Source organism: Medicago sativa, chromosome 6 (assembly GCF_051527215.1).
Source record: "Medicago sativa cultivar Bolivia chromosome 6, Bolivia_mono, whole genome shotgun sequence".
NCBI lineage: Eukaryota > Viridiplantae > Streptophyta > Magnoliopsida > Fabales > Fabaceae > Medicago > Medicago sativa.
In genome coordinates, this window is record NC_140754.1 from 53,166,148 (window position 1) to 53,229,621 (window position 63,474).

Below are 63,474 nucleotides of genomic sequence, written 5' to 3' on the forward strand. Positions count from 1 at the left end.
TGCCTCTATTCCTCAGAAAAGAAGAAAAGGTAAGGCAGATTTGGTAATCACCCAAGAGCAGCTGGAGGAAGCTCTTGAAGAAATGGAGAAAGAAGAGGCCGATCCCAAGCTGAAGAAGAAGAAGGCTCCCCTTCAACTTGTGAGTCCTATGGTTGAGATGACTCCAATAAGGAAAAGGATGGCAGATGAACGTGCTTCTGATCTTATATCAGACAGAAAGGAACAAAAAGCACAATACATTCATCAAAGAAATGAAAAGCTCAAGGCCTTGGGATTGGAAGATTGTGATAGGTTCTACAAAGATAAATTGGCTGAAGTAAGAGCCATTGCTGGTAAGCCCACTGAAGACAATGAGGAAGACGATATGATGCTCATGTTTGAAAATGCTCCAGAAGAGGGAACTTCAGAAGTAGTTCCTCAAGCTGCTGATCCACAAAAGATCACTTCTGAAGCTGGCCCTGCAGATCAGGTAATTCAGATTCCAGTCACCTCTATCCCCATTTCACCTTCTTCAACATCTGTACCTGAACCAATAGAAGACACTTCTGTCTTAGACAATCTTGCTCTCCATTACTCAGGTGAGTTACCCATAGACAAATTTACCTCAGAAAAGGCCTCTGAAGCAACTCCAGAAGCAGCTGCTTCTGAAAACGTTGTTTCAGAAAACCCCCATCAACAAACACCTGAACCACAAAAACCCACAACACCCCCACAATCACCAACAGCTACCATTGACCCCCAACTCAACACTCAAACATCAACTTCACCACAACAACCACCAACTGAAATTGAACACTCCCCACAACCAACTCCCATGGATGTTGACATCTCACTAGTCAATGTTCAAGCCTCAACCTCTACCACTCACATTGCCTCTGACCAGCCTTCATCTTCAAACACACAAACACACTTTACCATTCCACTTCCTAACCCTGTTCAAGATCTGGAAATCAGTGATTCTGATCTTGAAATCCTTGAACAACCACCCTCAAACATCCTGGAATCTGGATATATTACTTCTGAGCTTCTGACAATCCTTAGTCAATTGCTTAATCTTGTGGATCAACGAAGGACAATTGATCTCACAAGTGCATATGAAGACTCCTGGGCATCACTTCAGAACCGGGCAACTGAGCTAATTGAAAGCTTAAGGGCTAAGTGCATCAGAAGCAAGGAAGCTTCTGTCAGGAAGTTAATGGAGCATCTGAATCAGAGTCTCAGAGTAAGAAGTTCTACACTGCTCCTGGCAAACCAGCCTTTCTTCTTAGAAACGGATTACTTGACCAGAGAAGCAAGGTTGTGTAAGCTTCTGAAGAAACAGATGGCACAGCAGCAGCAGGAAGCTAAGGAAAGGGAACAGGCTCTTCTCCAGAGGCAACAACAGCTTGAAGAACTGTTGCAGAAGAAGATTGAAGAAATGGAGGAGATGAAGAAACAACATCAAACCAACACTTAGTTGCACACCCTTGTGTTTTTCTTTTTGTTTGTTGTTTGTTTTGAATTCCTAGTCCTTGCTTCTGAAACCATTCTGTTTTAATTCTCTTTGCTTCTGAATGCTTACTGATTCTGACTGTTTAGCTGCTTCTGATATTTTTGATATTCATGTTCATATATTTTTTTTATCTGATTAATTTCTTGTATACTCTCTTTTGATTAATTTCTTGTATACTCTCTTTTTGTTTTTTTTTATTTTATCTTTTTTTGATAATGACAAAAGGGGGAGTATATGTGACAAGTATTTAAAGGCTCTGAGCCCCATTAATGGCATTTGAAATTTTTTGAAAAACTTCTATCTTTTTTTTAGCTATGAACGAACGAAGGAGTATCAAAATTCAAGTAAAATTAATTGAACCATTCTTCTTATCTATAAGTTAATTCTTTCAATGATTCAATTTTGTTTTTAAGCGCTGATTTTTTTATTGTGCGAAAAATGAATTTAATTAACCTGGATAGAACTTAGGGGGAGCTTACAAACCTCACCTTAAATACTATCAGACTCAGGGGGAGTTTGAGCTTACAAACCTCAGATTCTGAGCTTACAAACCTCAGAACCCCAAAGTCAACTTGTTAATTAGATTAACAACAATTGATCAATTTTAAATACTTTTGTTTGTCATCATCAAAAAGGGGGAGATTGTTGGAACAAAATGTGCTTAACAATGAACCTTAAAAAGTTTTGATGATAACAAGGTATTAAAAATTGTAAATTGGACTAGCTAATATTTGTTCAAGTGTACAGGACCATAATTATAAAGTCACATCATCATTGGTTCTGAATGAGCAAATAAAGAGCAAAAGAAAATGAAGCTTAGATGATTCTGAAGGCAAAGCGCTCCTGAAGTCAAGCTGCTCCTGAAGAAATAGCGCTCCTGAAGTAAGCCACTCCTGAAGAATAGTGCTTCTGAAGACAAGAGGTTCAGAAGCCACATCATCAGAAGCTCCGTCATCAGAAGCTGCAGAAGTCATATCATCAGAAGCTGCATCATCAGAAGCTGCCTCATCAGAAGCTATTTCACCAGAAGCTGAATCTCAACTGGATTTGCAAAAGATTCAAGAATTGAAGAATTATCAATGCAAAAGCTGTCCATTGGATTCGAAAACACAAACAAAGGATTAGTGGAATTTTGCAACGGTCATTTCAAAGGTGTTTGAAGGCTTGTGCTTGCATTTTGGACGAAAGCGTTGACATTGTACTTTGTACGAATTGTACAACCACGTTCTCCACTACTCTGTTTTGTGTCCACGCTACAAGACAAGAAAACAGCTCCAGAATACAGCTTCGCCTGCATAGATGTTCCTTTGGATAAGGAATGGATTTCAAATTGGTTCTTCATAGGACAACAACCAAATCAGGCAAAAGATCATTGGTGAAAGATCAAGCTTCAACAACGACTCTTTGGAGTGCTGGCAATTTCATAACGTCTCTTTCACACCTCTATATAAAGGAGTGAAGACCTAGAGAATTGGTAATGCAAGAACGCTAAACGATAGACTCACAAGATTTTCACAAGTACCAAACCTCTGCTGAAATTGTTCTGCATTCGCTTAGAATTTCTGTGTCTCAAAGTCATATCTTAGAAATTCTTAAGTTCATTGAGTCTGTATCTGATTTGTATTGTGAGCACCTCTGATTGTATATCAAGTGTTCAACCTTAAACAATTTTCTGTGTAATTTTGTTTAGTTAGGAAGTCTCTTGCAGTTGTGCTTGAGCAGGAAGTCTCTTGATTGTGTTCTTGAGCAAAGGAAGTCTCTAGCTTGTGTGCTTGAGCAAAGGAAGTCTCTTGTTTGTGTGCTTGAGCATTTGTAATCAGATATTACTCATAGTGAAATCTCCTTGGAAGTGCAAGGGGGACTGGACTACTTCCGGATTGTGGAAGGAACCAGTATAATTGCTTTGTGTCGTTCTTCTTCTCTCTCTCTGTTTTATTCCGCTGCATTTAGATTCTGATTATCACTTCAGAAGCTGTCTCACCTAGCTTCTGATCAGTGTGTTCAGTTTTTAGGAGAAACGAAGAATTTTTCAAAACACAATTCAACCCCCCTTCTTGTGTTTTTCTCACCTTCATGTCAGACTTCGTTACATTTGAGAGACACTAGACATTTCTTAGATTTGAAGTGTGGGTGGTACATAGCTACTATGTCTAAACAAAGACATTTTTTTATACAGATGATTTTTGTTATTAGTTTGTAGTTGATATGAACTTCGGAGGAAAAGGAAAACTTGTTTTTGGAGTGTTTGCATTTGTATTATCAAGTTTAGTTGCTATTTTGTTTATTTTTCATTGAATTTTTGTGGTTTGACCTGTATCATTTTTTATAAGGTTTGTTTGATGAGCATGCTCTATATGGAATTAATGCTTTGTTATTAAATAAGAGATGATTTGAATAAATTTTTCAACAAGCACTTATTGGAAAAGATAAGTTGAAATAATATTGCAATGACTACAACTCTATCAATAATAAATTTCAATGTTGTCAAATAGCAGCTATAGCAGCGCTACATTAGCATAGCAGAATTTGAACAATTCGCGATTGACAACATTATAAATTCCCACATTAGTTGAAATTAATTTCTTCATCTTAATTTTATATTTGGAGTTTTTTCTCATCTAATTTCTCTATAACCACATGAAATCATAAGAACTTTTCTTATGTTAATGTTAGTCAGTTAGGTTAGTTTGGACTACTCCATAATCACGTATGTTAAAAAGAAATATTGAAAGAATCTTATGATATTTTTGATTTTTTTAAACTATTCGTCTTTGTATTAAGTTGAAATTAGCTTTTGCTTTTTTTTTTTTTTTTTTTTGAGATTGTCTCTCATCTAACTTCTCTATAAACATCAAGCTTATAATGTCATTTTTTTAAGTGAAGCACCATGCACTTTTGATTGAACAGCTCCCATAAGCAGCGGCGAAGCTAACAAAAAATTTACGCAGGGGCCAACTATAAAGGAACAATAAAATATTTCTAAAACAAACATATTAAATTTACGGATAAAAATGTTTTTAGTCCCATAAATTAATTTTTTTTAGGTTTAGTCCTTGGAAAAAATTTATTCGAATTTTGTCTTGATTTTTTAAAATTTTACAAAAAAAAGTGTTTTTAGTCTTGTATTTAATCTCTAACCAAAAATTTAAGGACTAAAATCAAACAAATTCTTAGAAATATAACTTAAAAATCGCAAGTGTTGTATTCTTGTAGAGACTAAAAACAAATTTAATCCGCAAATTAATCAATACATGAAAAAAATCACAATAATTTTCACTCAATGTAAATTAAAACAACAACAAAGGATAATTTTTTTTTTTTGAAGAAACAACAAAGGATAAAAATTGACGATAACTATTTAGAAAAGTTGGGTAAATTGCATTTCAAGAAGCCAATTTTATCCATAATTGACCGTTTACTAAATAGATTAATAACGTCTTTTCCAATGTAAACAAATAGGTTATTTGCAAAACAACTTGATCCATTTAATTTGTTTATGACTATTGTTTAAATATCAAACCAATATAAATAAATCTATCAATCTTGTAGTAATATTTTTACTTTCTTACTTATGCTAATTTCTGGCAATTAAATTTGTTTGGGGTAGCTCAATGTTTATTATTTGAGATAGCCGGATATAAATTTATACTAACTAATTAAAGAATAATATATTTTTTGGGGTAGCCTTGGCTACCCCTTGTTAGTGAAGGGCTACGCCCATGCCCATAAATTATTACTTGGAAAATAATTGAAACTGGTCCTTATACGAGAAGCTTCAATAATCTAGAAGATAATTTAAACTTGGTCATATGATTTGTTGGAATGGCCTCCAGTCAAATATTTGGCTGAATTGGATCTTATTGGATATTTGTTCTCACTGTTGCAATGCTTTTTTCTTTAACTTGTGGCAGTAGGTCAAACAGATTACAAACCAACTATCTATGGAGGTGTCACGCTGGACAGCTGAAGCCTTACTAGCACTTCAGAAGGTATGTTACTTTTTATTTATTTTTTTAATTAAATTCGATGTGTTAAATTAACTATACATGTAGCCAATGAAAAAAAATGAAAAATAAAAATAATATCCAAGTCAGCGCCATGTTAGCGAATCTGATGAGTCAGATGGGTCAGGGGGTATTTTGGAGAATCTTGATTTTACAAGGACGGAATCTAAACAAATAATTTTACATAGGAGAAAACTAGAAATGACCTATATTACAGGGGGAAACTAGAAAATGACCTATATTACAGGAGGTAAAACACTATTAACCATATTTTTAATATGTATTACAATACTTTTTATATTATTAAGAATATGGCAATTATATTTCATGTCAAATCATGAATTAGGAGGAATTCCTGGTAGGATATCGTGGGATTGGCGACATTGCTTATAAGATTGGTGGGATCGGCAAGTACTTTATTAGGATAATCAAGTAATATTAGAAACTGACTTTTATTGATGGTAGAATATGTTCACAACAAAAAGCTAATTACAAACATTTTAAAGAATTCAGAATTCACACATAAACTAAGAGATATAACAGGGTTAATAGTGTTTTACCCTCTGTGATATAGATCATTTCTGGGTTTATACCCTGTATTTTTTTTTTTTTGATTTACCCCAAGTAAATTTTTTCCCTTAAAAAACCCCCTTAATAAGTCATTCAAAAACCATTTTTTTTTCGTTTTTGAAAGGCCTATTAGGGGGATATTCTGGAATTTTTTTTTACAGGGGTAAATAATTCTTTTTTTACAGGGTGTAAACCCGAATATGACCTATATAACAGGAGGTAAAACTCTATTAACTCGATATAATATTGTCACAAGGTAATACCTGTCCAAGAAATTCGACAGCTTGGTCTCACATTCCATAACCACTCAATAACTATCCCATAACCAGTTTACCTTTCCCCATCTCTTACTCTATTTATTACTTAAAATAAATAACATAAAGGCAAATTGTAAGAATGTAACTGCCATAATATAAAGTCTAACAAACTATTGATTAGATATCTACTATAAATTGACTAAATTTTAGTGTTTATGTCTCGGCGTTTGTTCAAAACTATGTTTTCAATTTTCCACAGTCACAGTTGTTAAGTTCTTTTTAAGACTCTTGCTTAAGTTTAATTTAATCAAGTGTTTGTAGTAAGTGTATAAGTGAAGGGCATAGTAATATTTAATTAAATATTTTATATCAGTTGTAATTCTTAACTTGTGTGCCATCATGTTAAATAGCTATAAAAAAGGAATGCATAAAATATTTTTTCACCTGATTTGATATAACATTTCGCATGGAACATGATCCTTCTTTCATTATTTTTTTTTCTTGTTGAAAATCTTGTAGGCAACTGAGGAGCATCTGGTTCGTATGTTATGTGCACTTCATGCAAGGTATGTTACCTTAGTAAGTTGATTTAATTTTGGATTAATAGTGTTTTACCCCTATAATATAGGTTATGGGTTTGCTCCCTGTAAAATATTTTTTTTGGTTTTCATCCTTGTAAAGTTTTTTTGTTTCAAAATACCCCCTTAATAGGCCATTTTTAGAAAATTTTTTTCCAAAACATTTGGTTTTTGAATGGCCTGTTAGGGGGTAATTTGAAACAAAAATTTTACAAGGACGAAAACCAAAAAAATTATTTTACAGGGGTCAAACCCGGAAATGACCTATATTATATGGGTAAAGCACTATTAACCCTTTAATTTTTATGTCACTCCCCTGTTTTTATTTTCATCGATCGTATATTATTCACAAACTTATTATATATAAAATACACTCCTTTTTATTTTGATGATGACTGAACCTTTAACTTGGTTACATTCAAACATATAATGAATCTTATGTTACTAATATCAATTAGACTTCAAACATTATTCTACGGTTAGTAATGTGTATTATATAAACCATATGGATAAATTTATATAATATTCTATAGTCAGTAATATTTTAGAGACCATGCTAAAAGTTCATTACTTAGGGTGTGTTTTGAACCATATGTCGAGGTAGAGGTTCCAAAACTCTCTCAATCATTGCTAGGTGCTCCAAATCTTAGTGAGTCTGAAACAATGTTCCTCCCTGGAAAAAGTTCCAAAGTTAGAATGCTAAGAGCACGTGTTCCAGATTCAAACCATGCCTACATCTTGATATATGGAAAACCAATCGTCCATAACTAAATGAGAATGCATCCAACACTCCACAAATCACAAGGAGATGCAGGTGAGAATACATTAACAATTATAACTTTTGCATTTCTATATTATTTTCATAACATCAACATGAGAGAAGAACAAAACAGCCACCAAAGTGTACAAGGAAAATAAATAAATTGGCTATGATCATCGTGAGAGCACAATCAAAATTGGATATCGAAAAAAATGTTAATCATTACAGTACAGTACAAAGGGCTCAGAACCACCAATATAGTGAAGATCCAAGACCTAGGATTATAAGATAAATTGGGAAATGGTCCCTGGAATATTTAGCTCATGTTTGGGTGGGTGGTACAATTTCACGTTTTGGCAAAACCACGATAAAAAGTTCTCTAAACGTGCGACAGAAGTGGTAAAACGTTGAAGCAAACACATACTTAATCAGAGATGTGATGCAGCTAGGGGTAACATTTTTAACAGGTCAAAGTATATTTAATAACAAATTCTTTTAATGGTCGCTACAAAATGGAAACACAATATGTAACATAAGACTAGAAGCATAAGATTAAGCAATAAAAATCATTTCTATTTCATTTAATGGAAACATTTTAAAAAATTAATTATCAAACTCTCCCAAACAATCAAATTAAAAAAAACATAAAATAAATATGAAAGTTGTAACACCCAAGGCTGACAAGGACGGGGAGTGGTCGCTGGTGCACAAGGCATGACAATGAGCGGCTCCCGACAGCTTCTAGACGCACCGAAGCACATCGGAATGAGAGGGATCCTGAGGCCGTGTAGGTATGGGACTACATGGTTGAAGGAAGACTTATAAGATTGTTTATCCTGAGGCCGTGTAGGTATGGGACTACATGGTTGAAGGAAGACTTATAAGATTGTTTGGTACTACTAATATCAACAAGATGCATCTTCTTTTTGGTAACCTGTTCCATAAGAACTCCACAGTTAAGTGTGCTTGACTTGGAGTAGTCTTAGGATGGGTGACCTTCCAGGAAGTTTCTCGGAAAGCGTGCGAGTGAGGACAAAACACGCCGAAAAGACTCGTGTTGGTTTGTAGGGTCAGTCGACAATCCTAAAAGTCGTATGCGATGTTACAAGTGGTATCAGAGCAATACGATGTGGTTTTGGTATGAACCAAGCAGAATCTGGTGGGCATGTAACACCCGAGGCTGACGAGGGCGGGGAGTGGTCACTGGTGCACAAGGCATTACAATGAGCGACTCCCGACAGCTTCTAGACGAACTGAATCACATCGGAATGAGAGGGATCTTGAGGTTGTATAGGTATAAGACTACATGGTTGAAGGAAAGCTTATAAGAATTGTTGGTATTACCTATATCAACAAGATGCATCTTCTTTTCGGTAGCCCGTTCTATAAGAACTTCACATTTAAGCGTGCTTGACTTGGAGTAGTCTTAGGATGGGTGACCTTCCGGGAAGTTTCCCAGTAAGCGTGCGAGTGAAGACAAAATACGCTGAAAAGACTTGTGTTGGTTTGTAGAGTCAGTCAGCAATCCTAAAAGTCGTCTGGGAGGTTACAAAAGTCTTCTTTGATTAGAAAAAATTGAAACAAATTGGCTAAATACTCAAATAAAAGAAGCGATTATTGATAGATTAAAATGACATTAGATTAAAATCAAAGCCAACTTATTCAATATTCAAAACCCAGAAAATCGAAGTCTCAAAAACAAAAACAAAAACAAAATTAAACACAATTATAAATTAGAGTAGAATATGTCGAACCTGATTTGAGATGCGACGGTGATGCTCGGAGTTGGGTCGGTGATGGGTAGGAAGGGATGACGACACAATAGAGAATGAGGAAGGTTGTTGACAATGACTTCATCTCAGAACCGAGAATAAATTCTAGGGCTATTTGTGTAAATTGTAACACTAAGCTCATTAAGGTTGTTTATGTAAACACGCTTCTTGATAGATCGAACCTGAGAATTTCCCAAAAAAAAAAACTCAACAGAAAAATAATTACTGGAAAAACAAAAAACTCTAACAATCTTCCTCCTCCCCCCTTTCCTCAATCAAACAATGGCTTCCTTTGCGAGGCCCAAAAAACTTTTATACGTCCATCTTTGGATTGCTTCTCTACTACTGGTATTAACCCCTGCATCTTGTCCACCTGAATCAATATCAGGGGCGGGATGTCCTCAAACAATGATTGGCTTCCAACTCTACAGACTTGTCAGAGCTCAACGCCACAGTCCATTATACTCACTACAGAGAAAACACAACGCTCTCTGTTGTGTTTGTTGCTGCCCCACCAAACCCAAAAGGATGGGTTATGCGGGGAATCAATCCCACAACCTTAGGGATGATTGGATCACAAGTCATAGAGACATACATGACAATGTAATGGAGATAATAATACTGAATATCCAAGATTACAATATAATTGTTCCTAGTAAGTTAACCATTGAAACATGAGATTTGAAAACTGAACAGAACGATGGACTTATGAAAATATACGCATTTGCGAAGCTTCCTGCAACATTTCAAGGAGTGAACATGACTTAGTAGGTAGGTCACTTCGTTGTGAATGGCAAGCTCGTCAAACATGACTCACACCCAGCAAATCTAAATTCCAAAGAGAGGCTCCGCTTGGCTAAATAATGTCATGTCAAATCTAGGGCAATATTTGTAAGTATTTAATTTATATATTGATGAAAATTGTTTGTTCTTAACTTATTTTTAGAAAAATAGGTGTTTGGTTAGATTTGATCAAGAGTGATTAGTTTTAATTTAATTATGAGTTTGTACCATTTTTTAAAATGAGGAGGTTTTGAAAAATACTGATTACGCTTGTTTTCTTTTTGTATAGATTTTCATGTTTGATGTTTGGTTGAATGATGGGAGGTATATGAAATATCATATAAAATGGGTTGGACAGTTTTCTTTTTTAGTGTATTGATCATTGAAAAATAGGTTGATATTTATCCTTCAGCTCATTCGTGTTGGTTCTACCTTCAAGCTGGTTTCCAATTAGGAGGGTATGTTGTTAGATCTCTTATTTGGGGAATTAGTATCATTATCACAAGTGAAATGGCTGAATTTAGAGGGACTCGCAATATGAGAATTGTGTTGTGTTTTTTTCCACCGCTATCGTGGTATCAAAAGATTTTTGAATGCTTATTGAATTTCTTTTTTCTTCAGATATTGAATCTAAATGATTTTTGTGATATGAACTAACCCTTCCTTATTATTTTTTTTGTTGCAAATTTCCAAATTGTTTGTCATGCCAGACAAGGATCACAAGAATAGATCTTGTTGGAATTTGGTTCACAATAAGTTTAGATACTTAGTAATATTTATTGGAGTTATCCATCTATTCTGAGGGTTTAAAGTCTTCGGTCATGAAGAGACATGGAAGTCATGGTACAATGCTATTCTTTCTTTTTTGTTTGGAAAGAAAGAATAGCAATGTACCATGACTTCCATGTCTCTTAATGACCGAATACTTTAAACCCTCGGTATACATGGACAACTCCAATCAACAGTACTAAGTATCCAAACTTATTGTGATCCAAATTCCATCAAGATCTATTCTTGTGATCCTTGTCTGGCATGCCATTCAATTCAGAAATCTGTAACAAAAAAAACAATAAGGAACGGTTAGTTCATATCACAAAAATTCAAAATCTGAAGAAAAATTCAATAAGCATTCAGAAATCTTTTGTTACCAGTATAACAGTGGAAATAAAACCATCACCGTTCCTATATTGTGATGCCAAATAAATTCAATCATGTCTCTTGTAAGAAAGATATTGATTCCCCAACTAAGAAATCCGACAACATACACTTCAAACTGGAAACCAGCTTGAAGGTAGAACTACCATGGATGAGCTGATGGATAAATATCGACATATTTTTGAATGATTAATTCAGTGAAAAAGAAAATTGCCCAACCCAGTTTGTATGATATTTCATATACCTGCCATCATTCAATAAAACATCAAACATGAAAATTTATAGAAAAAGAATACAAGCATAATCGTTATTTTTCAAAACCCCATCATTTTAAAAAATGGTACAAACTCAAAATTAAACTAAAACTAAAACTCAACACTCTTGATCAAATCTAACCCAACACCTATTTTTCTAAAAATAACTTAAGAACAAACAATTTTCATAAAAATATAAAATTAAATAGTTTCAATTATCGCCCTGGATTTTACAGCACATTCTTTAGACAAGTTGAGCCTCTCTTTGGCATTTAGATTTGCTGGGTGTGAGCTATGTTTGAAGAGCTTGCCATTCAACTCCACGTGACCTACTTGCCAAGTCATGTTCACTCCTTGAGAGTTTTCAGGAAGTTTCTTAGATGCGTATATTTTCATTAGACCAACATTCTCTTCAGCTTTCAAATCCCATGTTTCAATGGCTAACTTACTAGGAACAATTATATTGTAATCTTGGATATTCAATGTTATTATTTCCATTACATCGTCATTTCCGAATGTCTCTTTGACTTGTGAACTAATCATCCCTGAGCCTGTGGGATTGATTCCCCACGCAACCCATCCTTTTAGGGTTGCTATGGTAGCAACATACACAACAGAGAGTGTTGAGTTTTCTCTGTTGTGAGTATAATGGAGCATAGCGTTGAACTCCAACAGGTCTCTGCAGAGTTAGAAGCCTTCCATTGTTTGGGGACATCCCGCACCTGATATTGATTCAAGTGGACAAGATGTAGGGGTTAATACTAGTAGTAGAGAAGCAATCCAAAGATGGACATATAAGAGGTTTTTGGCAGTCGCAAAGGAAGCCATTGTTTGATTGAGGAGGAGGAGGAGGAGGAGGAGGAGGAGGAGGAGGAGAAGGATTGTTGGAGTTCTTGGTTTTTCTAGTAACTATTTTTCTTGATTTTTTTGGGGAAATTCTCAAGTTTGGTCTATCAAGAAGCTTGTTTAAATAAAAGACCTTAACGACCTTAGTGTGACAATTTACACAAACACCCTTGGAATTTATTCTTGGTTTTGAGACAAAGTCACTGTTAACAACCTTCCTCATTCTCTATTGTGTCGCCGTCTCTTCCTATCTGTCACCAACAACTCCGATCAACACTTTCGCATCTCAAATCATGTTCAACATATTCATCTCTAATTTATAATTGAGTTTAATTTTGTTTTTTTGTTTGAGACTTCAAATTTTTGGGTTTTGATTATTGGATAAGTTGTAATATCCCGCAAATTTTCAATAAACTGCAGTATCAGTCGAACATGTTGGAAAAGAAATAATTATGAAAGGTTAATTATATAATGAGGAATACAAAGATTTTCGGTATTATCTCGCACATTATTCAACGAACTACGAGGAATATTTAACTATGTAGTGTTAGCCAACTGGGAATGAACGAGAATTGAAGAAATGTGTAGAGTTATCCCACCTTCCCTTATTCATTCCTTCTCATTTCTTGTCCATCAGAAAACAACTCCCTCCTTTTTCCTCTCTTTGTCTCTCACGGCTCTCTCCTTTTTCCGTCAAATGACCAATTCATCTCCCTAATCAAAATCAATCCAACATGCAATTAATCTATCATGATCCATGTCACAATTAAGCCCTAACGCAAGCTTGAAATCCTCTTATCCTCCCTTTGTCTCTCTCAGCCGAGCCTCCCTCTCCATAAGCTAAATTGGGAAGTTTTTCTTTTAAGTTAAACAATGGTCTTGTATGTAATCTATTAATGATGGTCATGCTTTGTATTGGCGTTTAGAAACAAAACCAGAAGTGGAGGAATAAGCCATTATTTGAACTTACTTAAGTTGTTACATGAACTTGGTGCTAGATAGGTTGTTTGGATTCTTAAAAGTGCTAAAGACAATGGGTATTTTCAACAAACCATATTTTCTCTTTATTTTCTTAGCTAGTCGAACTGTTCCTTCTTTTTTCTTCAAATAAGTTGTTTTAGGAATAATCCGTCATAAGTTATTATTGAGAGTAACATGCTAGAATTGCCATAGGAGTGGTTTAGGAGTTGGGTATGTATGATTCGTTTGTTGTTGTAGAATTTGGGTTGAATTGAAACATCTAGAAGCCATAAGCTGTCAGTTAAGCTGTTTTGGAGAAATCTGCCTTAAATGACTAAGTTGTGGATTTAAGCTATTGTACAAGTGATTCTGGGACTGATTGTACACGTTTGAACTTCTGTTTTGGAGTTTGGCTTGAAATCAAAATGTTCAGAAGCCTTAAGCTGTAAATAAGTTGTTTTGGAAACACGCATAAGTGCTTAACTGGTGAATAAGCTGCTATAGAAACGTGAATGGGACAAGGAACCATCAATTGAAGTGGAAGATAGGAAAATAAGCTAGGGTTTGGCAAGGAAACTTATGCATAAGCTAAAAGGAGGGAACTTAAATTGTTTTGATTAAAGGAATTTTGATGGAGCTTATGCAATAGTTGGATGGCAGAAGCTATCAACAGATGGTTAAGTTGATTGAAAGTATCCATATTTGAATTGGTGAGTTCCAATTAGTGTAGTTTCCACCTTGTGGTTGTTGAACAAGTGACTTCAATTCAAACACACAAGAAGGGCGCATACTGTAACACCCCAATATTTTTTATACACTATTTTTATTATAAGTGTTAATCTTGATATGAATGATTTGACTAATTACATATTTGTGTATTTAGATTTCTTAATGCTACAAAATTGTGAGTTAAGGATGAACTTATACTATATATAATCGATATTATTTCGTTATTATTATTATTTAGTTCATATCCTAAAATAATAGTTGTGGATTATCTTCATTTTATTAAATAGCAATTTACGTGTATTATATTTAAATTAAACATGTATTGAAACAATAACACTTATATTTTCTAGTGATTACCTTGCTCTCTTTAGGTATAAAAGTAAGACCTAATTTCTCTTGTTTCACCTAGTAGACAACATGCGCCACCATACATTCACTCTTTAGCCCTAATTATTTGTTCTCCTAATTCTGCACAGACCGCATGTGTTATTTTCGATAGCCATCGTCATATTCCTTTTTCCACTTCCAGTTAATTCACGAAACTACCACGTCATCCTATCATATTCTTCCAACCTTTGTGAACCTCAAATAACCAGTATGAAGAATTTTGGATTCCATAGTCGCGTCACCGTTAACCTGCCAAGATGTCGTTATTCCAATTCCTATAATTGGACCAGCCTAGTTAGATACAAGTCGTGATGCATTCCTAAAGAAAGAAGACGTGGGATTCTTAAACTTGGATTCCTTTGCCAACGAGTTTGTGATGTTGTGTGAAAGCTTCAATTAAGGTATGGGGTGAGGGAGAAGAGTTCGAGATAATGAGTGTAATTAACTGAGATGAACGGGGAAAGCCGTATTTCCCAAAGTTCATTCGGGGCTTGCCGCGACGGTTGTAGCCCTTTGAGAGAATAATTAAATTAATGTGCAAATTTAGAAGTGTGAGGTTAAAAGAGGGTTTAGAAACATTATTAAGGTGTTGCTTGATTTAAATTATATGAATGTGTATTTGATGTCATCGATAAATTTTGTGTGTGCTCATGCTTGATTTGCCGCAATTATTCAATGATTGGAATAAATGTGTTGTTATGTGATTTATGCTTGAATGTTGTCGAAATGAATTTTTGGTATTGCATATATATATATATATATATATATATATATATATATATATATATATATATATATATATATATATATGATGACTATTGGTATTCAAATATTGATTGGAATATGGTTATGTGTGTTTGAAAATATTATATTTGAATATAGTTTGACGAATGAGATGTTGATTTGAGATGAAAAGGAGCATCTTAGGCCAACGAGGGGAGAGATTAGATGTAAGGGGGAGAATCTCTTTATCTCTAGGGTTTATGATTTTATATTGTGAGCTTTAAGGGTGTTTGATCATGAATGTTGTGGTAGTGGTGATGATATTGTAATTAGAAATAGGTTAGTAATGTACGATTAGATTAGAGAGATATACATAGGTAGTTTATGGCGGAGTGACAACGAGGAGAGTAATCCCTTAGGTTATTTAAAAAGTCTAATGTGGTAAGTCGATTTCGAGAGTATAAAATATGAAAGAGATAAATAAGTGAAAAAGACGATGATAAGCGAGGATATGAAGTAGGTGCCTTCCGAGTGACTGATGAAGTTAAACATAATTTCCTTAAAACTTTAACGAGCTTAGAAATATTGTTAAGTTAGAGAGTGAAAGATTCAAGGTAATTAAATAAATTAAGATGAATGTTAGATGAGAACATATAAGGTGTACAAATGAAAGAAGAATAGAGTGTAACCGAATTAGATGATCGTAGACATTGAGAAGATCGTTAAGACGAAATGTAAAAAGAGATAGAGAGTTGTGTATTAATAAATTCAAGATAATAAGAATGATAATAGTGGAGAATAAGTCGAGAATCGATTAGAAGAGAGCAAGATGAACAGGAAAGAGGTAATAGTTATAATGTCTGGCGATAATAATAATGGCCGGTACCGAGAAAATAAATGACATAATTAAGATGAAGTTTTAGTGGGGGAAGTTGCTGATGCCGAAAGTAATGACCAGGTTAGGTAATAATTTTTAATAAGAGTGACCTTAAGATTTGGAGAATGATTGATGTTATAGATGACGGCTAATGTGAGATGAAGCAATAAGAGATAAAGTCGTTTTAATAAGGATAAGTATGAAAGAGTTAATGACGAGGGTGAGGTAATACCTAGTTTTATAGAGGGGAGTCATTACAAAGAATGTTGATGGGAAAGTAAGCATCTTAAAAACTAAGAATGAGGAATAGGGTATGCGATAAAAATAAAATATGTAGAGAGCCTAGAATAGACGAGAGAATGGAGCATGCCCGTAAAATGAATAATAAAATAAAATAGAGGGATGTTGACGTATGAACGAGTCGTGCTTAAGGGTTGGGTTAATGAGGGGATAATGTGGTGATATAATCAGCTTGACAGAGAGTAGTGATGAGGAACCCTATGGTAGTGACGAAGAGTGATGATGATTGATTTTATATAAATTTATATAAATAAATACGATGAGAGATGACTATGTCCATTCTATAAGGATGATGAGGATGGTGATGTTTATTTAAATTATGGTGATGATAATGGTGATGTATATTTATATTTGGTGATGAAAATGGTGATGTTTAACTACGGTAATGTTCTAGTTTCTGTCGTGATATTGTGCATAATTATGGAGAGTCTTGCATTAATAGGTGATGCTTTGGTGATGTGTATTTACTTGATGAGTCAGTTCCCATGCATGCATACTAGAATTGAGTCTAGGAAAAATGGTGATGAATTGGTGATGAAAAAGTCCAGTAACATATCTCTGGCAATTTGGTGATGAAAAGTCCAGTAACATATCTCTGGCAATTTGGTGATGATAGGTGTGGTACCACATTCATATAGGTCTTAGGACTGTGTCCATATGCATAAAAGAAAAATTGATGATGATTTGTATTTGGTGAATAAGTGTATCTGTGTGAGACTATGAAGATGGTTATTGGTGACTATATGTGTTATGACTATTTTGGAATTGAATTGTGACATTGTGTTCGTGAAGATTTTGGTTCTTATGTTGAAATGATATTCTTTTTACTAATGTGGATTGAGTTAATATAGTATATTCTTCAAGGTTTTGAATATTACGTTTGTGATGCGATGCGACTTTGACTTAGTTGCTTACGTGTTCTTCTCATTTATTTTATACTATTACATGTTCTCGAAAGTAATGGGCCTTTGATTGCTTCAGCAAACAGATTAACCAGAGTTGATCCCTTGGCTTCATATTCTATTTCTTTAGAATTAACTTCAATTAAAGATATGCTACCAATATCATAGGTAGATTTCTTCCCTGGGCAACTGTCTTCGAGTCAGCATTCTCAAAATTGCTGCTGAGCAATAAAGACCTGTTGGTAATAATAAGACAAGAATAGAAGCTGTATCAAACTATCTTATCTTACTATAAATCTATTACGTAAATTGCTGCTACATTGATTTCTAAACCACCTTTGAATGATTGATGTTAATCCTTTCTACATTAAGCAAGCAACTTTAGTGCTTAGAGATGCATACTTTTTGAGAGAGATAGTAGCAGAAAATCGACCTTTCCACTGACATTCATGATATAACTTGGCCACCAAAGGTGATGTGTGACATGTAACATGGGACTCTTAATATTAATATCATCTTTGTTTCTATTTAGATAGTGTCCCTGTCTGGCCCAAATAGGCATAACAAAAGGGAAAAACAAAAGAACACCGATAAATAAAAATAAAATTACAAGCATTTTCTTCAACCAACAACAATTTTGAAATAAAAAATCAATAATGTACCAATACAATTTAGGCGAACATCAGAATTTTGAGTCTTCAAGAGAACATCTGCCAACATGTACAAAAGCTTTGAAGCTGGTGTCGATGTTTCTAGGGTAAAATCAGAAATTGAAAAGCTTTATCGTAAAGAAAGGAAGAAAGTTGAAAGTGCTTTTGGTGATACAAATTTTCAAGTTTTGAAAAAATATCGTAGCAATTTGGTTGAACGAGCAGGGAAAATAGACCCTATTATTGGACGTGATCAAGAGATAGAAAGGCTTGTCGTGATTTTATCAAAAAGGAATAAGAGCAATCTTATTCTTTTAGGAGAGCCAGGAGTTAGAAAATCTGCTGTTGTTGAAGGGTTGGCTCAAAGGATAGGTAGAGGTAAAAATGATCTTGAAAATGGTAAAACAGATATCGAAAATATTGCTAATGCAAGGATATTTGCTTTAGATATCGGCGCATTAGTAGCTGGTGCTAAGAGCAGTGGAGATTTTGAAGAGAGGTTGAAGGAAGTTTTGAAAGAAGTGGAAGAAGCTGAATGAAGGGTAATTCTTTTCATCAATGAAATCCATCTTGTTCTTGGGTAGAATTGAAGGATCAATGGATGCGTCTAATCTTCTCAAACCAATGCTTTATCGTGGTGGATATCTTAGATGCATTGGCGTAACAACAATTGATGAAAACAGGATGTATGTTGAAAAAGATGCTGCATTTGAGAGGAGGTTTGTACAGATTGATGTGGCTGAACCTAGTGTTCCAAATACCATTAGTATGCTTCATGGAATAAAAGAGATATACGAGGATCACCGCGACGTTATAATTCAAGACAATGATATTGTTGCTGCAGCTCAATTGTCTAGTCAATACGTAGATGGTATGTTCTTTTGTACTCTAAGGACGATTGTCAGGAAGATGACGCCCTAAAAAATACGAAACACAAATATATGTTATCAAAACAATTACCCACTAAAATCAACTAAATTCATTGCATAACTGATTAATATCAAAATAAACAATTGTCAATAGAGTACAAAAGAACATACCAGCTATGTATCGACTAGACAACTGAGCTGCAACAACAATAGCATTGTCTTGAATTATAACACCATAGTGATCCTCGTATATCTCTTTTATGCCATGAAGAATACTAATGCTATTTGGAACATTGGGTTCAGCTACATCAACCTGTACAAACCTCCTCTCAAATGCTGCATCTTTTTCAACATACTTCCTGTTATCTTCGATTGTTGTTGCGCCAATGCATCTAAGATATCCACCACGATCAGGCATTGGTTTGAGAAGATTAGCAGCATCCGTCGATCCTTCAATTCTACCAGCACCAAGAACAAGATGGATTTCATTGATGAAAAGAATCACCCTTCCTTGAGCTTCTTCCACTTCTTTCAAAACTTCCTTCAACCTCTCTTCAAAATCTCCTCTGCTCTTAGCACTAGCAAATAATGCGCTGATATCTAAAGCAAATATCCTTGCATTAGCAATATTTCCAAGATCTGTTTTACCATTTTCAAGATCTTTTTTACCTCTACCTATCCTTTGAGCCTCAACAACAACAGTTTTTCCAACACCTGGCTCTCCTACAAGAATAAGATTGTTCTTATTCCTTTTTGATAAAATCATGACAAGCCTTTCTATCTCATGATCACGTCCAATAATAGGGTCAAGCTTCCCTGCTTGTTCAACCAAATTTCTGCCATATTTTTTCAAAAGTTGAAAATTTGTATCACCAAAAGCACTTTCAACTTTCTCCCTTTCTTTACGATAAAGCTTTTCAACTTCTGATTTTACCCTAGAAAGTAGAAACAACGACAACATCTTCAAAGCTTTTGTACATGTTGGCAGATGTTCTCTTGAAGACTCAAAATGCTGATGTTCGCCTAAATTGTATTGGTTCATTATTGATTTTTTATTTCAAAATTGTTGTTGGTTGAAGAGAATGCTTGTAATTTTATTTTTATTTATCGGTGTTCTTTTATTTTTTCAAAACATGAAAATTTGTATCACCAAAAGACTTTCAACTTTCTTCCGTTCTTTACAATAAAGCTTTTCAACTTCTGATTTTACCCTAGAAACAGCGACACAAAAAAAAACTTATTGCAGTAAAAACAATCTCCATCATTGAAGTGAGAACATGAAACTTGAAGAGCACAATGTTGTCAATCACCGATTACGGTAAATAGCGGTTTGTTCAAATTCCTCTATGCCATATCAGAGCTATAGCTGTTGTCTTGCAACACTGAAAGAGGATAACGACAAATACCTGTACTTGCTGCAAACTCGATGACGATGCAAGTATGATGGTTGTGCAACCACGATGGTGCACCGGAAGAGAAAATGCAGTCAAGTGAGAACTAAGAAATTGAGGGTGAAGATGCAACCACCGAATGAAACCCTACTTTGTACATGAGAAATTAATGTGAGTTTTTCCCATCAGTTCCTATATAGAGTGACTATTGATCCTTAATTAACTATCATGGGGTGATTCTTGGAAGGATACATTGCAAATTACTTGATTAAAGTCTTCAGAATGATTTTCAGAATCCAAGTTCAAGTTTGGAGTCATCATTTACATGAATCTTCTATGAGTTAACTGATTGAAGGTAATTGGATATATCAGATGTACTAAGGGTATTAGTGTACGAAGGGTAAATGGATATATGAAGTTGAAACTACCACTAACAAGCACCAAAGCCTACAAATGTGGAACGCAGAGGCGGATCTTGAGAAAATTTGTTGGGGGTGCCAAACCATTTTGAAATATATATTAAACGGTTTTAAGAAGTAGAAAAAATCATTACCTGACCTAGTGGTTTAAATTGTTTGAAAGTTGCAAGGGGGGTGCAGGTTCGAATCCTCACAAAGAATCCTCACAAACATGTTTTTTTGAATAAAATATGTAAAAATACAAGAGAAATATGTAAAAAGATGGTGTGAGTCTGCAAAGGGGGTGCAGGTTTGAATCCCCACAAACATGTTTTTTTGAATAAAATATGTAAAAATACAAGAGAAATATGTAAAAAGAAGATGGCGTGAGTGTCGAACTCGCGACCATGGGGTGATTTTTAGACTACCTTTCCAATGCATCAGCTGAAAACTAATAGACATAATACGCCTAATATAGTATATATTGAAAACCTAGGGGATGCCATGGCCCCCATGGGTCTATACTAAGATCCGCCACCGGTGGCACATAAGGTTTTCCTAGTTTCTACTTGAACATACGTAGTTACTAGTTAGTGGGAAATAAGAAGAAAAAAAAATGTTGTAAGATTAACATCAGAAAGTAGAAAATCATGAACATACATAAAATTAAATCAATGTAGGTGAAAATCACATCCTCGTTGAAGGAAGACTAAAATTTGTCAATCATAACCTAAGTTTTACATCAATTTTTAACTCAAACTTATGAAGTAAACATTAACAATGGCATACCAGAGGGGGTGCGGTGAGATGAGAGCAACAATGACGCGAGGCGATGACGCAACGACGACGTACAAGGGAGGGTGAAACAACGTATTGACCAATATCTAAAGTTGTAATGTAGTAATCTCCCCATTATTCTTAAATCCAACAATGTATGTTTTCTTCATGGGATGCCTTCCACCAATTATTATGACTGATCGTTATAATTTTTGTGTTGCGAGTGCAGAAGATGCAGCAGCGATGCAAATGTCATGACAAAACACACACAAGGGATAGGTTAAAGCATATAATAAATATTTTGAAACATGAAGAAATAAAATGAAAATCCCAACAAACTACATACTGATACTTACAAATTTGACACAAACTTCTATACCATGTGCTTTTCATTATCAATTAATTATTCACAATAGCCTAATGATTATGATAAAAAAAATAAAAAAATATCCAGCCTCCATTCGAAAGAAAAAATTGGAAATAAAATTGATAGTTTAGAAATACTACATACGGTGAGGTTTAGTATGGGAAAGCAAAGTTGTTTCCCACCATGAGAAAGTTTTTTTGAACAGTTAGATTAAAGATGAATACACATTTTATGATGGTATGTCTATACTATATAATCCATCAGCATTCTCTCTCCTCCATTCCACCACCACACTATCTTCCATCTCAGTCTTACTTTTCAATCCAAAGAACACAAATTTACTACTCAAATTTGGACAAACTGAGCTGAGTTTTGGAAACAAGGAGGGACTATGATGTCACCATCAGCAAACTTATAAGCATTTGTACCAATAATATAGAGATGAATCAAACTCCAATAAATCTCCCCAAACATAGAAAACACATCTACAGGAGTCATATGTAATCAAGAAACCAATATTTTTTTTTATCATTTTTTATGTAAATTCAGCACCATCACATATACAAACACTAGATCTGGTTCGACTTTTCCTTCATCATCACATATTCAAAAATTAGATCTGGTTCAGCATCCATAACTTTACTACCGAAAGAGACCGGAAACTCTCCCACGGTGGTGTGTCGTGGGTCTCCGGCGAAGGTTCTTTGAACTAGATGTTAATAAATAAATAAATAAATAATTTGTTTTTCTTCAAACTCTACTTATTTTTTATACCCATATTGCCTCTGACAGAGTAATTTTGATTTTGGTTCTTGTTTTTCTTTTAAATTAGATGTTGATAAATAAATAAATAAATAATTAGTTTGAATAAGTCTTATTTTAGAAACAATTGGGAGAGAAAAAAAATCTAGTATGAATTTGTGTTGTTTCTATCAAGGAGGCACTGAGCAGTAAAGAAAATGGTGGACGGGGGTTAGTTTCAATCCCATGATGTTGAAGACAATGTAAACAAGATATGGTGTGGGTGGTCTATGATTAAATCTGTGTTCCTATTTAATCAAGTGGTAAAAAAATAGCTTTCCCATGGTGGGAAACAAGTTCCCTTTCCCATACTAAATGCCACCATTACATCATATTCTAAGAGAAGTATTTAAAGTTAGAGGAATGCTAGGGACAAACTCTCTAACACACTCCTTTGAACAACACTCCCTCAACTATTGGTCCACATCACCATTTCTTTTAAACATTCTACCTATTAACGGGCTTCACAGGTTGCAAGAAAACACAGAACATATATCCTTTAGTTTTTTCACAGTACAGATCTAAAAATTGCTTATCTATTTCTTCTACCTCTTATCTCCCTCGTCTCTTTTAACCCATTTTTCTTCACATTTTATCTCAACAAGATAATAACTAGTTTTATTTTTATTTTTATGCTACATCTCTAGATCTGAGACCCCTTTGTAATTTTGTTAATGACTGATTTAATAAAGAATGGCATACATAATATTCAATTTCTGATCTTGCCATAGAAACAGTGAACAACTGTTTTGTATAGATAAATATCATATGCCATTCTTATGAAATCACTCGACTTGACAATCATCATTGAGTAATTGGAGGTTGCAATTGGTTTGAATCTTTTGGCGTCATTCAAAAAATTAATGGTGGCCTTTCGTATTCAAGCACAATCTCTGGTAAATGAAATGGAATTGATCATCAAAATTTTAAAAGAAATGTCAAAGAGGTGTTGATAGTGGGGTGGGAACGAAGAAGTTCAGTGACTCTGGGGCTGGTGGGGTGGGGAAGTTTATCAGAACAGTTGGAGAAATGATATTTTGACAACCACTTTTTGACAACTTTAGGACAACTTTCTCTCTCATACTCACATGATGTTGTTATTCTTTCTCTTCCTTTTTCTCTCTCCATTGTTTTTGACCAATAAGAAGTGAGAAAAACAAGGTTGTCAACAAAGTTGTCATTAAATGGATGTCAAAATATCATTACTCGAACAGTTGTCACTTTTCAGATTAAAAGTTTGTTAACCTGCCAAGCCGGTTTCCAGCCAAGTGATTTTTAAAAGGTGGTGACGTTGACCAATGGATGAGAGAGTGGTCAAAGGAGTGTGTTAGAGAGTTTGTCATTAGCATTGCTCTTAAAGTTATATACTAAATCAAATTCAACATTTTTGTAACATTATCACACAACAATTTGAATCAAACATACTCATAACAAATCTATTAATGATAATATGGAAATGATCAATATACAAAGAAACAGACAAACGAGAAATCAGAAACTTAATTTAGGTTACCTTGTCTAAGTTCTACAATGCCTCCAAGCCAAAGGTGTAGTTAGCTAAGAAATATGTTCGAGTTTGAAGAGTGCGACAAAAACTAATGATATACAATGTAATTTGTTTCTACTATACTTCAATACTGAGAATGCTTATCCCGCAACAAGTGGCTTGTTCGTTGTACCTCTTGTATATGTCAGCTTTGTAAAACCTTCATTTCCTAGTCACCGAAATAAGTGAAACAATGGCACCAAATAAAAAATGCAGCTGTGATAATAATCAAGCCAGTCACAATTCAATTATAATCAATTATGCAGCAGAAAGCTTTGAAATTAAGCAAGTGATTATTAAAATCATCAATTTCACTAAGTGGGTCTCCTAAGGAATAGTGCAGTAATAAGGATTGGGACATCAAACAGTATTATGTAAGAGTTTTAGGGTCCGAATAATGCTACTGACAAGTCCCTCTCCCCCTAACGTATTAACTATTAACATTTGCCTCTAAAAAAAAACATCAATTATGCTATTGATTCTTCAGATACTGATGTTATATTCCATTTACTAAAAAAAGATTAACTGATTTAGACATTATGCAGCTGCAACATAGATATAGCAGACCAAAATGACGTTATATATATATGAAGGAATGCTATTCTTAAGAGGTTGCATAATATAAATAGTTTAAGAGGTTGCATAATATAAATAGTTTAAAGAATTGTAAGTTACCTTATCAGGACCAATTCCTCTACAATGCATTTCATTAAAGAGACTCATGGCTTCATTAACCATTTTACTCGTACAGAATCCATTAATCATGATACTATAGCTATGAGCTTTAGGAGTCACTCCCATTCGAGAAATAATGCTTAACACATGTTTGGCCTTATTCACTTCATTGACTAAGCAATATCCATCCATTAATGAACTGTAGGTAACAACATCTGGCATCACACCTTCTTTCATCATCACAACTATCACACTTTTAACTTCTTTCATATTTCCTTCCTTACATAGAACATCAACCAAAATGCTAAAAGTATAAACATTCGGGTTGTTGTTTTTCAACACCATCTGATGGAACAAACCAAAGGCTTCTTTCAATTGACCAATAATGCAAAATCCATATATTAGAGCATTGAAAGTGACAACATTAGGATAAATTTTCTTTGCAATCATTTCAAAATATAACTCATTGGCATGGGTCACAAATTTATCTTTACACAAACTATCAATGATTGTGCTATACATGACCACATCGGCGTTGACCAATTTTCCTTCAATTCGTCTTAACAGCTGCAAGCCAGCTCTTGTTTCTCCAATTTTACAAAGCCCATTGATCAAGGTTCCATAACTAAATTGGTCCAAGTGAAATCCATGAGCAAGCAAATGGTCATGAAAGTGCGAAGCTTCATTGACCTTACCATTAAACACAAACCTTTGATGAGTGTATTCAAGGTAATGGTATCTGGCTGATAACCCATCTTAAGAATCTTGGCGAAAACAGAAAAAGAGAAATTCATTTGACCTAAGTGGCAACAACATTTAATCAAGATGCTAAAAGTAAACAAATCAGGCTTAATTCCTTTAAATTCCATATGTCTGGAAAGGGAAAGAACAGTGGGGTAATCTTTTGCTGCGCGTACAAATTATTTACACTTTTGTTTTATTATATTTTTTCTTAAAATTACTCAATTATTCTTTAATTTTAGATAATCCTTTCGCTGTCCTCGTGAGCTTAGCTCAGTGGTATGGACAATGCATAAAATATGCAAGGTCCAGAGTTCAAACCCCGGCCACCACAAAAAAAAAAAAAGATAGTACATTCGCTCTTTTATCTTTTTTTTCCTGCTGATTTAATCATTTATGTTATAAAATATCAACATAGGTATCTTTTTATATAAAAAAATAATAAATTTAAAAAATTCATCAAACTCATAAACAAACCGAAATTTTCATCTTATCTTTTTAAATAAAAAAAATTAATAAAAAATTTAAAAAATTCATCAAACTCAAACAAACCGAAATTTTCATCATACAAATCTAGAAAATCATATTTCATTAAAAAAATTCATCAAATAAAATAAGACAAGTTTTACATCGAAGATAACATTTTCTACAGTTTCCCTCCTAAAACATTTTCGACCCTATATTTGATTAGGTACATGGTATGACTTTTAGTTCTTAAAAAAATTAATTCACACTTTTGATATATGCTATTATATCAATTTGATCGCAACTTTTAAGTCAGTCATGTGTACCTTTCAAAAATTTCAAAGGGATTTGTATTGTATTCTTGACAAAAGCTGATCATAGTTTTGTGCCAAAACACAACTGGGTTTAGAATGGTTATTCCAGCACATTAAAGAGTGGATTTCCATTAATGGAAAGTTTCTAATTGCTTGTGTAGTAGGCTACTAGTGAGTAATCATGCACATAACTTTTGTACTTCAGGATTTTCGAGTCACCACTCATTTTCAGATTTGCATATGGCTTGCCTACTATTAGACATTGTGATGATGAATTTTGAAGTCACTATCCAATGGCAGTAAGTGGCAAAATATAGTATTTCATGCTTCCAATGGCCTTATCACCAACTTATGGAGATATTTAAATACAATTTAATTACATAAATGTATGCCCTTGAGAAGTGTTTATTGGTATAGCTTAACATTTTTCTGATCTATTTTTCTCACATTCACTACACATGACAAATGCTATAACTTCAGCCTGTCTCTCGATCTAACTAGCCAAACAATGTTTCAATTTCAAGTGCAACAAAGAAAACTAACAAAATATAATTAAACGGGGCATAATCCATGAGAATGCAATGCTATAATATATTTTGTTGAATTATAAAATTTAAGTAGAAAGAGCATATTGCATACTATTTGTTTAGTAATTAGTGAGCAAGAGCTTGGCTAAGATTAAGATCCAAATGCAGCAAATAGTTTCAGCACATTAATTTGCTTTATAATATTGTTTCCAAGCCTAAACACCATCCCCCATATGAAAACTACCCAAAGGCAAACAAGCTTTCGCTGTCGAGCCAATTCAACATCAAACAAAAAAAATACAAGCAGTTATCTTAACTTTCTTCAATGATATGACTGAACCCTGTCTCCAGAGCCATTTCGTAACTACATTGTGCTCCTTGACTGCCACAGATTTGATTCCAATGTACTCCGAAAATTGGACTGATAATTGCTACCTGAATATGGAACCAAAATCAACATTTAATTGAATTCCAATAAATCAACCCAACTACAAGACATTACCACTAGATAACTATGCAGATGGTCGCACCCAATTCCACCAACAATGTGCACTAGTCTTGACCATAATGCACTATGAAGCTCCCAAAAAATACTGGATTTGCTCCATCTCACCGACCATCATATATACTTGATTTTCTTACTAATCACCATTTTTTTTCTTCGTGTTTTGACACAAAATGTTATTCTTAATGTATGGAATCGGCTATATCTCCTAATTCTGGGGTTCATTTCCAACCAGAGATAAAGAGGGCTTCTTGGTTCCATCAACAAACAGCGGTTGACGCCTAACAACAGCAATTGCAACTCGTGTGTGGACAGTGCATCTAGTTGCCATCGGATCTGAAACAGTAAAGGTAGTGAACCTTGATCGACAGACTGAGACGGTGTAGCTGTTGAAGACAGAAGAAGCTCCTCGAAGGGGACGGTGCACCTGCAAACACTAAAAATCCTCCAAAAATCAGCCATAGCACCTATGCCCATTATGAACATGACAAAACCATAAGTTACCAAGCATATCATCAGCAACAACCGCAATTGCATTGAACCTCAAAAAAGTCTTATTATTGTTGGCAAATTCCATCTCAACCAATGAAACGATGCAAAATCCAATAGAACACTCAAATTGGCTTTATAGAGATCAACTGCAGACGTAACACTATATCAATTTTACTCCAAATTTGAAACCATTTCCTAGTAATTATCTCAGCAGTTTGAACAGGAATCCCTCAAGAAAACAGTCCCTTGGATCCAACTGTTTGAGGTGTAAAAAAACCTTTTATACATGAAAAATAGTAATCACCACCAAATCTCTGATTCGAGTACCATATTCACTAATATAGAAACTTCTTCAAGCAATGAGCATATACTCGTTCAATAGTTGATAACCAAGGATCATGCTACCAGAAATAATGTCAGCAACATAAGCTTCTTGGCCTACATAGAAGTTTTTTTTTCATCTTTAAAATAATTGACAAAAAATTCATTAATTGAGCTATGTAAGATTACTTTAGAATTCATATACTTCTACAAGTAAACCACCATCCTCTTAGAGACGTTAACAAAAACACATGTAGTTAATATTCTTGATACAATCTAAATATAAATAGGGGAACCTATTAACTGAAACAACCCCTGAAAGCATGTATAAAACAAAGTATGATTGCCATCAATTTCAATTATATGAGATTTTTAATATTGTGAAAACATCTATCTTAAAGTCTTTATTTTGTCATAATTGTTTTAATTAACTAATATGTAATAGAACATACCTTTTCCCTTTTTGAATAACCAATCACTGTGAAGCGATTAATGTGTTCAACAGGTGGCAGATGATGTACATACCAGTTCTACACATCCGAAAATTGCATTAGAATTTGAATATGAAGAATAAGAGCAACAAAAGGAGAAGGGTAACATGAGAAACCTAGAACCTCAACAACGATCCATTTCCAAGTTCTGACTTCGGCTTCTTTAATTACTTAGCCCAACTGAATATTTTTTTACTACATATTGCATCTAGTTTCTATGGTCGCATTGTGCATATTACTTAAAACCACAAAATCAATCAAACCTTCCTACTTTCAATTTTGCAGTAAGCTAGTCCCATAAACTGATAAGTATGATATGCATTTGTTATGCAAAACTGACAAAAAGTCTAACAGACCTTCATAGAACAGATTAGTCATACTCTTCTAGTTACCAATTTTTTTAACTTAGTCTCTCAGCCTATTTCAAACTGATATCATAGCATATACACATTCTTGAACTCAATCTCACCCTCACAATTCTAACTCTGCCTCATTCAGAACTGTCAAACCTTAATTATACCTCTGCATCACTTTCAACTTCATCAGAGAAAACTCCCACCGACCACATCTTTCTCTTCTCAGCCTTCCACAACCTTTTTGATTCCACCCCGTGAAAACTGAACCAGATATTACTATTCAAGACACTATAATCAAATCTAATGACCAGCATATACCAAATATACCATAAAAAGAAAAATTACGGGAATATAACCAAATTACTTAATATATAAGGAGTTCATGCTAGTTTTAAATATGGCAACGAAAAGGGAAATTGTGACAATGTGATTAAGTTCCTAGGTACCTACAAATCTCTATAAAAAAAAAAGAGTTCACAGCTAGTTTTTACGTGTCGTTGGACTGAAAATCTAACAACCTCATTTGACTTGTAACTGCACGTCTTTTTTTCTTATTTCTAATATCACACGAATGAAACACCCAATTATGTCAAAAAAAGGAGTTGATTAACTTAGCTAACAGGAAACTATGTCCAAAACCGACAATAAGTATAGTGAGGATGAGTCAAATGTTAACCCAAAAATGATTTGTCTAAATGATCTAATTCCTTATATATGTTTTCTTCATTCTTCTGTAAAAGTATATTCAAGGTTATCAATAGAACACACATACCAGAAATGATTTCCAGCCTTTCAAAAAGCTCCAATTATTTGGCCAACAATGACTTCAAAGAATATATCAACAATTGTAGCCCTGTAGAAAACTCATATGGTACAGACAAAAAGTTGAATCCTAACCTTTTCCCTTTATGTGAAAACAATGGACGAAAATGTAATTAAAAACAAATGCTTCTTCCATCTAAATGGGGTCGACTACATGAACCGTTTAAAACTCTGGATCTGCATTTAGTTTTTTATTAAAAACACAAAGAATGACTGGTGAAGGAAAAAATCGATACAACTATATGAAGAAAATTGACTGCACATTGGAAATAAAATAGAACTACGTCAAAAATCAAAACAATTAACCATTTGTAACATTATAATAACAAAATGAACATAACAATGCATGATTTTTAGCTAAAACTACATCATTCTCATCACAAAATGAACATAACTAAATCATGATTGTTAACAAAAAGAAATCATATTAACTCTACTTTCTCTTATAATAGACCTCTAACAATCATTTCGCGTAGAAGTTTCTCTGCCTTATCATTCTCATCATTTTTAAAAAGTGCGCGAATAATAGTTTCATAAGTTACAACATCAGGAGTGCAACCATTGTCTTCCATTTTTTCCAATAGGGTCATAGCTTCATCAAACAATCCCTCCAAACAAAGACCATTAATCATAATATTATATGTCCAGACTGTTACCTTATAGCCTTTAATCAAAAGATCCTGAAAAATCACTTGTGCATTCTCAAGTCTTCCTTCTTTGCACAGTCCATCCATAAGTATATTGTATGTGTGAATATTTAGTTGAATGCATTGGTCTTTAATTTTCTTCACCAATGCAATTGCCTTGTCAACTTGATGGTTTTTACATAACACATGTAAGAAGGAATTGTAAGTGATTACATCTATAGGTTGACCTCTATCATGCATCTGATCAAGAAGCTCCCATGCATGAGAGATTCTCCCTGATTTGCACAAACCATCAATAAGAGAGTTGTAAGTTATTGTATTGGGTTTGCAATGCATTTCTCTAAAGAGATTGAAGGCTTCATCGACCATTTTAATCTTACATAATCCCTTAATAATGATATTGAAGCTGAGAACATCAGGTGTCACGCTCCTTTTTCCCATGATGTTGATTACATGTTTGGCCTTGTTCACTTGATTAACTAAGCAATACCCATCTATTAGAGAGTTATATGTAACAACATCAAGTTCCACACCTTCTTTTATCATCACAGCTATCACATTTTTAGCTTCTTTCAACTTTCCTTCCTTACATAGAGCATCAACCAATATGCTAAAAGAATAAACATCAGGGTTGATGTTTTTCAATATCATTTGACGGAACAAACCGAATGCTTCTTTCAATTGACCAACAACGCAAAATCCGTAGATTAGAGCATTGAAAGTGACAACATCAGGAGAGATTTTCTTTGCAATCATTTCAGAATATAACCCGTAGGCATCAGTGACAAATTTATCTTTGCACAAACCATCAATGATTGTGCTATACATTACAACATTGGTGTTGACCAACTTCCCTTCAATTCGTCTTAACAACTGCAAGGCGGCTCTTGTTTCTCCAATTTTACACAACCCATTGATCAAGGTACCATAAGTAACTTGGTCCAAGTGAAATCCAAGTAAAAGCACATGGTCGTGAAAGTGAAGAGCTTCCTTGACTTTACCATTAAGACACAAACCTTTGATAAGAGTAGTCAAGGTTATGGTATTTGGGTGATAACCCATCTTGAGAATCTTTGCCAATACAGAAAAGGCAAAAGTCATTTGACCTAAGTGGCAGTTAAAATCTTATTGAATTTAAGAATGGATGGAGTATGACGCATTTGGAGCATGCGATGGAAGGACGAAACAACATTATGAACATCAAAATCATTGGGAATGGATCTAAAGTGAGAGTAAAACCTCAACCCTAAGAGTGAACGTGAATTTGAGTGATTTAACAAAGAAGAATAAAGGAACCTGAAATTTGAAAACAACATTGGAACGTGAAGTTGGAGAGCGGCGACGGTGGTTGAACTGAAGTTGTAGAGAATAATGGGTTCAGGTTGCAGTGTTGTTACGCTTCTCTCTCTTTTCCGTTCTTACAACCCAATTTTTATTTTATTTTTTATATTTTTAATAAAGCAATGACACATGGCAGATTTTGATTGGGTCAACACTCCACATGGCAGATTTTTTAAGACCATTTATAATGTTTGAACCTAAGAAGCCCGGATACGAGATACGATACGGATACGATACTGCACCGATACGTCGATACGGGAAAATTTTAAAAATCAAGATACGATACGACTGAGACACGTTAATAAAAAAATTATATAATTAAATGTACAATATAATTATAACCATTTTTTTAAATATATTAACAAACAAAAGAAACCAGTCATAAGAGAGTGATGATTAGTCAATTATTACATACACAATATATCTCAAAAAGAGCACCATAAGTGTTATACTATATCCAAGAGAACATTTTTAGTGTTATACTATATCGATTCAAAAAAGAAGCAATGTACTCAAGAGTTAAGTTATTTTAGTTAACATTAATTGGGAAGTATTGGGGCAGGTATCGGTGCAAGATAATTATCAGATACTTTCCTGATACGTATCGGGAAGTATCGGATAATTATTTTCAAAAAAAAAAAATTTAATCTTCGGATACTCTCCTGATACGTATCGGAAAGTATCAGGCAGGTATCGGTGCAGGATACGCAGGGGATACGATACGTCATCCATTTTGAAGTATCGGGGCTTCACAAGTTTCAACACTCCACATCATTTTCTTTTTCGTCTACCTAATAATTTTACACTCATTCAACTTTTACACTCTCCAATGGTTTTTTTTAAAAAAAACATTCAACACGCTACCCAACCACTTTTTATTTCATATTCTTATTTAATTTTATATTTTTGTTTTTATGATTACATAAAATTACAATTATCGATTATAATTAAATTAAAATAATAAACACTTAACAATTTATCTTTTACATTTTTGTAAAAACAAAATTTATGTAAATAATTTATTTTTATTTTCTTATCTTATATTATTAATAAAAAGGTTCATCTTTCAATTAAAATTACTCTAGAAATAACAATAGTCATTATGAAAACAAACAAACATTATAAATAACTTAAAATGCAATACAATAAACTAAGCACGCAACACACAAATAACTTAAAATGCAAAACAACAAACTAAGCACACAACACACAAGTAACTTAATTAGTACAATACAAATCATCTTCAATCATGAAAGATTCCCTGCCTCCACACGTTTGACAGCATCCTTGTCTTCTCTATCATCTGGTGTTTCCGATACCATTTCTAATTCACCACCAATGACAAGTCGAATGCCTGATGATTGAGAGCAAGGCCTCGCCTGCCTTTGCGCTTCTACAGACCCCGCGCGGTCCGGCCGTCCCTTTGCTAGAATTCGCTGCCGACACAACCTTATCTCCCTCCACTTATTCTTGGGTACCTCCATCTCTTCTTATTAAAATCGGACCTCCCTGTTGATAGCTTGAAGAAGCAACTCCATTTTTGTCTCTCCTCCTATTTTTGGTCATCTATGCCACACACAAATTTAGGAGCACCTATACGATTAAGGTTCCTTTTCCCCTATTTACTTTTGTGTCTTTGCTTCAGACAGTGTTTGAGCAACATGTGGTCATTTGGAACCTCATCCACAGAGTCACTAAAATCAGATAGATCTGAATCCTGATAAGCAAATCTAATGTGTTGACTAACAATCAACTTCCCTTCTTTCCTGCTAAGGCTCTCCCCTTCCAAATGGGTCGAAAATCGCAGGTCTGGCCTGGTACCCGAATTTTCCCCATCTGAAACATTTAACCCGTCCACATTTTGACCTAGATCTGAATCTAGCCCAAGCACTGCCCGCCCCAACTGACGCGCTTCACTCCCAAGTTGACTTTCTCCCGCCACATCAGCCCTTATCAAAGTGGTCCCACCTGTCCCTTGCACTTCTGTATTTGATACAACCAGGAAAGGTTCAGACAACCCTTTCCCATGCTCTCCAATCAAAACGTCCATATCCTCCCCTATCTCCGCCACATGTCCACCCCCACTAGAGCATTTGAAACAACACCCCCAAAGCGGTCACTCCATCCTGCTCTCGCTACAAAGACGCCCCCACTCCTTTCTTTTGTCTAGTCCCCGTTAAATTTGATTTGGCCAATGAGACTCTATGGCATATAGGTATCTCCCCCAACCCTATTGACCTAATAGAATTAGGGCTTGCATCACTCTCCCCGACCAAACTATCCTCCAAACTTCCACCCATCACCCACACATCGACGCCGCTGAAGATTCACCTTCGGAAAACCTTTCAACCTCCACTTTACCCCTTTCTTCCAGCCAACTTTCCTCCACCACCCACAAATGCAAAACCGCTCCCATAACTGAAATGTTAACCTGCTCGTTGATCACATCCATATGTTGAGTCTTGACCAAAATTCTTGCAAGTCTAAGCGCCGCATCGCCGCCGTATCTTCATCAAAATCCAAGAACACCCCAAATCTAGAGGCCAGAAACTTGAAAAACGGCTCATCCCATACATGTAACGGAATACCCGCAATCCTCAACAACATTCTTCTCCCCATCGCAACCCTCTGTGTGGCAACCATTTATGGACGTCCTTGAAGGTAGCCTTCCACAACTTTTTATGCTCTTCCATTTTATTCTCAAACACACCTGGAACCTCAGCTTGAAGGAGAACAAGTCCATCTCCCATGGAAGTAACCCTGACATTGTTGATTCCTTCCATGAGCAGGCTATGTTGAACCTCCCTGGATTTTCTAATAAAGGAAAGAACACCAAAAAACACGTCTCCAACTCCTCCAGCCGCGCTGCACTAGGGTGGACAACCATACAATTTTCCAGCCTAACCATTATTTTCCGAACCGGAGACACTGCATTCCTATAGGATGTACTTTCTGCACCTTCGCTCCTCCCCTCTCCCGTAGCTTTGATCCCCCCAACTACCATCACCACCTCGCGGCGCCGGCGGACTTTAAAGCGGATTTTCTCCTCTCGGTCGAACCTGGCTCGATTCACTTTCAACTTAACATCACCCAGCCAAACATCCTCAAACTTCCTCTCCATAGCCTCCATGTTAAGTACATCCTTGAATTTTACAAAACTGAATTGCCGGCCCCAACGATCAACTTTCCGGGGAATGAAAATTTCCCCAACCCATCCGAACCTAGCAAAGACCTTCCAAAGTTCAGAATGAGGAGTGTCCTCAGGGAACTTTGTGAAGAAGAATGAAGTTGTGCCCTTATCTAGGTTTCGAAAATAGTTAGGATTCCGATTGGGATTCTGGTGAGCGACCACAACCCTTTCCTGCACCTTACCCTTTCGCTGCCTCACATCTTCAACCATGACCTCATGTGTTCCTCGTTAGTTACATAACCTCTCCCTCTCACTTTAGCCCAAGTGGACCCATCCCCTCCCAGAGTTTCTCTCTCTAGGTTCTCTCTCATCTCACTTTTAAAATGTTTGTTGTTAGGTGGTTATGTATTTTCTGATTTTAGTTAAGCTATTTAGCTGATCGATAATTAGGTCGTTAAGGAAGTATCTTCCTCCATGTATCTTTTGTTTTTGCATCAATAAAACTATATATAGGGATGGCTAACATCCATTTCTCGATCTGTTGTTCTTTCTAAAAGAATTCTTACAATTTGGCACGACCTGTCAGATCATCATCAACCATGGTGAGTACCATGGTAAGTCATACCAATCATTGTTGTCAATATCCCGACTTAAATCCTAAAATCCAGGATTTTGCGACTTTCTTCACCTTCAACAACTTAAATCCATAGTAGAATCCCAAAATAGACAAAATCCATCAATTTTGATTGCGATTTTACGATTTCTTATAAACTAAGTCATTTGTGACTATATACCATTTATAACATATATTTAGTATTAAATTTTTTGGGTAAAATCCATCGATTTCGATTGCGATTTTACAATTTCCTATATCGATTCTACAAAAGTCCTTAAGTAAAATCTTTCGATTTTGATTGCGATTTTACGAGTTCCGATTTTGCCATTCCCTTTCGACCTGAAGTAAAGTCCCGCTTTTGACAACCTTGATACCAATGCAATTGAAAAATGGGACAACAATCAAGACAATGTAATGCATATGTTTGAAGAAATTGACAAGAATTTTGAGTGAGATTAAAAGTAGTGATGTATTTGCTATTTTTTGTGTATAGGTGCTACACTTGATGGCATAGTAATGCTAGATTGGTTCAACCTTTTAATCTTCAAGTGAAACTTATGTCACAATTTTCACTCTTGTAAAGTCATATACTGAATATATACAAATGGAATGAAAAAGATTTATTGTGATTTTCTTTTTATATATTTATCATGATTTTTCAGGTTCTAAATACTCAATTCTCTGAACATTCATTATAAAACATTCATTTACATATATATATATATATATATATATATATATATATATATATATATATATATATATATATATATATATATATATATATATATATAGGACATTTTAAATGAGAGGCCTTTTTAATTGAGAGGGTGAGAGGATTGATTAGTAACCATTAGATATTAATTAACGGTTGAGATCAAGGTGGTCATTAAAATCTACAGTGTACTGGATCCTCCTTTGCATTACACTGACTTTCTTCTTCGTCGTCTTTTCCGTTCTTCAGAAAGAAAGAAAAACCTCTATTTCTTCCCTCGTTTGCTGTGACCTTTTTTTATCTTTTGCTACTCTCTTACCTTTTTCTTTTGCTACTATCCTTTTGAGTCCTCTGGAGGATCTTCATTATGGACAAAGACGCTGATCTTCAAATTTTAGTAAGAAAGAGTTTTCTGGAAAATTTGACGAAAGAAGCAGAGATTAGACTTTAGCTTTCCAATCTCATTCGAAAAAGAAAAGGGGAGGATCCCTTTAGGAAGCCATTGTCGCCGCCGTAATGGCACCATGTCATTAAAACGTCTTTTGGTTTTACCAACTTTTTGCAGTTCGAATCTTTCAACTATTGTTTTTGATTATTTAGTAGTTGAATTGATTTTCACGAGCCATTTTTTTCTGGTAAATGTAACCATGGTGGGAAGTGACATTTAGGGATTGAATTGGAATTTTTCGATTAGAATGAAAAGGATGATTTTTTATTCTAATAAGAAAGACGATTTAGTTTTATTTTGCCAATTTAACGGCAGAACAATTAAATTGTGGGGTCTAAGAATTGATGTGTGTTTGATGCATAGAAAGATTGGTAAATTCCCAACAAATAACAAGTAGAAAATTGCAGTGACGGAAGAAAAAAGTCTAGGGAGGGAGGAAGATGAAAGTGCTTCTGATGCAAAAAGGAAGATCCACTACACTATAGTTTTTAATGACCAACTTGATCTCATCCGTTAATTAATATCTAATGGTTACTAATCAATCCTCTCACCCTCTCATTTAAAAAGTCCTCTTATTTGAAATGCCCTATATATATATATATATATGGAGTTTGCTAGAACACACCCACTAGTTTTTATGTGGGAGTGTTTTAGCAAAGCTACACCTTAGGGTGTAATTAACCACTTTTTAGTTATTTACTTGCTAAAACACTCCCACATAAAAACTAGTGGGTGTGTTCTAGCAAATGCCTATAGGATTTGCTAGAACACACCCACTTGTTTTTGTTAGAAGGTGTGTTATAGCAACATACACCTTAGGGTGTATTTAACCACTTTTTAGTTATTTACTTGCTAAAACACTCCCACATGAAAACTAGTGGGTGTGTTCTAGCAAACCCCTATATATATATATATATATATATATATATATATATATATAAAATTCTTTTTAAGGGAATATATAAAAAATTTATGAATTATTTTTAATATGGAAATAAGAAATGAAAATGAAAATAAACATATTTTCTAAATCTTAAAAACTGAAAATGACAACAGATTTCAAAAAATGAAAATAGAAAATGAAAATGCAAACCAAACAGCTAGTAACACACCTATACCAAATCAAATTAATCACAGTTAATATTTAATTCCATATTAATTGTAGTTAGTTTTTTGTTGCTGAGTCAAGGAATTTGTTTGATAGCTATTTTGTTGCCTTGGCTTTTACTGAATATGTTGAACCGTACGTGTACATTTTATTGGCTTCATATATGCCTTATTTTTCTCAACTGCCTATTGGCTTGGCTTGACCATGGGATAATATTATATATACGAAACAGTCTGCTTAATTGTCAGGAAGTACGTACATGTTCTATGGAACGTACAGAAGAAATCAGTATATATGAACGTAGTATTACAAAATTTTAAGATAAGTATTGTTCTTTTGTTCCAATAATTTTCTCATGTATGGATAGCCTCGGCATGATTATGAAAAAACTGTTCTATTATTGTTTTATGGTTTGGTGTTTTGATTTTGCAGGTTTATTTTCCTCTGTTATCGGCACCAACAATCTATTGAAGAGTCAGAGCTTGCAAAAGGAAGGGGTTTTGATGTATGAAATTATGCAACGGGAATACAATGGACCATGTCTTGGTCTCCTCAATAAGATCATCATATTTCAATTTACTCTTGTGTTTCTATGAAAACAGGTTAGGTTTTTTTTTTTTTTTTCAATGATTAACTCTCGGTCGTTTTGAACTGTGTTTGGTAATTGGAGATAATGTAATTGGAATATGCATATTCATGTTTTGCTTATTTTATTGATTGATGAGAAGAAGATTATTGCCTGAAATTAGTGCATTACATTTGTTTATTTTGAAGAGAAGAGAAGCTCAAAATTAGTTGGGCCAATTGATTGGAAACATCGCTCCAACACATTACAATTTTTTTTTTTTTTAAGTATCACATACATCTACCATCAGTGGCGGATCTTGCCCAAAATGTTAGGGGGAGCCGAAAATACCACTAAAATGTGATCATTGAAATTCATAGAGATATGTATATTTAATAAAAATTCAATATTAAATTAATACAATAAAAAATAATAAAAATATGTATACAAGGAGAAATAACACAAAATAAAACACGAACACACGCTGAGAACCCACAACCACCCACAACACTACATTTGTGCTTTATGCAGATAAATATATAGATGCTTGATGGATAGGCTTTTATCGTAACCCATCTCCATTGTCATATTCTACCCCCGTATCTGCTTCTTACTTCCAACTCAATAATTTTCCAGCCCTTTCATCTTCTTCAATGAGTTTCGTTCAACAACTTCGTTCTCTTACTCAAGTTACAATTGTGATTGTGAATTTCCAGAAACCAAATCACAATCCCGCACTGTCGTTGATAGGATAACAAAAGAAAGAAGGCACAAGAGCTTTAGGGGAAGGAAAGGAATTGAATTTGAAATCTGCGGCGACCGGGAATTCGAGAGCGGCGACAGAAAGAGTTGTTGTGGTCGGTTTAGAAAGTGAACTTGGGGGTGCCGTGAGGGAGAAGATGATCACAATCACATAGGGTGAGCACTGCAGTAGTATATAAAGAAAATATGGAAAAATTTGGGGGGAACCATGGCTACCTTCCGCTCCCGAGAAGGTCCGCCACTGTCTACCATGTTCATCATTGTAATTAAAATTTTTAAATTACCTTATTATTGTTTTAAGTATTACGATAGTTTGTCTTTTATTAAAATTTTGAAATAAGTGAGAGATCATTGTATTTTTAGAGATATTATGTTTTTATTTCAAAATTTCATTAAAACTTAATCCAACCGCGTTTCCATAATTACTTCATGTTTATTTTGGGAGCAACTGCGTTTTTGCATTTGCCTTTGTACCATTTTATACTTTATACAATACTATTCATGCTTGTAAAAAAAATCAATTGTAATTGTAATGCTTCAAAGTTTCTTCAACACGACCCCAAAATTTAAGGTTTTATATTTTTTAGTGAACGTTAAGGATGCATGAGAGCTAGAAAGACATATGCATACGTACGTATTCTAATAGGTAATTCTCTCAAAGATTCAAGTTCTTAAAACCAAGGCTATTGAAACAAAGTGTGACAGTGGGGTGAAAAGAAGAAATACAGCCAAAACTAACCTTGCTTTATTAAAGTAAAATATTATTTCTTGTGCTCTTCTCTACTCATGATTCAGTCACATGGCAAATCGAATGGGTTAAACCAAAGAGGACCAAGACAAAAACCTGAATTAGCTTTAACTGCTTTAAACTTTGAATGAGACCCATAAGATTTTGATTTTAGTTTCTCTTCTTAATTGTTGCCTCCATTTGAAATACTTGCATTTTGCAGCATTGAAGACACCGGAGGATGAACGAGTCCAAATTCTTTCGCTTTGTAAGTATCTATCTATATTGATTTGTGTATAAGCATTTATTTATTTATGTTTGGATGTGTTTGTGTAAAAGTGAGTTGAATGATAATTTTGAGTGTAAAATTAGTTTTACTCGAGAGTAATCAAACATGTCAAAAATAGAGTCTATACCTCTAGAATCAATTTTGGCTCATCCGAAAGTGAAACGAAACATACACTACATGTGTTTGTGTCAAACCACCTACATATGTCAGACTTCGTTACATTTGAGAGACACAACATTTCTTAGATTTGAAGTGTGGGTGGTAACATAGCTACTAAGTCTAAACAATGACATTTTTTTATACATATGATTTTTGTTATTAGTTTGTAGTTGATATGAACTTCGGAGGAAAAGGAAAACTTGTTTTTGGAATGTTTGCATTTTTTTGTGTGACCTGTATCACTTTTTATGTGGTATGTTTGATGAGCATGCTCTATATGGAATTAATCGTTTGTTATTAAATAAGAAATGATTTGAATAAATTTTTCAACAAGCACTTGTTGGAAAAGATAAATGGAATTAGGAGGAATTCCTGGTAGGATATCGTGGGATTGGCGACATTGCTTATAAGATTGGTGGGATCAGCAAGTACTTTATTAGGATAATCAAGTAATATTAGAAACTGACTTTTATTGATGGTAGAATATGTTCACAACAAAAAGCTAATTACAAACATTTTAAAGAATTCAGAATTCACACATAAACTAAGAGATATAACAGGGTTAATAGTGTTTTACGCTCTGTGATATAGATCATTTCTGAGTTTATACTCTGTATTTTTTTTTTTTTTTTTGATTTACCCCAAGTAAATTTTTTCCCTTAAAAAACCCCCTTAATAAGCCATTCAAAAACCATTTTTTTTTTTCGTTTTTGAAAGGCCTATTAGGGGGATATTCTTGAATTTTTTTTTACAGGGGTAAATAATTCTTTTTTTACAGGGTGTAAACCCGAAAATGACCTATATAACAGGAGGTAAAACCCTATTAACTCGATATAATATTGTCACAAGGTAATAACTGTCCAAGAAATTCAACAGCTTGGTCTCACATTCCATAACCACTCAATAACTATCCCATAACCAGTTTACCTTTCCCCATCTCTTACTCTATTTATTACTAAAAATAAATAACATAAAGGCAAATTGTAAGAATGTAACTGCCATAATATAAAGTCTAACAAACTATTGATTAGATATCTACTATAAATTGACTAAATTTTAGTGTTTATGTCTCGGCGTTTGTTCAAAACTATGTTTTCAATTTTCCACAGTCACAGTTGTTAAGTTCTTTTTAAGACTCTTGCTTAAGTTTAATTTAATCAAGTGTTTGTAGTAAGTGTATAAGTGAAGGGCATAGTAATATTTAATTAAATATTTTATATCAGTTGTAATTCTTAACTTGTGTGCCATCATGTTAAATAGCTATAAAAAAGGAATGCATAAAATATTTTTTCACCTGATTTGATATAACATTTCGCATGGAACATGATCCTTCTTTCATTATTTTTTTTCTTGTTGAAAATCTTGTAGGCAACTGAGGAGCATCTGGTTCGTATGTTATGTGCACTTCATGCAAGGTATGTTACCTTAGTAAGTTGATTTAATTTTGGATTAATAGTGTTTTACCCCTATAATATAGGTTATGGGTTTGCTCCCTGTAAAATATTTTTTTTGGTTTTCATCCTTGTAAAGTTTTTTTGTTTCAAAATACCCCCTTAATAGGCCATTTTTAGAAATTTTTTTCCAAAACATTTGGTTTTTGAATGACCTGTTAGGGGGTAATTTGAAACAAAAATTTTACAAGGACGAAAACCAAAAAAATTATTTTACAGGGGTCAAACCCGGAAATGACCTATATTATATGGGTAAAGCACTATTAACCCTTTAATTTTTATGTCACTCCCCTGTTTTTATTTTCATCGATCGTATATTATTCACAAACTTATTATATATAAAATACACTCCTTTTTATTTTGATGATGACTGAACCTTTAACTTGGTTACATTCAAACATATAATGAATCTTATGTTACTAATATCAATTAGAATTCAAACATTATTCTACGGTTAGTAATGTGTATTATATAAACCATATGGATAAATTTATATAATATTCTACAGTCAGTAATATTTTAGAGACCATGCTAAAAGTTCATTACTTAGGGTGTGTTTTGAACCATATGTCGAGGTAGAGGTTCCAAAACTCTCTCAATCATTGCTAGGTGCTCCAAATCTTAGTGAGTCTGAAACAATGTTCCTCCCTGGAAAAAGTTCCAAAGTTAGAATGCTAAGAGCACGTGTTCCAGATTCAAACCATGCCTACATCTTGATATATGGAAAACCAATCGTCCATAACTAAATGAGAATGCATCCAACACTCCACAAATCGCAAGGAGATGACCACCCTAGACCTGGAATGTCATTTCAGATGCAAGTGAGAATACATTAACAATTATAACTTATATGATATACCCAAAAAATTTACTAATTTGACATAGTCATTAACAAGAAATAGATTTTGCATTTCTATATTATTTAATAACATCAACATGAGAGAAGAACAAAACAGCCACCAAAGTGTACAAGGAAAATAAATAAATTGGCTATGATCATCGTGAGAGCACAATCAAAATTGGATATCGAAAAAAATGTTAATCATTACAGTACAGTACAAAGGGCTCAGAACCACCAATATAGTGAAGATCCAAGACCTAGGATTATAAGATAAATTGGGAAATGGTCCCTGGAATATTTAGCTCATGTTTGGGTGGGTGGTACAATTTCACGTTTTGGCAAAACCACGATAAAAAGTTCTCTAAACGTGCGGCAGAAGTGGTAAAACGTTGAAGCAAACACATACTTAATCAGAGATGTGATGCAGCTAGGGGTAACATTTTTAACTGGTCAAAGTATATTTAATAACAAATTCTTTTAATGGTCGCTACAAAATGGAAACACAATATGTAACATAAGACTAGAAGCATAAGATTAAGCAATAAAAATCATTTCTATTTTATTTAATGGAAACATTTTAAAAAATTAATTATCAAACTCTCCCAAACAATCAAATTAAAAAAAAACATAAAATATATATGAAAGTTGTAACACCCAAGGCTGACAAGGACGGGGAGTGGTCGCTGGTGCACAAGGCATGACAATGAGCAGCTCCCGACAGCTTCTAGACGCACCGAAGCACATTGGAATGAGAGGGATCCTGAGGCCGTGTAGGTATGGGACTACATGGTTGAAGGAATGCTTATAAGATTGTTTGGTACTACTAATATCAACAAGATGCATCTTCTTTTCGGTAACCCGTTCCATAAGAACTCCACAGTTAAGCGTGCTTGACTTGGAGTAGTCTTAGGATGGGTGACCTTCCAGGAAGTTTCTCGGAAAGCGTGCGAATGAGGACAAAACATGCCGAAAAGACTCGTGTTGGTTGGTAGGGTCTGTTAACAATCCTAAAAGTCGTATGCGATGTTACAAGTGGTATCAGAGCAGTACGATGTGGTTCCGGTATGAACCAAGCAGAATCTGGTGGGAATGTAACACCCAAGGCTGACGAGGGCGGGGAGTGGTCACTGGTGCACAAGGCATTACAATGAGCGACTCCCGACAGCTTCTAGACGAACCGAATCACATCGAAATGAGAGGGATCTTGAGGTCGTATAGGTATAAGACTACATGGTTGAAGGAAAGCTTATAAGAATTGTTTGGTATTACCTATATCAACAAGATGCATCTTCTTTTCGGTAGCCCGTTCTATACGAACTCCACATTTAAGTGTGCTTGACTTGGAGTAGTCTTAGGATGGGTGACCTTCCGGGAAGTTTTCCAGTAAGCGTGCGAGTGAAGACAAAATACGCTGAAAAGACTCGTGTTGGTTTGTAGGGTCAGTCAACAATCCTAAAAGTCGTCTGTGAGGTTACAAAAGTCTTCTTTGATTAGAAAAAATTGAAACAAATTGGCTAAATAATCAAATAAAAGAAGCGATTATTGATAGATTAAAATGACATTAGATTAAAATCAAAGCCAACTTATTCAATAATCAAAACCCAAAAAATTGAAGTCTCAAAAACAAAAATAAAAACAAAATTAAACACAATTATAAATTAGAGTAGAATATGTTGAACCTGATTTGAGATGCGACAGTGATGCTCGAAGTTGTGTCGGTGATGGGTAGGAAGAGATGACGACACAATAGAGAATGAGGAAGGTTGTTGACAATGACTTAATCTCAGAACCAAGAATAAATTCTAGGGCTATTTGTGTAAATTGTCACACTAAGCTCATTAAGGTCGTTTATGTAAACACGCTTCTTGATAGATCGAACCTGAGAATTTCCCAAAAAAAAAAAAACTCAAAGAAAAATAATTACTGGAAAAACGAAAAACTCTAACAATCCTCCTCCCCCCCTTCCTCAATCAAACAATGGCTTCCTTTGTGAGGCCCAAAATTTTTTTATACGTCCATCTTTGGATTGCTTCTCTACTACTGGTATTAACCCCTACATCTTGTCCACCTGAATCAATATCAGGGGCGGGATGTCCTCAAACAATGATAGGCTTCCAACTCTACAGACCGGTCAGAGCTCAACGCCACACTCCATTATACTCACTACAAAGAAAACACAATGCTCTCTGTTGTGTTTGTTGCTGCCCCACCAACCCCAAATGGATGGGTTGCGCGGGGAATCAATCCCTCAACCTTAGGGATGATTGGATCACAAGTCATAGAGACATACATGACGATGTAATGGAGATAATAATACGGAATATCCAAGATTACATTATAATTGTTCCTAGTAAGTTAACCATTGAAACATGGAATTTGAAAACTGAAGAGAACGATGGACTTATGAAAATATACGCATTTGCGAAGCTTCCTGCAACCTTTCAAGGAGTGAACATGACTTAGTAGGTAGGTCACTTCGTTTTGAATGGCAAGCTCGTCAAACATAACTCACACCCAGCAAATCTAAATGCCAAAGAGAGGCTCCGCTTGGCTAAATAATGTGATGTCAAATCTAGGGCAATATTTGTAAGTATTTAATTATATATTTATGAAAATTGTTTGTTCTTAAGTTATTTTTAGACAAGTAGGAGTTTGGTTAGATTTGATCAAGAGTGTTTAGTTTTAATTTAATTATGAGTTTGAACCATTTTTTAAAATGAGGAGGTTTTGAAAAATACTGATTACGCTTGTTTTCTTTTTCTATAGATTTTCATGTTTGATGTTTGGTTGAATGATGGGAGGTATATGAAATATCATATAAAATGGGTTGGACAGTTATCTTTTTTAGTGTATTGATCATTGAAAAATAGGTTGATATTTATCCTTCAGCTCATTCGTGGTGGTTCTACCTTCAAGCTAGTTTCCAATTAGGAGGGTATGTTGTTAGATCTCTTATTTGGGGAATCAGTATCATTCTCACAAGTGAAATGGCTGAATTTAGGGGGACTCGCAATATGAGAATTGTGTTGTGTTTTTTTCTACCGCTATCCTGGTATCAAAAGATTTCTGAATGCTTATTGAATTTCTTTTTTCTTCAGATATTGAATCTAAAAGATTTTTGTGATATGAACTAACCCTTCCTTATTGTGTTTTTTTGTTGCAAATTTCCAAATTGTTTGTCATGCCAGACAAGGATCACAAGAATAGATCCTGTTGGAATTTGGTTCACAATAAGTTTAGATACTTAGTAATATTGATTGGAGTTATTCATCTATTATGAGGGTTTAAAGTCTTCGGTCATGAAGAGACATGGAAGTCATGGTACAATGCTATTCTTTCTTTTTTGTTTAGAAAGAAATAATAGCAATGTACCATGACTTCCATGGCTGTTAATGACCGAATACTTTAAACCCTCGGTATACATGGACAACTCCAATCAACATTACTAAGTATCCAAACTTATTGTGATCCAAATTCCAGCAAGATCTATTCTTGTGATCCTTGTCTGGCATGCCATTCAATTCCGAAATCTGTAACAAAAAAACAATAAGGAACGGTTAGTTCATATCACAAAAATTCAAAATCTGAAGAAAAATTCAATAAGCATTCAGAAATCTTTTGTTACCAGTATAACAGTGGAAATAAAACCATCACCGTTCCTATATTGTGATGCCAAATAAATTCAATCATGTCTCTTGCAAGAAAGATATGGATTCCCCAACTAAGAAATCCGACAACATACACTCCAAATTGGAAACCAGCTTGAAGGTAGAACTACCATGGATGAGCTGATGGATAAATATCGACATATTTTTGAATGATCAATTCAGTGAAAAAGAAAATTGTCCAACCCAGTTTGTATGATATTTCATATACCTGCTATCATTCAATAAAACATCAAACATGAAAATTTATAGAAAAAGAATACAAGCATAATCGTTATTTTTCAAAACCCCATCATTTTAAAAAATGGTACAAACTCATAATTAAACTAAAACTAAAACTCAACACTCTTGATCAAATCTAACCGAACACCTATTTTTCTAAAAATAACTTAAGAACAAACAATTTCCATAAAAATATAAAATTAAATACTTACAATTATCGCCCTGGATTTTACAGAACATTCTTTAGACAAGTTGAGCCTCTCTTTGGCATTTAGATTTGCTGGGTGTGAGCTATGACGAGCTTGCCATTCACAACCAGGTGACCTACCTGCCAAGTCATGTTCACTCCTTGAGAGTTTTCAGGAAGTTTCACAGATGCGTATATTTTCATTAGACCAACATTCTCTTCAGCTTTCAAATCCCATGTTTCAATGGCTAGCTTACTAGGAACAATTATAATGTAATCTTGGATATTCAATGTTATTATTTCCATTACACCGTCATTTTTGAATGTCTCTTTGACTTGTGAACTAATCATCCCTGAGCCTGTGGGATTGATTCCCCACGCAACCCATCATTTTGGGGTTGCGAGGGTAGCATCATACACAACAGAGAGTGTTGAGTTTTCTCTGTTGTGAGTATAATGGAGCGTGGCGTTGAACTCCAATAGGTCTCTGCAGAGTTAGAAGCCTTCCATTGTTTGGGGACATCCCGCACCTGATATTGATTCAAGTGGACAAGATGTAGGGGTTAATACTAGTAGTAGAGAAGCAATCCAAAGATAAACGTATAAGAGGTTTTTGGGAGTCGCAAAGGAAGCCATTGTTTGATTGAGGAAACGAGGAGGAGGAGGAGAAGGATTGTTGGAGTTCTTGGTTTTTCTAGTAACTATTTCTCTTGTTTTTTTTTTCTTCTGGGAAATTCTCAAGTTTGATCTATCAAGAAGCTTGTTTAAATAAAAGACCTTAACGAGCTTAGTGTGACAATTTACACAAACACCCTTGGCATTCAAGTATCTTTGAGGGGAGGGGAATGTAATTTACTCCAATTTTTAATATGGAAATAAGAAATGAAAATGAAAAGAAACATATATTTTCTAAATCTTAAAAACTGAAAATGAAAACAGTTTTCAAAAAATGAAAATGCAAACCAAACAGCTAGTAAAACAACTAGACCAAATCAAATTAATCACAGTTAATATTTAATTCCATATTAATTGTAGTTAGTTTTTTGTTGCTCAGTCAAGGAATTCGTTTGATAGCTATTTTGTTGCCTTGGCTTTTACTGAATATGTTGAACCGTACGTGTACATTTTATTGGCTTCATATATGCCTTATTTTTCTCAACTGCCTATTGGCTTGACCATGTCCATGGGATAATATATACAGAAACAGTCTGCCTATGGAACATACAGAAATCAGTAGCCAGCCTGCTATGAACGCAGTATTACAAAATTATATGTATTATTCTTTTGTTCCAATAATTTTATGGGTCAAATTCTACCTTTTCACCGATCGGCATGATTATGATCGAAAAAACTGTTGTATTTCGACGAGAGTTGCAAAAAAACTCAGATAATTTTTACTTGAGTGACTATGTCACACACTCACACCTTATTATTGTTTTATCCACAACAACAATCTAAGGAGTTATAGCTTGATATGATTGTACAAGTTTGCCTATTGAAGAGTCAGAGCTTGCAAAAGGAAGGGGTTTTGATACAATGGATATTTCAATTTACTCTTGTGTTTCGTTGGAAACAGGTTAGGTTTCTCTTTTTTTTTTTTTTTTTTTTCAGTGATTAACTCTTGGTCGTTTTGAACTGGATCTGCAAAGATAATTGGAGAATTGTTTGGTAATTGGAGATAATGTAATTGGAACATGCATATTATTGTTTTACACTTATAGGCCTATTATTAGGTATCATAGCTAAGAAATTGTCAAAATACACTTTTTTTTTTTTTTTTAAGGAAATTAAGAAACAGTTACGAGCAACTCACGAGAAGTATGGAAGAAAACAAAAAGAGAGAAAAACTGATTGCATTTTTAAGCAAATTATTGACTATATTTAGTAGTAACTGATCAGAAAAACACACTCACTTTGAAGGGTGACCATATCTTCTATTGACCAATTGCAGATGTGACATTTGTTACCATTTTTAATTGAATTAATACTCATTTATTGAGGAATTGCAGATTTAGAGTTGTCAATTTCTATGATGGGACAAATCAAAATAATTGTTTGATTACTTCTAATGTGAATTATTAAGGCTTGATTCCTTTGTTACAATAACATCAACTCTATTCTTTGAGGTTATTTCATTTAATAGATTTGCGTTACCTTTTTATATGTTCCTTTTTTATCTTCACAATACTAATGAAATAAATATGGCTGACGGATGGATATCTTGTGATATTATTCTTATAAGGGTCATGTTAACCGGTGCCCCCGGGGCACTGGTTAAGGAACCTAAAAAAAAATAAATTTTAAAATGAAAATAACACTTTTTATGTTTTTGAGGAGTTGACAACATAAATTCCAATGCAATACTTACTGCATTTGCTTCCTTAACCAGTGCCCCGGGGCACCGGTTAACATTACCCTTCTTATAATGAGAAATTCAAATAAATTTGCTTTTGATAATTTTGAAATGATCAAAGTAGGGTAGTCAACAATACTATTAGTTGTATTATCTGAATTATTTGTACAGAAATTCTTAGGTGAACTCCCACCCAACATGTTATCCTTACACCCATCCAATTAAAACACAACACCTCATCAAAATAATAATAAAATAAAAAAAGCAGATGGAATTAATGGTTTGTTATCAAATAAGAGATGATTTGAATAAATTTTCCAGCAAGCACTTATTGGAAAAGATAAGTTGAAATAATATTGCAATGACTGCAACTCTATCAGTAATAAATTTCAATGTTGTCAAATAGCAGCTATAGCGGCGCTACTTTAGCATAGCAGAATTTGAACAATTTGCGATTGACAATATTATAAATTCCCACATCAGTTGAAATTAATTTCTTCATCTTAATTTTATATTTGGAGTTTTTTCTCATCTAATTTCTCTATAACCACATGAAATTATAATAACTTTTCTTATGTTAATGTTAGTCACTTAGGTTAGTTTGGACTACTCCATAATCACTTATGTAAAAAAGAAATATTGAAATAATCTTATGATATTTTTGATTTTTTTAAACTTTTCTTCTCTGTATTAAGTTGAAATTAGCTTTTGCATTTTTTTTAGAGTGTCTCTCATTTAACTTCTCTATAAACATCAAGCTTATATTTGTCATTTTTGAAAGTGAAGCACCATGCACTTTTTTTTAGAGTGTCTCTCATTTAACTTCTCTATAAACATCAAGCTTATATTTGTCATTTTTGAAAGTGAAGCACCATGCACTTTTGATTGAACAGCTCCCATAAGTTATTACTTGGAAAATAATTGAAACTGGTCCTTATACCTGCTGAGAAGCTTTAATAATTTACTACCTCCGTCCCTTATTATAGGACCCTTTCAGAAAAAACACGGGTTTTAAGAAAGTTGATTATTGTGTTAAATTTGTTGACAAATGATAATTTTTTCTATGTTTGCCCTTCTAATAATTGAAATCACAACTCATTATTTTCTTATATTAATTACATACTACTACTTGATTAATGCACCAAATTAATTTATCATTGTACCCATAAAAGAAAAGGAACGTGAATGAACCTCTTGGGTTGAATGTAGACCAGTTGGAAAAGCCATGGCACAGAAAAATTGGAACATGAATAAACATTCACTTTCTTTTCTTTTTTCACAAAAATTTGCAATCGCTCATTTTTTCCTAAAATTTAAATTTTTAAGGCACTAAACTTAAAAATTTTAGGAATTATTTTGCAAATTTCTGGCGCCATTTTTTTTAAGAACAATGAGCATGAAACAACCCTTCATGAAAAATTATAGGAAGCCATGGAAACCCCTCTTAACATAGATTTAAACATCCTTTTTAATCCTTGTGATCACGATTATAACATAAATCAGTTACGACTCTTAACATATTTTTGAACAAAAGAGGTGCATGAATGGGAGTTACCACTGTTTTTATTATGAGACGTGAATAAAGGCAGCTTCAAAGAATGTTGAAGAATGGTGCATGAATGAGAGTTACTAGTCTATTGTTTTCCCACATAAATTTATTGTTGTTCTTTTATCAAAGGAAAAAATAATTTATTGCTTTACAAAAAAATATGTAGAGTAAATAGGGGTAATTTTGTAAAGAAATGATTAATGTACTTGAAAATATCAAAAGGGTCTTATAAAAAGAGACAAATTTTTTTTTCTAAAAGGGTCCTATAATAAGGGACGGAGGTAGTAGAAGATAAATATTACATTTTTTTATCCATTTAAGTCACAATAATCACCGATCACATATTACATTTTTTTTATAAGGTTGAATTAGAATTAATAGTTTCACATTTAAAAATGACACATAATGATTCCTTCTGACTTTTCTCTGACTCTAGTTTATTTTCTTTCCACAACTTACTACTCCATGGAGATTCGACTCTAATGAGCATAAGGCCGTTTCGGCAACTATATCATGATTATTAGTACTTTGAGCAAGCTATGCTTAAACTCCAATCATTCTAGTCCGATCTCACTACCTTATCATAGATAGTCTAGTTTTGTCAGGTTCACCGTGTCGGGTGGTACGAGTACCTTCAGCCGGGAAGCAATCCCCAACTATTGATAGGTGTTCCAAACACAAGTGCCCTCGATAGGTCCTCAAAGTAACCAAACCATAACTATCCTCATTCCCATATACACCTGTGTATAGGGACCTGTTATAGCTCCTTAATTGTCCTTAACTTCTAGACAAGACAAAACATTCATACTCAACTCAACAATGTCAAACAATTATCCATTATAATTATCATTTGTTCATAAAACTGGATCAGCCCTTCAGAATTATTTTAATTCAGATAATATAGTGCTTAAAATTAGCTACCTTTAAAACAAGAATATTCAAGCATGTTTCTGGTTCATTTAAGTGTACGTTGAAGGTGAGAAAAACACAAGAAGGGGGTTGAATTGTGTTAGCTTTTTCTTCGTTTTCTCCTAAGCTGAAAACACTGATCAGAAGTAATCTAGAGTTCTGCTTCTGAAGTGATGTTCAGGACTAACTTGCAGCGGATAAAAACAGAGAGAGAGAAAGAAGAAAGACACAAAACAATTATACAGGTTCCTTCCACAAACCGGAAGTAGTCATGTCCCCCTTGCACTTCCTAGGAGAGTTCACTATAATGTAATATCTGATTACAACTGCTCACTGCTAAACTTAGCAAGAGACTTCAAACTGCTCAAGCACAACTGCAAGAGACTTCCTATGCTCCTGAACACAATCAAGAGACTTCTAATGCTCAAGCACAACTGCAAGAGACTTCTATTCAAACAGAATTACAAAGAAAAATGTTTGAGATTGAACACTTGATATACAAGCAGTGGTGTTCACAATACAAATCAGATACAGACTCTTAAGACTCTAGAATTTCGAAGATATGAACTTTGAAACAGAAATTCTAAGTGAACTTTGAATGCAGAACAATTTCAGCAGAGTTTTGGCACTTGTAAATTGTTGTTGAGTCCTTTTCAATCTCTAAGTCTTTACTCCTTTATATAGAGGTGTGAAAGAGACGTTGTGAATTTCCAGCACATCAAAAAGAGTCGTTTGAAGTTTTGATCAATCACCAATGATCTTTTTCCTGATATGGTTATTGTCCTATGAAGGATCAATTTCAAATCCATTCCCATTGTGGAGAAACATCGTTGCAGGCAAAGCTGTTTTTCTTGTCTTGTAGCAGAGACAAAAACAGAGTAGTGGAGACAGTGGTTGTACACTTCGTACAATTGTACTTTTTCAACGCTCTTTAAAGAACAAACATCCAATGCCTTCAAATCCTTTCAAAATGACCGTTGCTTTATACTTCCAGTTTTCTGCAATGCTTAGACGAGTTTAAAATCCATTGAACAACCCTTAAAGCTTTAAGTCTTGCATCTCCTGATGAACTTCAGCTTCTGGTGATGAACTTGCTTCTGATGAGATGCTTCTGATGAACTTGCTTCTGATGACGTCATCACTTCAGGAGCACTTTAACTTCCGGAGCACTTCTCTTCAGATGCTTTAAGCTTTCTTTTTGTTGAGTCCTTAGCTCTCTTTTGTTCATCGAGAACCTATTTAAGATATCAAATTTTTGTCTATGGTCATGTACACTTGAACAAATATTAGTTTATCCAATTGACAATTTTTAATACCTTGTTATCATCAAAACCCTCAAAGGCTTATTGTTAAACACATTTTGTTCCAACAATCTCCCCCTTTTTGATGATGACAAACAATAGTATTTAAAATGTGCAATTGTTGTTAATCTAATTAACAAGTTAACTATAAGGGTTTGAGGTTTGTAAGCTCCTCCTGAGCCTAATAGTACTTTAAGGTGAGTTTTGTAAGCTACCCCTGAGTTCTATCCATGTTAATTAAATTAATCATTTAAAAATGAAATATTACACTCCGAATAATCTCACTTTAATAGACTAAGAGATAAGAAGAAGATCCTATTAATTTAACTTGATTAAAAATTAAATTAATGGGGCTCAGAGCCTATAAATACTATACATATACTCCCCCTTTTGTCATCAACAAAAAGTTTAAAAACTAAAGACAAAAAGAAAGAGATCGTGAGAAAGATTCTTTAATCAGATCATAAAATATATAAATTTCAGAGCAAAACAACACAATTAGAAGTATATCAGAGCATGACAATTGAGTTCAGAAGCATAAAATATTGATCAGTAGAGCGAAATATGTTCAGAAGCAAAAATGAAATCAGAAGCACAATAAGTGTAAGAAGATTGTAAACAAGGAAACTTAAACTAAACAAGCTAAAATGTGTGCAACAAAGGGTTGGCTTGGTTGTCTTGTTTGTTAAACATTTCTATCATCTGTTTAAGCATCATGTTGGTCTCTTCTTGTTGCTTCTCCATAGCTTCTTGCTGTTGCTTCATTTCAATCTTGAAGTCCTCATTACTTCTGATCAGATTCTTTTCTCTTACTCTAGCTTCTTCCAGTTTTGCTTCAGTAGAAGACTTGTATACCAGTAAGAGTAGCTTCTGTTCCATGAGTTCTTTCTTCAGCTTCTTGTTTTCTTTTTCCAAATCAGCATTCTTTTGCAATAAACCCAGTTCAGTAAATGCTGACTTAAAGTTGATCTTGCTCAGGAAGGTTAAGTCCAAGTCTCTGGGATGCACACCAGTAGGAATGAAGTCAGTAACCTCTCTTCCTTTTATGCTTGGAGGATTCTGCACCCAAGTTCTCAGAATCTTAACTTGTTGCAGATTGCTATCAACTCCCTTTAGCCAATCTTGCAACTTTTGCTGAGCAGAAGCTTGATCATCCATACAAGTTCTTTGGAGCTCACTCATGACAAAATCCACTCTTTCCTTTAGCCTCTTCCAGAGCTTCTCATAGCTATCCTTGTGAATCAAGTCATTCCTTGCTTGGATAAAACTGATTAGCTCCTGACCTATATTCTCACACACATCTGCTAGTATAGTAGAATCAAGAAACAGTGTGGGTGGAGATGGGATATTTGGTTTGGAAGGAGTTATAGGTTGGATGGCTAAGCTTGATAATGAAGGTTGGCTATTTGTGGAGGTATGAGTTGGATTACTAGTTGAGGGTTGATCAGAGATAAATTGTATAACCACATCAGAGGAAGAGTGTAACTGCTCATCCTCAACATCAAAAGCATCTGATGTGATCATATAGTCAGGTTCACTGACGATTTCAGGGATATGAAGAGTTTCAGCTTGTTCAGGAACAATTTGTTCAAAACCAATATGTTCAAAAACAACTTGTTCTGGAACAGATACAACAGGGTGGATGGCTGAGGCCAATTGTAGGTTTGGTGTTTGGTGTTGGGGGCTTTCTAGAGTAACTTCCATAGAAGCTACTTCAGAGGCTATATGTGAGTTGGGCTCAACACCTGGTAGTTCACTTGAATAATGACTAATGAAGTTTTCTAACACAAATGTTTCTTGTGTTTGGTTGGTTGAGGTGGATTGAGATGATGATGATTCAACATTCACATCAGCAAGAACAACATTGAGGGGTTGAATCATTAGTGGTTGAAAAGGATGGTCGAAGGGTAGTCTCTCACAGACTTTGTTTCTCATCTCAGACATATTGCCTATCCTTTCATTAACACTAGGAATCATAGGCTCAAATGGAATGTTTTGAGAAGGCTTTCTATGGAGTTTGGTTGATGATGAAAGGCCCTTTTTAGTGGTTGGGTAAACTAGACCTATGGGTATATCATCTAAATCAGAAGATGATGATGAGGAGGTAGATTGGGAGGATACATATGGGGTTGAGTCTGATTCTACTACTATAACATTTTCAGAGTGTGTGGAATGAGGGTTACCTTGTGAAGCATCTGGAATAACAGCTTCTGAGCAGCCAACATTCTCCTCCTGAACTCCTTCAACACTTGTTAACAAATTTCCAGCTTCAGTTGCCACTAGCTCTTGCACAGCTTCAGTAGCTTTGACATCCTCCTGAGCATCTGTAATTGCATCTGCTCTAGAAATGCTGAATGCAGGGACCTCAATCTCTCTTACAGTCTCCAGGGCCTTCTGAAGTGCAGCAGCATCCTCAGCCTTCTTTCTCTTTACTTCCCTAGTAACCAACTCAGTAGCAGCTGTGATTTTATCTTCTTCTTCCGCATACACTGACTTTTTCAGCTTTTTGACAACTGTCTTCCTCTTCTTCTTAGGGATTTGAGGTTGATCAGGAGTAGTTTGAGAAGAAGCAGCAGCTTTCCCACTCCTGGTTCTCTTATTCAGAACCATTTCAGTGTCCAGGTCCTGAACTTCCTCCTGAATGGTTGGTGTTATACCCTAATTTTGGACCTAAAAATACTGGCTTAATTCTTTTTTCTTGCATTTTAAACCATCCAAAGGGCCTTTCTTGCATTCCAAGTTATTTGAAATTGTCTTTGATCAATTGCATCTTTCTCTGCGTTTTATTTCAATGTTATTTGCAAAATTCATAAAAAGGGTATTTTAGTCATTTCATGCATCCAAATTCATTTTAAGTCCTTGAAAATTGTCTCTGAGCCTTTTCAATTTGTTTGTATAAATCTTTGTTTCATTTCTATGTTAAAATCCATTCCAAGATTACATCTGAGCCATTTTGGGCCAGTTTGGTCCCTAAGGGCATTTTAGTCATTTCCTGTGTTAAAACTCTTTTAACCCCTAAAAATTGTCTCTGAGTCTTTTAATTTGCTTGTATAAACTCTTGCTTTAATTCCATGTTAGAAAACCATTTTAAAAATTGCATTTGAGTCATTTTGAGTCATTTTAGTCCCCAGGGGCATTTTGGTCATTTCACACAAAATTTTGACAGAGAGAGGTTACTTTGAAGTACCTCATTTATGTAGTTGGTTCATTTTAGTCCATTTTGTGTTTTTTATTGGTTTCACTTTACGTTTTTTCCAATTTACCAATTTTATTCCAATTTTATTATTATTTTCATTTTAGTCCTTCAAAGTTTTGAAAATTGCATTTAAGTCCTTTTAGTTTTGAATTTGTTTTTAGTCCTTTTTCTAAAATTGCAGTCCAGTCCCTTATTGTTTTAAAGTCTGTTTTTTAGTCCTTTTACTAAAATTGCAGATTGGTCCCAAAGTTCCAAAAATTGCAGGGAGGTCCTTAAGTCCCAAATTTTGTCCAAGTTCGAATCAAACAAGTCCAGTACAGGTGTCAGCAGGCTATTGGTCCAGATATCACACATGTCAGCTATAAATACAGGCCAACTCATCAATACACAGCAACAATACCACTCATCACGCGCCAACTCACACAAACAGATTCCACTTTCCATTTCTCAGAAAAACGAATCAAAGCCACAAATTCATATGAACTTCAAGAACAATCATCAAGAACTCAAACCCTAACCGACTCAATCCTCCATCAAATTCATCATCAAATACACAAATTCAACATGAATCTCCAGAAAACCTAAACTGAAACCGTTCCAATTCAACAAGGCCTCACCAAATTCGATCAGAATCATATCAGTTCTCAGTAATTCCCTGCGAGAATCTTCATCACCGAACTTTTTTTTTCTTCATATTCTTGCAATTCAAGCGCAAGCGCGATCACAAGAAGAGTTTTGAGGAAAAGAAGAAGAGGATCGAAGTGAAAACGAAGAAGAATTGAACTGGAGAAGAAGAAGTGGAATTTCACCGATTTATTTTCGGTTTCAACAACAAATCACTTACCAGAGGAATCAGAAGCTTTCGCGAAGTTTTCCGAAGTATTTCTTCTCGTTTTTCTCCGATCTAACCACAGGTAAGCTCTTCATCTTCTCTCTTTTCTTCCAAAATCTCAACAAAGTTGTATGTATGATGTATGTTCATAAATCGGTGTAGATCAAAGGATTTCGAACCGTTTTCATCAAAAAAGGATTTAAAACCTGAAGATGTTTCGAAACCGTAAGAGTTTAATGTAACACCCCGTTCTCCCAACAACGTAATATTAATTATTATAATCAGAGTAATCACACAACGGAGTGTCACACTACTTTTCAAAAATTCATAAATAGGAAATATCTATTTATTTAAAATCAATGTTTAGAATATCTTAATAAACTGCAGCGGAATAATTCTTTAAAAATATAGTTTCAACCAAATTCAACATCAATGAAAATCTTGGCACAAAGTGTTGAGGCAAAATCCCTAATTAATTTTAAAGATAATAAACTTTAAATGATTAAAGGATTAAATGGACTTTGATTAATTCCTTGGTATTTAACATGTGCTCTTGAGTGTTTTACTAAGACAGGAACAGGTTTAAATCATACCAAATCAAAGGACATTTAAACTCATGAACTAAATCTGAGTTCAGAAAGTTAGTTCAGAAGGTTGTTCAGAATGTTGATCAGAAAGCTGAACGTTCTGATGGAAACCCAGAAGGGTGTTCATAAGCAAACCCAGGTTCATCAAGAACGTGAAGAACATGCTAGTACATTTGACATAAATGAAAGGTCCAGAAAAGTACATTTGCATGGGCTTATCAACAAATAAAGGCATGAACAAGGAATCATGTGAAAAGGATCTTTAATGTTCATCCAAGACTATGAACATTAAAGTACTAGGAATATTCCAATGTGAATTTAATCCTAGATGTTGCATTCACTGCACTTCAGTTATGTCCTTACTATTAGGATTGATTACATTAAAAGCTAGTCTTACAAATCATCCTAAAGTAAGCACATATGTAACATTCTGATGGTCAGAATGTTCATGTCTGCGCATGCTTCAGCCAATGAACAGTGTAGTTGGTGAAAAGTTAGCAAACAAAACAAAAGAGATCTTGCATCAGAGATAACCTGACCTCTGAGCTGTAAACAAGCAGATTTCTTTGAAGCATGAGCCTGAAGTTGCAGATCCACTGCTCTCTCTCTCCTGCACAAAGTCCAAGACAGATTTGGTGTACTTTATCCCACCTTTTCCAGCAAAACTGGATGCATATGGAAAGGCTACTTTTTGGAGGATAAAACTCATACAAATCTCATACCACGTGCTGGGCAAGCCCAGATATTCATCCAACATTCATCCATGATGAACCCAGATGAAGAACATCATGAATTTCCAACATTCTGATGAAGAACACAGCAACATTCTGATGTTCATCCTGGGAACGCAACAACATTCTGATGGTCAGAATGTTCACCCAGATTTTCAAGTAAAAGCTTGTGGGGCCCAGGACACGTGGCATAACACTATTGGTCACCTTACAACGGCTATATGAGCCCAAAAACTGTATAAATAGAGATCAAAGGCTCAGCATTACTTGCACCATTGCAAAGCATACAAGAAAACAACTTAATTTGTTTGAAGCTCTTGCAATTCAATTGATCATCACTGAAGGCTTTCTTCTTACCTTCTTTATAGTGTACATCAATTCTCTTTCTCCCTCTTTGTTATCTTATTCACAGATAACTTCTTCCTTCCTCTCTTCTTCTGTTTGTCTGATTCACATTCAAACTTTCACACAAATTGTAACAAAGTCTCATCTAGCTTTAGGGGTTCTAAAGTGTTAGCTTGAGCAAGAATTGTAAAAGTCTAAGTGGGTAACTTAGCAACAAGGTGCAAGCCTGCTGAGGCTTAGAGAATACAGGTTGTAAGTGTTCAGGTGAACACAGTTTGTAAGGTGCAGGAGTTGAGAAGTTATCTCAAGCATCATAGTGGAAAACTCTCACAAGATTGTGAGGAGAGGACTAGCCCACATTGGGTGAACCTCTATAAATCTCTGTGTGTTCTTTCTTTCTTCCTTATACTCTTTAATTTCAGTATACACAACACACACCAACACATTTACTTCATTAATCAGTTTCTGTGTATAAACTTCAGAATGTTCTAAGTTCAGAAAGTTAACTCAACCATTCCAAGAATTTTCTTGAGAATTATTTTTAAGTTACAGGTTATTTTTAAAGGGTCACAATTCAAACCCCCCATTTCTTGTGACTATTTTATCTACTTCAATTGGCACCAGAGCCTGGTTCTAAGGGTTTGAACACTTAAACAAGTGTTAGAGAAAAGATTCAGGAAGTATGTCTAAAGTCAAGTACATAGCTGAAGGAGGATCATCAAACAGACCACCTCTTTTTGATGGCTCAAACTACTACTTCTGGAAAGGCAAAATGGAGCTCTTTCTCAGATCTCAAGACAATGATATGTGGCAAGTCATCACAGATGGAGACTTTGTTCCAACAACCAAAGAAGGAGCTGTCAAAGAAAAGAGTTCATGGTCAACAGATGAAAAGGCTCAGGTATTGTTAAACTCTAAAGCTAGACTCTTTTTATCATGTGCACTAACTATGGAAGAAAGTGAAAGAGTTGATGAATGTAAGAATGCTAAAGAGGTATGGGATACTCTGAGAATACATCATGAAGGTACATCTCATGTCAAAGAAACTAGAATTGACATTGGTGTCAGAAAGTTTGAAGTCTTTGAAATGAGTGAAAATGAAACCATTGATGAGATGTATGCTAGATTTACTACAATAGTAAATGAAATGAGATCTCTTGGAAAGGCATATTCCACTCATGATAGGATCAGAAAAATCCTAAGATGTCTTCCTAGTGTGTGGAGACCTATGGTCACTGCAATCACTCAGGCCAAGGATTTAAAAACCATGAACCTAGAAGATCTCATTGGTTCACTGAGGGCTCTTGAAGTTGTACTTCAAGGAGACAAACCAGTAAAGAAGGTAAAGACACTTGCCTTGAAAGCATCTCAGCAAACTCCATCAGTAGCTGATGATGATGTGCAAGAACCACAAGAATTAGAAGAAGTTCATGAAGAGGAAGCTGAAGATGAACTTGCTCTAATCTCCAAAAGAATTCAAAGAATGATGTTAAGAAGAAATCAGATCAGAAAGAAGTTTCCAAACACCAACAACAGCACAAGAACTGAAGCTGACAAAAGCCAAGTCACTTGTTATGGCTGCAACAAAACTGGACACTACAAGAGTGAATGTCCTGACATCAAGAAAGTGCAAAGGAAACCTCCCTTCAAGAAAAAGGCAATGATCACTTGGGATGACTTGGAAGAATCAGAATCTCAAGAAGATGAAGAAGCCAACATGGGATTGATGGCTCAGTCAGATGATGAAGAAGAGGTAATTATCTATAAAACTGATTCTTTTTACAAAGATCTTGAAAGTAAAATAGATAGTCTTTTATATGACTCAAACTTCTTAACTAATAGATGTCATTCTTTAATCAAAGAACTTTCTGAGATAAAGGCAGAAAAAGAAACACTTCAAAACAAGTATGATGAATCTAGAAAAACCATACAAGTTTTGCAAGATTCCCATTTTGAAATGTCAGAAAGACAAAAAGAATTAAACAAGAAACAAAAAGGCATTTTATCTATACCTTCTGAAATGCAAAAGGAAAATAAACTTTTGAAAAAGGAAGTTGAAAGATTAAAAAATGATCTTACATGTTTTATAAAATCTACAGAAACATTTCAAAACATTTTGGGATCTCAAAGTAACATTGCTGAAAAATCTGGTTTAGGTTTTAAAAATCCTAGCAAAATCATTGAAAGTTTTGTACCTAAGAAAACTGAGATTAAAATGAAATGTTCTTATTGTAATAAGCCAGGACATAATGAATCAGTATGTCATGCTAAGAGGAAATTTATCAGAAAAAATATGATTAATCTTAGTTCAGAACGTTCTCATCTCAATAGATCAGAAGGTTCACAAAAGGCTGAGAAGGCTAAGAAGATATGTTCCTACTGTAACAAATCTGACCCTACAAGACAGAATGTTACAATAAGGAAAGATCTCTTAGAAGAACTAACCCTCAAGGACCCAACATTACATGGGTACCTAAAGTTTTTATCTTGTCAAATGTAGGTCCTGCCTCAGGGTGCTAGAACAAAGCCATGGTACTTGGATAGTGGTTGTTCTAGGCACATGACAGGTGACAGGAACTGTTTTCTGACCTTTGAAAAGAAGGATGGAGGACTGGTAACATTTGGAAATAATGACAAAGGTAAGATCAGAGGTAAAGGTACTATAGGTAAGCCTAACTCTGCTAAAATAGAAAATGTTCAGTATGTAGAAGGTTTAAAACACAATCTACTTAGCATAAGTCAATTATGTGATAGTGGATTTGAAGTGATCTTTAAACCTAACATATGTGAAATAAGACAGAACTCCTCTAACAAGTTGTTTTTCACTGGATCAAGAAGAAAGAACTTGTATGTTTTAGAACTAAATGATATGCCTGCAGAATCCTGTTTTATGTCTCTTGAAAAAGACAAATGGATTTGGCACAAAAGGGCTGGTCATATAAGCATGAAAACCATTGCTAAACTTTCTCAACTTGATCTAGTTAGAGGTTTGCCTAAGATCAGTTTTGACAAGGACAAGATCTGTGAAGCTTGTGTTAAAGGTAAACAAGTAAAAAGTAGTTTCAAAACCATTGAGTTTATTTCAACTCAGAAACCTTTAGAACTACTTCACATAGATCTTTTTGGTCCAGTTCAAACTGCAAGTCTAACTGGCAAAAGATATGGTTTTGTTATTGTTGATGATTTTTCCAGATTTACATGGGTTCTATTTTTAAAACACAAGGATGAATCTTTTGAAGCATTTCAAAACTTTTGTAAAAGAGTTCAAAATGAAAAAGGTTCTAATATCATTACAGTAAGGAGTGATCATGGAGGAGAATTTGAAAATGCATCCTTCAAAACATTCTTTGATGAAAATGGTATTAAACATAATTTTTCCTGTGCAAGAACTCCACAACAAAATGGAGTTGTTGAAAGAAAAAATAGAACTTTGCAAGAAATGGCTAGAACAATGTTAAATGAATCAAATGTTGAAGATTATTTTTGGGCAGAAGCCATTAACACATCTTGCTACATTTTGAATAGAGTTTCAATAAGAAAGGTTCTTAATAAAACCCCATATGAACTCTGGAAAAACATTAAACCTAGCATATCTTATTTTCACATATTTGGCTGCTATTGCTACATTCTGAACAACAAAGAAAAATTGGGTAAGTTTGATCCTAAATCAGATAAAGCTATCTTTTTAGGATACTCTACAACTTCTAAAGGTTATAGAGTGTACAATCTAAAAACCCACACAGTTGAAATTAGTATGCATGTCATATTTGATGAATATGATGAACATTCTCAACCAAAAGAAAGTGAAGACACAGAAGTGCCAGCACTTCAGAATGTTCCCAGTCAGAACACTGAAACTTCAGCAGAGAAAGAAGATGATCAGAATGTTCAAGACCAAACCTTCCAAAGTCCACCCAGAAGTTGGAGAATGGTAGGAGATCATCCTGTAGATCAAATCATTGGAAGCACAAATGATGGTGTAAGAACCAGATTGTCCTTTCAAGATGCCAACATGGCAATGATCTCTCAAATGGAACCCAAGTCAATCAATGAAGCTATTATTGATGACTCTTGGATTGAGGCCATGAAGGAAGAACTTTCTCAGTCTGAAAGAAACAAAGTTTGGAACCTAGTTCCAAATAATCAAGAGAAAACCATCATTGGAACAAGATGGGTTTTCAGAAACAAGCTTGATGAAAATGGTAAGGTTGTCAGAAACAAAGCATGGTTAGTTGCTCAAGGTTACAACCAACAAGAAGGTATTGACTATGATGAGACCTTTGCACCAGTGGCAAGGTTAGAAGCCATCAGAATTCTTCTTGCATAGGCTGCACATAAAAGCATTAAACTTTTTCAAATGGATGTTAAAAGTGCATTTTTAAATGGATTTTTAAATGAGCAAGTTTATGTAAGCCAACCTCCTGGCTTCATAAATAAAGAAAAACCAAATCATGTTTTCAAACTCACTAAAGCACTCTATGGTCTTAAACAAGCTCCTAGAGCTTGGTATGACAGACTTAGCACATTTTTGATTGAAAATGGTTTTTCAAGAGGAAAAATTGATACCACACTTTTTAGAAAAACACATAACTCTGATTTACTAATTGTTCAAGTTTATGTGGATGATATTATTTTTGGTGCTACCAAAGAAAAAATGTGTGAAGAGTTTTCCAACCTTATGCAAAGTGAATTTGAGATGAGCATGATGGGTGAACTTGGTTTCTTCCTTGGTTTACAAATCAAACAACATCCAAATGGAATTTTCATTAGTCAAGAAAAGTATGTCAAAGACATTCTTAAAAAATATAAAATGAATGAGGCAAAAATCATGGTCACCCCTATGCATCCATCTTCAAGTTTAGATAAGGATGAGAGTGGAAAATCTATTTCTGAAAAAGAATATAGAGGCATGATAGGTTCATTATTATATTTGACTGCTAG

At 34.5% G+C, this 63,474-nt stretch overlaps 3 protein-coding genes, 1 long non-coding RNA gene and 2 pseudogenes across 8 annotated transcripts; 2 read left to right on the forward strand and 4 right to left on the reverse strand.

Annotated features, from left to right (window-relative positions):
* Positions 1–11,217: 11,217 nt before the first annotated feature.
* On the reverse strand, positions 11,218–12,282 carry LOC146915636 (cytochrome b561 and DOMON domain-containing protein At3g25290-like). Its single transcript, XM_085721403.1, has 4 exons — positions 11,860–12,282; positions 11,518–11,615; positions 11,365–11,398; positions 11,218–11,268 (listed from the first exon to the last, which is right to left on the reverse strand). The coding sequence occupies exons 1-4, from the start codon at positions 12,280–12,282 to the stop codon at positions 11,218–11,220; spliced, it is 606 nt and encodes a 201-aa protein (XP_085577529.1).
* Positions 12,283–18,067: 5,785 nt separating this feature from the next.
* LOC146915637 (chaperone protein ClpB1 pseudogene) lies at positions 18,068–18,538 on the forward strand (annotated as a pseudogene).
* A 430-nt stretch (positions 18,539–18,968) lies between these two features.
* Positions 18,969–19,910, reverse strand: LOC146915638 (chaperone protein ClpB1 pseudogene; annotated as a pseudogene).
* A 1,121-nt stretch (positions 19,911–21,031) lies between these two features.
* LOC146915639 (uncharacterized) lies at positions 21,032–25,730 on the reverse strand. Its single transcript, XR_015014703.1, has 3 exons — positions 24,824–25,730; positions 24,116–24,317; positions 21,032–21,630 (listed from the first exon to the last, which is right to left on the reverse strand). It is a non-coding gene; the product is annotated as an uncharacterized LOC146915639 (long non-coding RNA).
* A 1,254-nt stretch (positions 25,731–26,984) lies between these two features.
* Positions 26,985–31,907, reverse strand: LOC146915640 (uncharacterized). 5 transcript variants are annotated; one of them, XM_085718017.1, is made up of 5 exons: positions 29,808–31,907; positions 29,200–29,296; positions 28,641–28,718; positions 27,401–28,305; positions 27,022–27,305 (listed from the first exon to the last, which is right to left on the reverse strand). In XM_085718017.1, the coding sequence occupies exon 1, from the start codon at positions 31,603–31,605 to the stop codon at positions 30,301–30,303; it is 1,305 nt and encodes a 434-aa protein (XP_085574143.1). In that variant the 5' UTR covers positions 31,606–31,907; the 3' UTR covers positions 27,022–27,305; positions 27,401–28,305; positions 28,641–28,718; positions 29,200–29,296; positions 29,808–30,300. The 5 variants fall into 5 exon arrangements, with proteins under 5 accessions (XP_085574140.1, XP_085574143.1, XP_085574138.1 ...); XM_085718012.1 differs by lacking the exon at positions 29,200–29,296; XM_085718016.1 differs by having other exon boundaries at positions 27,022–28,305.
* Positions 31,908–59,215: 27,308 nt separating this feature from the next.
* Positions 59,216–62,860, forward strand: LOC146915641 (uncharacterized). Its single transcript, XM_085721404.1, has 3 exons — positions 59,216–60,943; positions 61,034–61,574; positions 62,025–62,860. The coding sequence occupies exons 1-3, from the start codon at positions 59,216–59,218 to the stop codon at positions 62,858–62,860; spliced, it is 3,105 nt and encodes a 1,034-aa protein (XP_085577530.1).
* Positions 62,861–63,474: the final 614 nt, after the last annotated feature.

Excerpts from the sequence above, each read along its gene's own strand:
- LOC146915636 (XM_085721403.1), bottom strand. The coding sequence starts at position 12,282 with ATGCTCCATTATACTCACAACAGAGAAAACTCAACACTCTCTGTTGTG. Across the intron at positions 11,399-11,517 it reads TATCCATCAGCTCATCCATG|GAACGGTGATGGTTTTATTT; the intron begins GTAGTTCTACCT and ends ATCACAATATAG. Across the intron at positions 11,269-11,364 it reads TTATTTCCACTGTTATACTG|ATTTCTGAATTGAATGGCAT; the intron begins GTAACAAAAGAT and ends TTTTTGTTACAG.
- LOC146915640 (XM_085718014.1), bottom strand. The coding sequence starts at position 31,605 with ATGACTTTTGCCTTTTCTGTATTGGCAAAGATTCTCAAGATGGGTTAT.
- LOC146915641 (XM_085721404.1), top strand. The coding sequence starts at position 59,216 with ATGTCTAAAGTCAAGTACATAGCTGAAGGAGGATCATCAAACAGACCA. Across the intron at positions 60,944-61,033 it reads CTGACCCTACAAGACAGAAT|GTCCTGCCTCAGGGTGCTAG; the intron begins GTTACAATAAGG and ends TGTCAAATGTAG. Across the intron at positions 61,575-62,024 it reads CTGTGAAGCTTGTGTTAAAG|AAGCCATTAACACATCTTGC; the intron begins GTAAACAAGTAA and ends ATTTTTGGGCAG.